The sequence below is a fragment of the Rhinolophus sinicus genome, chromosome 14 (genome assembly GCF_057876585.1).
Source record: "Rhinolophus sinicus isolate RSI-liver-muscle chromosome 14, RSI-T2T, whole genome shotgun sequence".
Taxonomy (NCBI): Eukaryota; Metazoa; Chordata; class Mammalia; order Chiroptera; family Rhinolophidae; genus Rhinolophus; species Rhinolophus sinicus.
The window spans coordinates 182,675,584-182,744,896 of NC_142514.1; the positions used below are offsets into that span (position 1 = coordinate 182,675,584).

General features: G+C 52.0%; 2 protein-coding genes across 7 annotated transcripts; one reads left to right on the plus strand and one right to left on the minus strand.

Annotated features, from left to right (window-relative positions):
• Nucleotides 1-1,360: 1,360 nt before the first annotated feature.
• Nucleotides 1,361-12,515, minus strand: SLC25A45 (solute carrier family 25 member 45). Of its 6 annotated transcripts, XM_074336671.2 has the most exons (8): nt 12,257-12,515; nt 11,074-11,185; nt 7,126-7,187; nt 5,967-6,010; nt 5,700-5,771; nt 5,210-5,395; nt 2,668-2,926; nt 1,361-2,522 (listed from the first exon to the last, which is right to left on the minus strand). In XM_074336671.2, the coding sequence occupies exons 3-8, from the start codon at nt 7,160-7,162 to the stop codon at nt 2,254-2,256; spliced, it is 867 nt and encodes a 288-aa protein (XP_074192772.2). In that variant the 5' UTR covers nt 7,163-7,187; nt 11,074-11,185; nt 12,257-12,515; the 3' UTR covers nt 1,361-2,253. The 6 variants fall into 6 exon arrangements, with proteins under 6 accessions (XP_074192772.2, XP_019593503.2, XP_074192773.2 ...); XM_019737944.3 differs by having other exon boundaries at nt 11,074-12,515; XM_074336672.2 differs by lacking the exons at nt 11,074-11,185; nt 12,257-12,515 and adding an exon at nt 7,313-7,331.
• Nucleotides 12,516-12,633: 118 nt separating this feature from the next.
• Nucleotides 12,634-33,186, plus strand: FRMD8 (FERM domain containing 8). Its single transcript, XM_019737886.3, has 11 exons — nt 12,634-12,794; nt 13,102-13,180; nt 14,579-14,746; nt 18,285-18,386; nt 18,722-18,780; nt 18,903-19,069; nt 20,292-20,516; nt 22,646-22,769; nt 23,513-23,656; nt 29,257-29,461; nt 31,473-33,186. Exons 2-11 carry the CDS (start codon nt 13,102-13,104, stop codon nt 31,589-31,591), a joined length of 1,392 nt encoding a protein of 463 aa, XP_019593445.3. The 5' UTR covers nt 12,634-12,794; the 3' UTR covers nt 31,592-33,186.
• The last annotated feature ends 36,127 nt before the right edge of the window (nt 33,187-69,313 follow it).

Genomic DNA, 69,313 nt, shown 5'->3' on the forward strand with positions numbered 1-69,313 from the left:
CTTCTGTTACAGAACTCAAGGGGTTCGCTGCTTGGGGAGTTCCAGAGCTGTGGTTGTAGTTAGGCAGTTTTTTTATTTACTTGCAGCAAGTAAAGGACAGGATTCAATCCAAAACTCTTGTTTCCCTGTCTGGAGGCTTAGCCATTGCTTATATACACTATTTGGTTAATTATATGTTGATTTCTTCTTTGCAGTTGGCTACACTTATCTGGTTGGGTTCCTCTGGAGCTCATCCTGTTTACAGCTGACTCTGCAAACTACTGTGCTAGGTTGTAACATTCAGCAAAAACAGCAGTTAGTAAGAACTGCCAGACCTACAGGCCCTTGTCCTGGCTAACACTTCCCCTAGATGCATAACTTCCTTACTTAAAAAAACAGCCCATTTATGCTTGTAGGAGCTACCAGAGCACTGTTTTTTAAACTTGAGGGTGTGTAAAAGTCACAGGAGAGCTTTGTACCACATAAATTACTGGGCTCCAGCTTCAGAGTGAGCTCCCAGTCAGTCCTGGGTGGGGCCTGGGATTCTGCATTTCTAAGCAGCTCCGGGAGGTCCTGAGGCCACTGCTCCATGAACCACACTGGGACCACCCCGACCTCAATCAAAACTCAGTCAAAACTCACAGACCCTCACCTACTGAGTTAGGGTGATGGTCACACTTGGAACAGACATCAGAATGCAGCTGCCCAGGGCAGTTAGGTGGGCTGTGCTCCCCAAATCTCCCAGGCTCCCAGCCAGTGGGGTACCTCCTGCATCCTCAGCAGTCTTTCCAAAGTCACCGTTTCAGCCAACACAGTGAGGAATTTCCTTGTAAGCAAACCACGGGCCATTTGCGCACATCACACACTTTGCTTGCAAGAACCCAAGCACAGGGTCCCACAAGCTGCAAGGGAGGTTGGGACACATAGCAGGGCTCAGCGGCCACATGCCCTGTGGCCAAGCTATGACAAAGGAGGAACAATTTGGGGTGCCACCCCCATGAGCCAGTGAAGGACAGCTCTGATGAGCACACGTGGGGGCTGATGCCAGGTCCGTCCCGGTGAATTTGAACTTAGGTGACTCCTGGGAGTCTGTCACAGTCCCCAGGGAGAGCAGGGTAGCAGAGTAACAGGGTTCTGGAGTTGGGGGCTTAGATACATCCAGGCAAGTTGTGTGACATACCAGCCATGTGACATCGGATGAGCTACATACTGTCTGTGGGCCGGGTCCACCTCCTCTGCCAACAGTGATAAGAACGCTGTGATTGACTGTTTTATAGGGAGCGCCCGGTAAATGGCAGGAATTCCGCATAGTCAGGTCACCAGGAGGCGGGCCCAGGTTGATCTCAGACTAGATCAGGACATTAGGGGGTACAAACTCTGCTCAGCTTTATTTCCAGTTTTTAATTTCTACTTTGTATTTGAGACAAGAAAACAAGTGCCATCATCGATGGGAACAGGCCAGGAAGACACCCAAGGGGCAAGGAAGGAAGCAGGTACCCGGGGTGGCTGGAGTCGGGGAGGGAGGCGGGAGTGCATGGGCACCTCCCTCCACAGGCATTGACCCGGCTGCTTCCAGCACCAGGCTCCCAGCTGGGAAGAGATCAGAAGTGCGACCATTGACCTCAAGGAGCCCCCACTCTAATAGGGCCGCTGAGAAGTCAAACCACCACCATGACACAGCACAGGCGAGGGCTATGATCAAGGCAGGTGGGGAATCTGCAGACCCCAAAGTCAGTCAGGGGCAGGGTGGAGGGGAGTAGAGGAAGGAGCCCAGGACACAGTGCTCTGCCAGGGTCTGGGAGTGGGTCCAGTCAGAGGGATGATGGAGTCACTTGTGGTACTGTCTACTGTGGACCAGGAGGGTCTAGGGCCAGAGGTGAAGAGAGGGCACAGCTTTTTCAGGGCTGGGCTGCCCCCAGGTGCCCCACCAGGAGGGGGTGGAGTTTGGCCTTTTTCCTGAAGGTGATGGGAAGGTAGAGGATTCTGGACTGTCCGGAATGTCACCAGTACCACCGGTTAGTTGTTTTACAAAGGAATCAAGGCAAGTGCTGCTGGGAGGCTGAGGCCAGCCTTGGCTTCTGGGCAGAGCCCAGGACCAGTGGCGGTGGGGGCTGCTCCCCAGCCCCATCTGCGTCTGTGAGGCTGGAAGGTGCCTTGACAAGGAAGGGTTGAGCCTCTTGCATTGAATCTCCACCTGGTGCTTTCAGGTTGGCCTCTAATCTGGGCAGGGAGGCGGCCGTCTCACTGGGGAGCTGCAGGCAGTGCCTGGTCACCTCATGCCCATGCGTGGAGGAGGTACTCATAGCTGAGGAAGGTGACAGCGTTCACAGGAAAGGCGCGGGCACTGTTGATGGTCAGCCCCCGGAAGAAGACCCCCAGTCCTTCCTGCCGGGCGCTGCTCACCATGCAGTCCAGCAGCCCCTGGTACGCCCTCTGCTTCAGCCCGGCCATCTGCATTCTGGACTTGATCACATCCAAGGGGGTGGCTGTTACCCAGGAGGTGATGCCTGCAAATCCCCCTGCCACCAGCACTGTGGCTGAGCCTGGGGTAGAGGGTGCCCAGGGGAGGGTCAGATGGAGGAACAAAGTGTCCTTCCCTCATTCCTCTCTTCCCCCATCCTCCATAAGGGACCAGCACCCCCACCCCACTCCTCTCTGTGCCCCATCCTCTCCCACCACTTCACTTACTGGGGTTCTGGCCATCCGGCGTGGATTGGCGACAAAGCCATTCATAGGTGACGAAGTAGATTCCCAATGTGGGGGTGTCCCTCAGCGTCAGAGCCCAGGCTCCCCGGAACAGCCCCCGGGGCCCCTCCTCCTGGAAGATGGAGGCTGCACAGTGCACGGGCCCCCTGTACCGGGGTGGGGGGCTGCCCGGCTGCGCCCGCGGCTCTGTCTGGTTTTGCAACCGAACTTTGATGAGGTCGAAAGGAGCCAAGCAGTAGGCCTGTAGGGAAGGACGTGTGAAGGCCCTGGACGGGGCTTCGGGTGGGAACAGTGGGCTTATCTTATGAGGAAGGCAGTGGGCAGAGAGGGAAGCATCTTCTGTAGGACCCCGCTGCTCCTGCTGCCAGCTCAGCCTCTCATGCTTGAAGCTGGGGATGGGCCAGGGCCACCTCCTTAGCAGCAGGCCCCTGATAGCAAGCGACACAGCCCTCTCCTGGGGCAACAGTGTCCAACTTGACTGGTACGCACATGGAGCTCGGGGACAAGCCTGGGTTGTTTTTCCAGGAGTGGGGGTAGGTTTCTAGCCTCTTCAAATCCAGGAATGAACGCGTGTCTGCAGGGACTGGGTCTGAAGAAATGGTTCTGTCTGTGCCCATGAAACAGCAAAGGACTGACCCCTCACCAGGGTTAAGGATGTCACCTCATTAGTGTTGGGGACTCAGCTTCATAGACTCTCCCTCCTCACCTCCTGTAGGATACCTCTTGGAGACTCCTGAGGGGTGACGAGCACGGGACCAGCCCTTCCTGCCTCTCACAAACCCCCAACTATTAGCTTCCCAACAGAAGGACACAGATTTGGGACAGTATGGGACCCAAGGTTGGGTGCTGGGAGGACATGCGGGGAGGTTGGGGGGAGGAGCTAATATATGGGTCTGAGATCAACTAGGTCAAGATCAGCTGTTCAGGTGAGAATTGCAGTCATAGCTGAGGTTAGCACAGCATTTGGGGGCTTGTGTAATATGTGTGTGTGTGTGTTTTGTGGAAGATTCACTCGCTCAGTCCCTCAGACCTGGGAATGGCTGATGGCAAAAGAGGCTGGTGGTTGGCTCTGGCTGTGATCTTCAGAGGGTGGCAGGCCAAGTGGACTGGGGACCCTCCCTGTGAAATGGGACCTTGATGTCACCCTCTGGAGCCTACTGGCAGTGGCGAGCTGAGGGCTTCTCCAGTGTGTTCCTGAGTCCCAGGAGGGAGCCTGGGAGCTGAAAACATGGCTGGGCCTAAGGTAGGATGGCAGACGGGCTGCTTAGGGCCCCTGCCCTCCCCATCCTGTGCCCACGGGGCAGTGGGAACATCAGGCACGTCCACCTTAACCAGCCAAAAGCGACTTCTGTGCACAGCACACATCAGTCTCTGCCCTGTTCTAACTGGGGTGACTGCCCACCTCTTCCCACCTCTACACTAAAACACATTTTCTGCCCCAAGAACCTGTTAAACTGAAGTCCTGGGCTTGACAGCAAACCAGTCCCATTGGTCCCTGGACCCAGTCGCCACTGTGACCCAACAGGCCCCACTTCTGTTATCTGTTCTCTCCAAAGAGCTGGAGGGGAGGCTGACTTAGGAGCTGGGCCCGGCTGGGCCTAAGCCAGGCCGCTTGGCCTGGGGCCTCAGTTCCCTTCTTTGCTTCTGCCAGTTCTCCGGGCTTCGGAAACAGGGAGGCATGCACCCAGCACAAGAAACAGAAGAAGAAAAGCCAGGGCTTTTGGGGTCCATGAATCATTGATTCACTTGGGTGAGCCCGCTGACTGTCCTTGGTCCTTGCTCTCTGCCCCATGAAGTCTGTCAGGAGCGTCAGGGCAGGCGTGACCTAAGGAGTGTCGCTACGGTGTGGGGTGGAGCTAGGCATACAGTCCTCAGTCTCTATGCTCAGGCCCCCCTGGTGCCTGCAGGCCCCTCTTCCCTCCATCCCACCCCTCAAAAGCCCAGCTACTTAAGTGTTGAGAACAAACACCACAGCAATGATGGAGCTACTTAATGATTAATATCCTGGGGCTCTCCCAGCAAGATCTGTGGACTCAGGCTCTGATGAGGCTCAGACTGCGGCCACCCAGGTGCTGCAGGCAAAGGGCCTGAGCAGGACGTGCTGGGGGCGTGCCAGGGCCATGTCCTTCAGCACTGGGCCCGGAGCTCTGGGGGGGCTGTCAGTTCTCCAGGGTGAAAGGTTACCTTGGAGACAGGTCTTCCCACAGCCCTGAGGCTAGCAGTCTCCTCCTGAGGTGGGCAAGCCGTTAGCCTCAGAGGGGGGCCCTCTCAGCACCATCTCCTGCACCCCACCCTGACCCCAAGCTCTCTCTGCCTTGTGCCCCTCTGATCCCCATGACCCTGCCCTTCAGGCCTGCCGTCTGGAAGGCCACAGGTCAGTGAGAGCAGCAGGAGCTGCCCATTTCCCCACCGTTCCCCCACATTCCCTGGTCTGCAGCTGGGAGTCACCAGACAGGGCTAGGAGGGGAAGGAATGAACTGACGGTCACTGAGTGCGTGTGTGCGCACCCCCATGATGCCCTGACCTGCAGGAACCCCCCGATGCAGCCGGCTATGAAGACGTGCGTGTAGCTGGGTGGCTGCGCCCGCCGCTCCTGGTGGGAGGTGGCCGTGAGCACCAGCAGGGAGTTGCTATAGACCCCGAACAGGACGGAGTTGACCACGGCTATGCTCGCGATGGGGAAGCTCATCCCCTTGAAGAAGCCCAGGATCTGCAGGAAAACAGTGCTAGAGTGGGTGGGGGGGCGTGGGGGCCTCCCCATTACCCTTTCCAGCCCCGGCCAGGCCTCCTCTGGCTGGAAAACCACTCTGAGTCTGGTGCAGGGAGGGGGAGGTGGCCAAGCCTGGGACAGCCTCAGCACCACCCTTGGGCCACTAAGCTACCACCCAGCCCCTAGTGGCCCCCGACTGGGGTCATCTCTCTTCCCAAGACAAAGCCCGGCCTGAAGAGAAGGAAGCTCGTGCTCACTGCCAGATGCTTCCTGCCCCAAAGCTCCAAAGAAGCAGGCCACCCACCGACTCATGGCGGTAAGTCTTGACCATACAATCCACGATGCCCCGGTAGGTGTTTTGGGTCTGTAGCCGCACCTGCATGGGGAGAACAGAGCAGGCAGGCCAGCTGGGCATGGCTCCAGCCCAGCTCATCCCTCTGCCCCTCGAGCAGGACGCCAGCAGGGCGGGAAAGGCAGGAAAAAGCCTGTCAGCCAGGCCCTGCTCTCAGGGCATCCTAATGTTTGGTTCAGGTGACATCTTTCATTCCTTGGGTGCACCCTCTAGACTCACCTTTACAGTGTCAAAGGGGTGTCCCAGGACCAAGCCCAGTGCTCCTATGGTGACAAGAAGATGCTATGAGTGAGGCCCCTCACGCCAGGCTGAGGAAGCAAGTCTGTGCTGAGAGGAAAGAGGGCTTCAGGCAGGAGGAGAGACGGCGGGCCTTCCTGACAGTGTCCAAAGAAACTCCAGCTGGCCCCTGGGAAACCCTCCACACCAGGCACTGGGCTAGGAAGGTATGGGGACAAGGGGACAGCAGCAGGCAGCTCCAGCCTCGCCTGGAGGACACACACGCAGAAGGGAGGAACCAACCACACACATACGGGCCTCTGGAAGCACACACCGCACACCGGAGCATCTTGCTGGCTTATCTAACCCTGGGGCTGGATGGAGTCTCCACGGCTCCCCCTCCTGCCAGCTTCACTCCTTCCTTCCTTCAACTCGCAACCACTGTCCAGTGGTGGAGCGGGGGCTTGATCCAGACCAGGCCCTGCCCTCCCAGCGCTCTGCCGCCTTCAGTGGCAGTGCAGAGCTGCGGGTCCTAGGGGAGTCTTGCTGGCACCAGGGGAGGAGGGTCCATCCCCGGCCATCTCCCCACTTACTGGTCTGACCCTCTGTAGCAAAGGCTGGTCCTGGAGCTTTGGGAGCGGTTGAAGCCCCAGGAAGCAGGTTCAGAACGTCCCTCTCTTTCTCCCTAGAGACATGTAACCCAGAAGCTGGGCTGGGTCCGCAGGCCAGAAGGCCTCATGGCCCTGCGCATGCAGCCCATTGCCAGGTAGAGCAGAGGCCCAAAGGAGAATGCAGGACAGGAGCAGGTGAGTGAGGTTAAAGGGGAACTTCCTTTCTGAGCCCCACAAGACAGGCTTGGAGCGTGGAGTTCGAGGGGTAGGTGCTGCCCGTGTGTCAAGGAGAGCCATCACTTTGACTCCCGCTCTGCACAGGTGTCAGGCAGTGTGGCCTTGGGACACAGCAGCACCACCCCCACCCCCCACCCCCTCTGTGACTTTCTCTCCTCTCCCATAGGCAACTCCCAGGAGGCTCTGGGACAGCTGGCTCTGGGCTCTCCAGGGGAACCAGGACTTTGGCCTCAGATCTTCCCATGTCACCCACCTTCCCCAGGAAGTGATCCACCATTGGGGGTGATGTGACAGAAGGAAGAAAAATGTCTCACCGGAGATCCAGCCGGCCACAAACTCCTCCACGGGCATTGTCCCTCCGGGTGGGAACTGGTGGCTGCAGAGGAGAAGCTGGTGAAAGTGTAATTCTACCCTCTCCCGCCCCGTACCCAGACTGATAACCTCCCACTAATGTTTAACCCTGGGCGTAGGGTGAGCAGTGGCCTGCTGCCCAGACCTCACCAGGAGAGGGGAGCTAGCCAGATTGGGTGGCCCTGACGCACTGGAGGAGGTTGCAGTGTGAAATGTCCTGGGGCAGAGATGATGGCCCAAGGTGGCCTCCCCCTCTGCTGGCCAACAATGGCCTTGCAGCCTGACCAGGCCTGGCAGACAGGCCCAGGCCCCTGGTGGGGCCCCTGCGGGCTGCCTCAGTCAGCATGGGTTTAATGAGCCTGCTGGGGGGCAAGGCCCTGCTTGCCCAGGCTGGCCCACACTCCCATTTGTCTCCGCGGCACCACACACCAGGCTGCCCACCCATCCCCCACAGGCAGCAAAGCTGGTGGGATGGAGCATGGCCACCAGGGGGCAGACCCAGCCTGCCGTGGGTGCCGGGGCATTGGGGAATCAGGGAGGCCCACAAGGTGGGAAGCACCCCCACCCCAGAGGAGTGAGTCAGCAGGGACTGGAGCTGAGCCTTCTCCCAGTTGTTTAGGACTCCCCCATGTGAGACATAAACAGCCTCCCTTGGTCTCTGTGGGGACAGAGCCAGGATGCAGTTTCCAGGCTCTCGGCCTCATGTGGAAAGGTGCTGGCTCAGGTAGTAAATGGCCATCAACTGTGATTGGATGGCCATCAGCTATGGCTAGTTGGCCGTCAGCTGTAACCAGTGAGCCATTGGACACTCATATAACTGCCATGGCTATGCTGGCAGAAAATGGGGGCTAGCAAGAAGATGGTGGCTGAGCTGGCAAGAGTGGATTGCAGTTAGCACGGTAGATTGCAGCTGGCAAGTGAGGTTGGTTGGTTGGTTGGTTGGCAGAAAAGTGGATGGCGGCTTGCAGATTGTGTGGCTCCTGCTTCCTGCGTCTCCAGCCCAGCCACCGGCGAGAATACAATGGTATGACTCCCCTCTCTATGGCTCCGTGGGTGTTCCTGTTTGGCCTCACCATGTCCTGCGTTCTTATGTGGGGAGCGGGACTAGAGACCCCAGAAAAAACCCCACATGCCACCCCACGTGACAGTCTCCTTTTCTCCAAGCCTCTTTCCCAGGGGAAAGATGGGGATTTTGAGTGCATGAAAGATGTGGTACCTCTCTGCTTGGGGGTGACCAGGCTACGGCTGCCCATTTCCCTTTGGATAGAGACAACCCAAGCTGACAAGACAGCGAGCGAACTGACTCTCTCTCCCTGGAGGATGAGAAGGAGGGGGGACAAAAAGGAGTGGGCTCTTCTTCTGAGGGCACAGAGACTTAGTGCTTAGGAGCCACTGCCCACAGAAATCTGTGAAGGCCCCAATCGCGGGTGCCAACCCTTAGTGTGGTCCCGACCCCTCCCTTCCCCTCACACCTCACCACTATTCCATGAGGAAATTGCATTACTATTACCTTCAAAACATCCGAAGCCATCCCCCCTTTACCTCCTCCACTGCTACTGCCCTGGCCCAAAGCCACCACCATCACCTCCACCTGGGTTCCTACCTCTGACCGGCCACCCGGCCTCCACCCGTGCCCCCTTCCCATCTGTCCTCCACACAGCGGCCGGAGGGATGCAGTTAACATCTAAGTCAGACCATTCTCTTCTGCTTCACATCCTGCAAAGGCCTCATCCTGCTCAGAGTCTGAGCGAAAGTCCTTCCAGGCTCAAGGAGCCCTCGCAGCGCTGCCCCATACTCCTCTGACCATCCCCTCGCTCGCTCTGCTCCAGCCACCTCCAGCCACCTGGCCTCTTCTTCAAAGGGGCTCCTGCACCCAGGCCTCGCGCTGGCTGTTCCCTCTTCCTGTTGGCCTCCTCCAGCTTGGGCTCAAAGGTCACCCATGCAGTGAGTCCACCCTGATCGTCTCAATGCATGCTGCCATCTGCCCTACCAGCCCAGCAATCCCGGTGCCCCTACCTGGCTCTCTACCTGTTTTTTCCTCCATCGTACTCATCACCTTCTGACACATAGTAATTAACTTGTCTGTCTGGGCAGGGCTCTCTGGCTGTTCTGTTCACTAATGTTATCTCGAAAGCTTAGAACAGTACATGGCACAGAGTAGACACTCAATAAATATTCATTGAAAGAACGAACAAGTGGACAAGTCGGGGAGCAGCATCAGTGGACAGCCCTGCAGCCAGCCCTGGGTTTCCAGTTCTGTCTCCCATCTCCATAGGGTCCCAAAGAATGTCAAGTCCCAACAATACCCCCCACCTGCCCCTCTAGATCTCATTGGAGCTCTTTCCCATCAGATGCCCAAGGACCAGTCTTGCTCACCCTTCTCCTCCTCCTCTGCCAAAGAGAAACCATTCACCCCACTACTTTCCAGGAAGTAGGGTTTCATCTCTGACCTCCATACCTGGAGCTTCCCGGGGACTCTTTGTCCCCAAAACCTTCCCCACACACTGGCACTGGTCTCTCATGGAGGGTTGGGCTGCAATCCTACTTTTGCTCATTCTCTCCTGAGTGGGGTTTCCAGGCAGGAATTCCCATCCGTTCTCAGGAATTTTTTTCGCTTTCCCGTTCCCAAATCCTGAGAAAAGTTGGTCGGAAAATCGGGAAAATCGGTTCCTTGAACCTAGTAATACTCACAATGGGAAACAAACGTACTACTCACAATGTATCTCTTAGACATTTTTCCTATTTATTGCTAGGGTTTCCAGCCAGGAATTCCTGCCTGTTCTCGGGAATTTTTTTCGCTTTTCCATTCCTGAATCCCAAGAAAAGTTGGTCGGAAATCGGGAAAATTGGCTCCTTGAACCCAGGTGGTTGGTAGTATCAGTTGTCACTTTGTGGAAACGATTCATCATGGAGAATAGAAAACAGTTTATATCTCAGGATTCGGGAACAGGAAAGCGAAAAAAATTCCTGAAAACAGGTGGGACTTCCCACCCGTTAACCCTATTCCTGAGTGAGGATTGGCAGTCCCTCCTGTGGGCCTCAACGTCCTTTACTGCTTGCAAAAGTATGGCCCAGCCCAGCTGATCACTGAGCCTAAGGCCTCTTGGTTCTGTGGGCTGCCCCGCCCCCTGCCCTTCCGATGGGCCCCACTCTTCTCTAATCCGACCTCACTACCCCAAGTCCAGGGGAGACCCAGTATCACTCCCCAGAGCCTTGTAGAAGGACAGCTCCACCCCTGGAGAGCTCTTCTCCAGCCCTACAGATTCCACCAGGTTAACCCTCTGCCTGCCAGAGCAGGGCTCTGAGCTGTCACTCCCTAGCTCACAACCTCCAAAACACACATCCTCCGGCAGCCCGGTGGCTCAGGCGGTTGGAGCTCCGTGCTCCTAACGCCAAAGGCTGCCGGTTCAGTGCCCACATGGGCCAGTGCCAGATGGCTCGGTTGGAGCGCGGGCTCTCAACAACAAGGTTGCCAGTTCAACTCCTCCACTCCCGCAAGGGATGGGGGGCTGCGCCCCCTGCAACTAAGATTGAAAAGACAACAACTTGACTTGGAAACAAGTTCTGGAAGTACACACTGTTCCTCCAATAAAGTCCAATAAAATCTTGAAAGGAAAAAAAACGGTCCTCACTGCCTGCCAAACCCACCACACAGTCCTCACCCTGGATCCCGTGGGGTGTCACCCCACCTTCCCAACTTCACTTGCTGTGCTCTGATTGCCCAGGGCTTCTTCCCTGATGTTCTAAATGCTCCGCTACCTGGAATGCCTTCAGGAATCTCTTCCAGTGCCTCCTCCTGGATCTGGGTTTCAGCCTCCATATCATCACCACACATACTGCCAGACGTCAGCTTTGTTATTGAACTTTTCTGATCCTGTTTTCTTGTCATGAAATGGAGATAGGATACTCACCTTAGAGTGTTATAAGGATTAAAGCTCTTAGAAAAGGGTCTGGCATGTTGCGCATGCTCCACAAATGGCAGCTATTATTCTTATTTCCACTCCCAGGGTCCATGAGGATGACCTGAGGGAAGACGGAAAGGGCCTAGCACACAGTAGGTGCTCAGGAATTGAGGACCCTTCTTTTCTTGCCTGTGGCATTTTATAGCTCTTAAGGCAATTCTGTCATTTTACGTAGTTTTAAACATGCATTACTCTTGGGCTTCTCTCTCCTCTCTCTCTCCATTCCCCAATTAAACTGTCTCACCCAGGTCTCCATTTCCCACCCTAGCCCAGGCCACCCATCCGGTAAGCACTCAACAACACTGAACTTTGTTCCCACTGTGCTCCAGTGGGATTAGGGAGGCCACTGAGCCATTGTGTCCTGGTCTGAGGGTCCCAGAGCTGAGAACCAGGAGGGAGATGCCTGTTCCCATTGCACACTTCTCTCTCGCTCACATCTGAGCTTCCTTGAGTTCTCAGGCCATGCTGGTAAGAAGACATGTTGTAATGGGCTCAATGGGGGCCGGGGGGGGCAGTATGGGTCCTGGAGGGCAGGCTAAGCTGTTTCAAATACTGAGGACACTTGGACTGGATCAGGAGCTGGAGCGGCCTTCCGACATTGGGGGTCAGGGCAGGGTGAGCCCACATCCCTGTTCCTGCTGCTCTCCAAGTTCACTGTTGTCACTTGGAGCAAACTCTGGTTCCTCTAGTTCAGGAAGGCATCCCACGGACCTGTTTTTCTCCGAGATTCACACCTCAGGCAAACACATGCTGTTGGTGCCAGAATATGTTGGTGAGGTGACCCTGGGGATAGGTGGTTTCACACCTGCCTCTTCTCTGCCCCACCCAATGCCTCTTCCCAGCCTGGGAATGACTCAAGGTCTCTAAGGCTGTGTGTCTAAGATACAAGGGCTCATGTGACTGCTCCCTGGAAAAACAAGTGTGTCCAGCCTGGATTTCTGGCATACAATGACGGTCCTTGGATGTCATGGAGTCCAACCTCCTAATTTTACAGATAAGGAAACAGGACGGGAGGGAAAGGGGCTTGTCCAGGATGAGTCAAGACAGGGTACCCAGTGTCCTGACCACAAAGAATGGCCCATCACCCCTCATGGCCCCGGGGCGCTGCAGTACAGGCAGGTGACTGCGGCACCTTTATCCAACGCCCCGAGCAGCGAGCAGCGTAGATCCCAGGAAGCGGCTCCATTTTACAGGTGAGGGGACCGGCCCAAAGTCTCATGTGAGTGCCAGAGCTGGCGCCCGGATGCCTGATTGCCTTGAATCTTCCACAAATTGTTACAGGCCATCGGTGTGGGGGCCCCTCGCCCTTGGTCACTCGGGTTGGTGGCGAGTCTGGTTCATAGTGCGGCCATCCTAAAATGTGACCAGACAAGAGAGGAATGCGGCCTCAGTGTCCCGGGCATGCGCGGGTCCCTGGAGGGGGGCGTGAGCCCACGGACTCAGCAGGGCGCGTGCGCGGCGGCCCCGGGCTCGGATTGGCTCCCGCGGGTCGGGAGGCGGGGCCCTTCGCGCCGCGCTTCCTCCCCCCCTTGCTTCCGCGTCGCAGCTTCGGGAGCTAGAGCCGGAGCGGGACCTGGAGTCCCGACCCGCTGCAGAACCCCTGCCGTAACTGGGGGTCGGAATCAGGGCAGCAGCCTGGGCTGAGGCGGTGGCAGCTGCCTCCCTGCCAGGTGAGAGCGCGGCGACTCCGTGCGCGGGCCCCCGCCCCGACGGCGTTGTGCGGTGCCCTGCCTGGGCATCCCGGCGAGCTGAGCTTCAAACCCCTCCTGACCCCTCCCACCCGCCCTGACCTCTAGTCGGCTGAGGACGCCCCCCCCCCCCATCACCCCGTTGGTCTAAACACCAGTGCCTCCAGCCACCGTTGTTCACTTTCACAGATCAGCCCGGAACCCCTCCCTTCCTCAGTGAGCTCGAGGGGCTCTCCAGCCCACCATCCCTGTACTCCCCATTAACTGCACTTTCTCTTTCCCTCTGCAGATGGACGGGACGGAAGGTAATGCCGAGCAGCCCGCTGAGCGATCCCATCGAAGCAGCGTGTCCTCCGTGGGTGCCCGAGGTGGGTCCCTTCCCTCATCTCCTCCCCACCATGCCCTCCTGGGGCCCCAGCCTCGGGGAAGTGGCCCTGGCTTGTCATCTCTTTTATTAAAGAAAATCTTCCGTGTTAATTAACAAATAAGGTGTGGAAAAGTAATGGAAGTTGGAGGACCAGTTCTCTCACTATGCTACTGGCCAAGTTGAATAGTCTGCTTACGTCTCCTTTTCCTCATGTGTAAAATGAACATATTACAAGGAGCTGTGAAATTCAAAAGAAATCTCATGAATGAAAAGTGACATATTAACTTTCTTTGTTGTTTTTTTCCCCCTCACAAACAGCCTTTTGAAAACAGGGATCATTATCTTCATTTTATGGGGAGAAAATTAGGCGCTGAAGGGGTTAAGTCACAGGATGCTGTAGCCTTCAGTGCCTCGATTTTTCCTGCCTGAAAAGGGGGTCTGAATCTCAGTCTCCTTTTGATTATTTTATGATCTCTTAAGAAAGTAGCTGTTGGGCAACAGACTGGGGGATCCAAAAAGCATCTTCCCTTGTATTCATGATAAACTGCCTTTGCCTTTCACAGGCTTCACCTCATTTAACTTGCAGCCACTCTTTGAGGAAGGGGTATTAGCCCTGTTTTATAGGAGAGGCAGCTGACCCTCACACTAACTTGCTGAAGTCAGCCAGCTAGCTGGGGTCCAGGCGAGGACTGGAACCCGAGTATATTGGCCTCCAAGCTCAGTGCTCCTTCACGGTACCTGCAGTTCCAGGGATGGACATTTGAATCTGGTTGCTCTTCCAAGGGTGTCCCTTTGGTTCTGGCCTTCAAATAGGAATCCCATAGGCTGTCACAAGGGAACATTCAACTTGTACTTTTCTTGGCATATTTGAGACTATCCTGAAAGACCATGGTATTGAGTCCTCAGGAAGTGGAGCCCTGGAACTTGATTTACCCTGGGGTGGTTGTGAACCCTCAGTTCCCATCTTAGCCAGGGCCAGAGAGAGACAGCAACTTGCCTAAAGATAACAGTGGCTTACAACCTCTCCTAACCTGATACACTGATCGCTATAACCTTACGATGGATTCAGTCTCTGCTTCAGTCCCCATGTGGAGTGTTCGTCAGGAAGGAAGCACAGCAGAGCCCTTGGGGCTGCCAGGAGAGTGTGTGCAGTGGCTATCCCTAATTTGAACCTTTGGGGGTTTGGGTGGGGCTAGATTGTTCCCTGGGGCAGAGTTGCTGGGTTATAGGGTCTCAAGTCCTAACTGATGGCACTCTTCCCAGTGTCCTTTGGGGATGCTAGGGCTGTGCCTCTGGAATATAGCCTTGGTCATCTCAAGGGGTGTAGTGGGGGGGCTCCAGCCCCAGTAGGGGTGCCTGAGCAGTGGGCCCAGCTGACCCTGCCTGGCTTTCATTACAGGAGCTGATGTACTGGTATATCTAGCGGATGACTCAGTGGTGCCCCTGGCTGTGGAGAACCTGCCATCCCTGAGTGCCCACGAGCTGCACCGTGCCATCCGGGAGGTCCTGCAGCTCCCAGATAGCGCCTTGGAGGCCTTCGCGCTCTGGCTTGTCTCCCCTCTGCTGGGTAAGGCTTGGTCACAAGAAACCCAAGTGGGAGGGCTGTGACCAGTGGGGAGGGAGGGGCAGTTCTAGCGCCTGTGGCCACTGTACATCGGGTGGGTGGGACTTGTGTGTGTGTGTCCTGGAACTGAGGACCCAGAGCCCTAAGAGGACTCCTTTCTTTCTGCTGGTGGCAGAGGAGAGGCTGAGCCTGCCCATCAACCTTAGCAGTAAGGATCCTGGGGCATCAGGAGGAGCAGGACTGGGACAGAGAGGGAAGGCATCTGCATGCAACGAGCCCATGGTCTGTGCCACAACCTGGGCTGGCATTTTGTGACTAGAATTTCTCCTTATGTTCATGGCCCAGCCTTGTCTTGCAAATGAGGAAGTTGAGGTTTGGAGTGGTGGGACCAGTGAATCGTAGGACTGAGATCAAAATGGAAGCCAGCGTGGCCCCCAGCTGGCCTCTGAAATGCATTCTGCTCCTTGAGGGCAGAGAGGAAGATGGCACCCAGCAGCCACTCCTGAAGATGAGGCTTTCCCTGAGGTTGGGGGCCGGGGGGGCAGGACGAGTGGGAACACAGCTTCTCTGCAAGGGGCCTGCAGCCCTGCCTGGTTTCTGGCCTGTGACCACCCAGGTTCTGTCCTTTCCAGCTGAGATCCCAAGGCAGGGATGGAGCAGGAGTGGGGCTGGTGGCTCCCCAGCCCCTCAGGCCTGGGGCGGGGAGGGCTGGGAGACTCCTGGGGCCTCTGCGTAAGGCCTCCAGCCTGCTGGCTTGGACAGGAAAAGGGTCAGGGGGAGGATGCCCCAACCAGTGCCAGAGCCAGGCATGTTTTATGAACTTGAACTTTCTCCTTCCGTGTAGAGAAGCAGGGGTAAGAGGAGACGGCTGGTCCCTGGGGCCCCTAGTGGTTGGGGTTTGTGCCTCTGTCGTGGAGGGGGAGGATACCAGCTGGCTTGGTGGGAGAGGGCGTGCCTGTCCCCCCCAAACCCCGCCCGCCCGTTGGAGCTTCCTGCCCAGCTGCTGCTCTCGCCCACCCTCTTCCTGCTGACCAGTCTCCTCTGGCTGCTCCCCACCCAGCTCACTGGCCCCTCCTTCACCCTCCAGGCTGCTGGTCAGGACTGTGGGCCCCTTAGCTTGTGTCTGAAAAACTGGGGGTGGCAGTTCCATGTGGCCGACCCCTGCCAGGCTCGCTGTCCCTGCAGCTGGACAGCTTGTTTCCTCCCACTTTCTCCGCCCCCACTTTCTCCATCCCCACTCCCTCCTCATCACATGCCTACTCTCCCCTCCAGAACATGAATGGGCTGCCTGTGTGGCCCTGCTGGCCTGGTTAGCCGGGTGCCCTGCCCCATTCAGGAGGAGGGTGGCCTGAGGCCCCGGCACAAAGTCAGTGCCCACTTTATTCCCGGGCTGGGCTCAGGAAGGCCGAAAGGCCACTTGACCTTTGACTCGGGCCCCTCAGAGCTTTTGTCCCCCCCAAATGCCCTGAATGGGTGAAGTACTGACCAGATGCCCCAGGGCTGTGAGGCAGAGGGGGTGCCGTCTGCTGGTCCACGCTTCGGGCTGGATGTTGGAAGGGTTTGAGCTTCTCAATGCCGTTGTCAGTCTGCATGCAGCAGGGCTCCAGGGACTGTCAGTCACGTGTGGTGCCTCGGCGGGAAGGCCCCATCTGGAATGTGTGGGACCACGGGGTCAGCGTTGTCTATTCTGTTAACGGGAGTCCTCTGAGCTGCTGGGGCTTGAGGCTTAAGGCTGGTTGGGTTGGGCGGAAGGAAAGGCACCCTTGCCCCAGGTCCACCCTTTCCCAGTGTGTCCAGGGGTCCCATCCGTCATCAGCTACCTCATTCATGTCACAAAAAAATATGCGTGGAGCCCCTGCTCGTGTGGGCAGCGATCTAGTTGCTGGGGGTACAGTAGGGAGCAGAATCGAAGGTGTCCTGCCTCAGGGAACTCGCAATCTAAAGTGTGGGGCAGGACGCTTGTAGGCGGAGCTCTTCTGGTTTAGCCACTAACTCTGGTGGCCTCGGGCAGGCACTGTCTCTTCGGGCTTCAGTGAATGTCCAGATTGAGAGTGTGCTCGGGGTTGAGCCACCGAGGGGGAGGGGGTGATGAGGGAGCCATTCGTGGAGGGGAGAGGATGCTGCTGCACATGGCACGTTCCCGTCCTGGGGCGTGGTAGGGCCGCTGTGGTTGCAGACAGGTGTGGCCAAGGATCTAGGTTGGAAATGAGGGCCGTGGAGCCACCAGGAAATCGGGATCAGAGAAGTGATGGGAGAAGAAGGGGGTGTGAAGAAGCCGAGTGCAGGGGTTGGGTGGAAAAGGCTGTAGGCAGGGAAGGAGGCCAGTTTGGAGGCTGTGGCTGCTGTTCTGGGTGAAGGTCAGGGTCGACGAGGACCGTTGGCATCAGGCTGGCGGGACAAGGCACCTGGCCCTCTGGTGGCAGCAGTGAAGTGGGGGATAAGGGTCAGCAGGGCATTCAGAAGGCAGGGGTGACATGTTGTAGCGTGTATATTGCCCTCCTGCACCCCGGCAGCCATCTTTGTTCATCACCAGATGGTCTTGGAAATGGCCTCAGAGTTCTCAGAAGCCATGGGGCTCTGGTGCACGAGGGGAAACTGATTTGTCATTCCTGGCCCGGGATGTTGAGTCTGGAGTGGAGAGGTTGACCCATGGTGAGGGCACCTGGCGGGTCCGGTACAGCAGTGAACTGGGCAGAGGCGCTCCTGCCCACGTGGCACTCACCAGTTAGGGGGGGCACAGTGAGGTCATGTCAGATAGCGGTAACCACTGTTACCGGCAACCGAATGGGCTTCAGTTGGGTGATACATGGCAAGGAGGGGCAGCCTTAATTAAGGGTCTAGGGAAGGTGACACTTGAACTGCACCCCGAGCCAACCTGCCGTGTGAAGATCTGGGGGAAGGGTGTCTGAGGCAGGAGGAACAGCAAGTGCAAAGGCCTCAAAGCACCAACAATCTGGGAATGTTCAAATGACTGAAGAAGGGTAGAGCGGCAGGAGCGGAGTGGGAGAGGGAGTGAGAGACGGAAGTGAGGTGGGGGAGCTGGAAGGCATGGTGCATGGTGCCTGTGGGCCGTGGACGCCAGAAGCTTGCAGGATGGAAGGTCAGGTGGAGCTCCCAGGGGAGAGGCTGGAGTTGGGGGCTGGCCAGGGGAAGGCCCAGGCTTTGCCAGGGGTGGTGAGGTCAGCCCCTCTGCTTCCTGATGACGTGCTGGCTCCATCTATACTGTCCCTCCCCCGCCCGCACCCTCCCCCCCCCAACTTCTCTCTGCCACAGCCTCTCGGCTCCAGCCCACCCTGGGCTCTGTAGGGAACAGTCGGAGGCTGGCTCTGCCTGAGCCTGACCCCCCTCGCTTGCTATGTGAGTTTGGACAAGCAACTTCTCTGAGCCCCGTTTTCTCTGGCGGAAATGAGGATGGGGTATTGCAGGGCACATGCGTACCCATCAGTTGGTGTTGGCCATGACTGCCGCATGTTGCTGTTGGTGGCAGGTGGCAGTTGTGCTGGTACAGGCCTCATGTGCCGCTTCCCCTCTTGTCCTGCAGAGGTGCAGCTGAAGCCCAAGCACCAGCCCTACAAGCTGGGCCGCCAGTGGCCGGATCTGCTGCTGCGCTTCACCGATGCCCCAGACGATGATGTGGCCACAGGTCAGTGTGCGGCTGTGCGGCTGCATCTCGGCCCCCCTGGGTCTGCAGCACTGACTCCCAGCCCAGCCAGGCCTCCTCCGGTGGCAGCTGGAGCTGTCCTGGCTGAGTGGCAGGACCACTCAGGAGAGGTTGGCGTCCCTGGAGGAGGCCAGGAGATAGTGCACTGGGGGGCGGGGGTAGTGAGCATGTCGAGATAAGCCACCCACCCCACTCGCTGGACAGCCCTTGGGTTTTCTCATCAGGCTTGCTGAGCCTGAGGATTGGGGACTGGGCCAGTCGGGAGAGCTGGGCAGGGCTGAGCGGGGTGGCCAAGCTGTGAACTCCTCTCCCCCCAGATGAGCCTTCCCTGCAGTTCCGAAGGAACGTGTTTTTCCCAAAGCGACGGGAGCTCCAGGTAAGGCAGCAAGCCCCAAGCAGTAGCACCCAGGGCTGGCGCCCTGTGTCCAGCCTCCCTGTCCCTAGACCTCTGAACGCTGGCGCCCTGAGCCAGCTGAGCAGCCCCTCCCTGCCACCCAGATCCACGACGAGGACGTCCTGCGGCTGCTCTACGAAGAGGCCAAAGGCAACGTGCTGGCCGCACGGTACCCGTGTGACCTGGAGGATTGCGAGGCGCTGGGCGCCCTGGTGTGCCGCGTGCAGCTCGGGCCCTACCAACCGGGCCAGCTCACTGCCTGTACCCTGAGGTGACAGCCAGCATGACCTGAGGCAGGGGCGGGGGGTGGCGGCTTGCCCCAGGGTCCTCCTTACAAGTGCTCTTAGGTCTCGCGAGGTCCTGGAGTCAGGTGGGCTCAGCCCAGGGCTGGCCCTGACACTGGTGACCTTGGGGGAGTCACCCCACTCCTCTAAGCTACCTTTTCCTCGTCCTCCCTGGGAAGTGGGAGACTTGGGTGAAGTGACATCCCCTTGGGTGGGACCCCAGCCCAAGGAGCCCCCCATGTGCGCGAGGACAGAATCCAGCCTCCATCTGAGGTCAGGAGGGCGCTGGGCTTGTTTAAGTGCAGTCATAGTCAGGGATTCTGTGGGGGGACAAATGATGAAAATGCACGCGGCAGCCCTGAGAAGGGTGGGCAGCCCCCTGGAGACCTTCTCCGCATGCCGCCCTGCAGTTGGGCCTCTCCGGGCCAGCACATGCTCCTTCCTCGCCTCAGCCCTCCTGCTGGACTGGCTGCCCTTCCCCGTGGCCTGGGGTGTTTGGTCCTTCAGAGAGAAGCCCCAGCAGGGACAGCTGCAGTGACATGCGTTCTGTGCTAGTTGCAGGCCAGGCACATGCTAGCGCCTTTCCGTATAACTAGGCATCAGCGTCCCTTCCGCGCGGGGAAGCCGAGGCTTGGCGCGGGCGCGCATGCTCAAAGACTGAGGCTCCCGCTGTGGCTTATCTGGGACGGCCAGGGCCTACGTAACCCCTGGGCTGCCTAGGATGAGAAGGACAGAGCAGTCACACCAGGTTCTTGCCTGCTCTGCTGTGTGTGATTGAAAATGCCCTTCCTTTCACGAACCTGTGCCGGTGCATTGGAGGTTGGTGCTTTTTTACACCCCCGTTTGGCAGAACAAAACATTGATAGCTCTGGGGCACTACACCATTTTTTGATGTAAAAGTTCCACTAGTTCAGGAATCCAAACCTCCCTAGCTTGGTGACAACAGCGGATCTCTGAAACCCTCCAGCCACAGCCTGGTTCTGGGTGGACCTGGTTTTGGCTCTTCTCTCCATCTCCCAACCTTCCTTCAGGCCTCTCGCCTGAAGGCATGCTGCTGGGATGGCTGCAATGGGATCTGTGGCGGGCTGTGTTCAGGGGTCCCCTGCGCTCCCCCATGAGCGTGCCTGGACCCTGAGGACCTCGGCACCTCTGGCCAGCCCCCAGCCACAGAGCCCCTCATGCCAGGCATCCGTCTTTCTTCCTCCACAGGGAGAAGCTGGACTCCTTCCTCCCTGCCCACCTGTGTAAGCGGGGCCACCGGCTCTTTGCTGCCCTTCGGGGCCGGGCGGCCAAGGCTGGGACAGATGAGCAGGGCCTGCTCAACGCCTACCGCAAGGTGAAGGAAGTGGTCAGCAGTGACAGTGAGCAGGAGGCCTCCCTGAGGACCCACTACCGCGCCTACCTGCTCAAGTGCCACGAGCTGCCCTTTTACGGGTGAGCAGCTCCCTGGCTGCCATCGTCATGGGCGGCCACAGCCCTGGGGTCTCCTCTGTCCCCTTGCCTGACAGCCCAGCCACTTGTCTTGGCCTTTCCTAGTGCGGCCTGCCAGGGAGCCCATCTCTGCTCCAGCTGAGCTGCATCTTCACATGAGATGTGCCTTGATGCCAGCGCGTCAGGCCCCACGGGTCCCCAGCTGGACACCTGTCCTTCCCTTCTTCCTGTCACAGCCAGGGTACCCTGGACAGGGCCTCTCCTTCACCTGCTATAGGCACTTGATCCGTGGACCTGCTGACCTCCCCTCAGCCAGTGCTCTCGTTCACACAGTCAACATCTGGCCAGTAGCTCTGTGTACCTGCCATGTGTCGGCAGTAGGTGCTGGCGACACCTCGGTCAGTAAAGAGACTGAGCCCTGCCTGGTGAAGCTGCCTCCTAGTGGAGAGAGACACTGAGGAGTAGAAGTAACGAACAGACTGCAGGTGGCGGGGGCGCGGCCAGGCGACCATTGAAGACTGTGTGACAATACTCTGAAGGGGTGACGTGGGTCGGGCCAGATGGTGGTCATGCAGGAGGTGAGACATGCTCCAATTCCAGAATTGGGGAAGGTGGAGTCGACAGAATCTGCTGGATAGATGAGCGGGAGAGGAGGCAGAGAAGATGCCAGGTTTGTGGCCCAAGCAACTGGAGGATGGCATTGTTGTCGGCTGAGATGGGAGCCTGTAGTGGAGTGGGTTGGGAAGGTTAGGGGCTTGGCTTCAGACATGTTGGTTTTGAGATGCTCTGTAGATACCCAGGTGGCAGTTCCTAGTGGGCATTTGGGTTTCTGGGTCTACAGCTGGGTAGTAACTGGTGAGTCATCGTTGAGGAGATGGTGTTTGAAATCGTGGATCCCGAGACGGCCAAGGGGGTGAGTGGTCTCGGCGGGAGGAGGACCCCGGCCAGCACAGCGAGGGAGCTCTGCAAGGCCAGCAGAGGGGGGGTGTCGAGGAGGGAGTGACCAAGCATCCATGCTGCTGCTTCAAGGTCAAGTTCCACGTGTCCTGAGTGGCTGACAGTTGACCTTGGCTCCAGCCTTGTGGAGGAAGCAGTAGGTAGAGGAGAGTGAAGCTTGGATTGGAGACAGTGAGTGACACCTTCCAGGAGCCATGCTGTGGAGGGGAGTCGAGGTGGAGCAGGAGCTGTGGGTGCGGTGTGGCCAGGTTTTTCATTTTGATGATGGGCAAAGTGTGTGCTAATAGGGATGGTCCAGTAGCGAGTGAAAACAGATCAGGATGGGCGAGTGGCCCCTCTTTTGGTTGCTTCCGTTTTCTCAGTAAAGTAGGAGTCCCAGCCATCAGCTGACCCTGCAGAAGTCTCCCAGGAGTGGGGACAGGCATGGGCCTGCTGGGCAGCGACCCAAGCTGCTCACAGGAATGGAAGGTGCTGTGTCCGGTCCTGTGGTGCGGGGTGCAGGCAGTCAGAAAGCAGGATTAACTAGGACTCTGGCTCAGCCAAGGGCAGGGGACGAGAGTCTGGGGCAGCCATAGGAGGGGGAGAGGAGCTGGCTGGGCAGGAGGGAGGAGGTGGTAGCTCAGTGGGTTGATGTCGCAAGGCCACTGCACCCTGTCCCCTTCTCAGTGCCAAACCCTGGAGCCGCTTCCTTGGGCAGCTCCTGCACCCTCGCGGGCCCCAAGCAGGTGCAGCCTTTACCCCCCGCTCTGTTGTTGAAGGGTCTTGGCCTGGCGGGCAGTAGGCAGCGGGGCTGACCCAGCCTCAGCTCTTGGGTCCTTGGGCTCCTGGCGGTTCCCTGAATATCACTTGCTGTGTCCACATCTGGGTTCGCGCTCTTCCCTCTGTGGTGCCCCCCTTCTCTGTGCTGCCCAGTTCCTCCTCCTGTCTTGTCAAAGCTTCCTGTTCTACACGACCAGCTCAGATGCCACCACCTCCAAGAAGCCTCCCTCTCGTCCCCCTCGGTTTCTCCCTGCCCTGGGGCAGGTTTTCATTTAACCTTCAGTCACCCAAACAGCTAAGCTTCTCAGGTACCCGGGCAGGGCCTGGCGAGAGCATTGGTTGGTGCGTGAATTGAGACCCAGAGCCGTCATTCTTGGCACTGGAGGGGACAGGCTAACACCAGCTCCTCTCCACAGGTGTGCCTTCTTCCACGGTGAGGTTGATAAACCGACCCAGGGCTTTTTGCACCGGGGTGGTCGAAAGCCAGTGACTGTGGCCATCAATCTGGAGGGCGTGCATGTCATCGACCACAGGGAGAAGGTACGTCTAGCTCCCGAGTGGGACCTGTGGGCAGTCGGAGATGGGGACAGTGGGGTCCTGACCTAGGCCTTCCTGGTTCCCCTGGGACTGGGGGGACTGGGGTCCCCTCCCTCCCTCGGATGTTCCTGGGGCTCTCACTGTCATCTGGGGCTTTTCTGCCCAGTGTGCTAGGCAGGGGGCTGGCCAGGGCAGGGGGCTGCGGCTGGGATGAGCACCTCTGGCTGGAGGGACTGGCAGGGCCTGGCTCTTCTGCCTGCCCAGCGGCTAGAGACCCGCTGCTGGCTTTCCTGGAGCCCTCCTGGCTGAGTCCCGCTTCTCCCTGCGTTTCGCACTGGATGTCTGCTGGCTGCCTGTGTTGAAGGTGGTGTCAGCAGCCCCTTAGCGCAGGAGTCCCTCCCAACCAGCAGAACAGTTTTGAGTGACTTCTGATTGTACCCAGAGAGGGATGCCAGGGCATCAGTGTCCCCACATGCCTGGGCCCAGCTGGGCCTGGGAAAGGTCTCCCCTCCCCACCTGACTGCCCCAGATCTCAGGGCCCTGACCTGCTCGTGACAAGTGCTGTGGGTTGGGGCTCCTTAGCCCCCCTGAACCCCAGCCCTCTTCGAGGGTCTGATGAGAGCAGGGACTCCTCTCCTTAGAGAAGCTCACACACTCAGTCCCCTCCTGGTGGCCCCGAGCAGGGTGCGGTGCGGGGGTCGGTCTCTGTGCAGGGGAGTCCTAGCTCTGTGTCTGCCGCGGGCCAGCACGTCCTGCTGGGCCTGCGCTTCCAGGAGCTGTCGTGGGACCACACCTCCCCCGAGGAGGAGGAGTCTGTCCTGTGGCTGGAGTTCGATGGTCACAATGAGGGCACACCGGTCAACAGGCTTCTCAAGGTCTACTCCAAGCAGGTAGTAGGGTGCCGCCTTCACCGGAGGTGGGGGGTGAGATTAGGGGAGGCTGGGCTCTGGGGTCCCAGATGATTGGAGGCTCCAGGCTTGCTGGCTGAGGGCGTGGGGACCTGGGTAGCTGACTTCTGCTGACCTGGAGCCGCCCTGGTAAGTTCTTTGGGCCTGGTCTGGAGAGTCCACATTGGCCTGCCTGCAGTGGGCGTGGCTTAGTTGAGGGCTCCCTGTCCTCCAGGCCCCCCTGCGAGTTGAATGCTATCAGATGAGGAGCAGACGTGGAAGGGTTAAGGCCCCTCTGTGCTTTTGCAGCCTGTCTCACTCTCCTGTGGGTGGTGGGTTCAGTCAGCACTGGGTCTGCCTTCCTGCCCTGTCCCCCCCCACCTCATCATGGCAGAGGCTGCCCTCCCCCCACAGGGCCCATTCAGGACTGTGTTCTTCGCTTCTCTCCTCTGCACGTGGATATGCTGCAGGGACTCCCATCTCTGAAAGCACACATGTCCTCCTGCCACCCCCTTGGGTCTCTAGACCTTCCATTGCCACACTGCTCTCTGCTCTCTCTGTGCCGCACCCCTTCAGAGCCAGCCTGCACTCCCCCTGCTCCCTGTTCAGCAGCCTCTGCTTTGCCACCCCCGATGCACAGATGTGTGTCCTCCGTCTGTCTCAGCCTGACCAGGCGCTCCTGGAAATACCTTTCTTGTCCCCTGCAGTGGCTTCCCTGACCTCTGGCCTCTCTCCTGTCTTCCTTGCTGGCCCTCCTTTCCCCGGCCTCTGGAGGGACTTCTCTCTCTGCCCCAGTGTCCACAAGCTCTTCCCTCTCCCGGCTCCGAATACTCGGCTGTCCCATCTTGATGCGATGACTTCGTAATTTTTACATCACTAGTGTAGATCTCTTTTTAAAGTAAATGTTTTATTGAATTATAATACACATACAGAACAGTGCCCAAATCTTGTGTGTACCCACCCGCCCCTCCCACCGACTTGTGTCCGCCCAGAGTCCTGCCGGTTTCGAACCTTCTGGCAGTGGGATCCCACAGTGTGTTCTTTGCTGTCTGGTTTCTTGCGCTCAGCGCTGCGTCCATGAGCTCCATTCTTGCTGCACGGAGCAGTGGTTTGATCTTCCACGTTGCGCTCTGCTATTCCAATGTCTAAATTTGCCAGCCTTGACTCTTCCATGCTTTCTGTTGCTGAAGGACACTCGAGTTTCCAGTTTGCAACTGTTGCAAACGGTGTTGCTGTCATCACTTGTGCGTGGCCTTTGTGCAAATATTGGGGTTCATGCCGGGAGGGCAGTGGCTGGCTCACAGGTGGCCACGTCCTCCGCTTAGTGGACACTGCCACTTTCCAAAGCAGCTGTCCCAGTTTGCACTCCGCGGCGGGAGACGAGTGCTTGTCACCAGCTCCTCCCAACACCTAGACTGTCAGGCTTTTCCGTTTTAGCCACTCTGGTGGATGAGTCGTGGTGTCTCCCTATGATTTTGTCTCCTTTGTTTTGTAGTCAATTTCGTTGAGGTATAATTTACAATAAAGTGTACCCATTTTATGAATGAGTTTTGACAGATTTCCACACCCTTGTAACCACCGCCACCACAGTCAAGCTGTGGAGCAGCTGATTTGCTTTTTATCTACCTTCCTAGAGGTGAAATGTCGGTTCTCATCGTTTGCCCCTTTTTTTTTATCCATTAGGGAGGGGGAACAGGACTTTATTGGGGAACAGTTTATACTTCTAGGACTTTTTCCAAGTCAAGTTGTTGTTCTTTCAGTCTTAGTTGTGGAGGGCGCAGCTCAGCTCCAGGTCCAGTTGCGTTGCTAGTTGCAGGGGGCACAGCCCACCATCCCTTGCGGGAGTCGGTTTGAACCGGCAACCTTGTGGTTGAGAGGACGCGCTCCAACCAACTGAGCCATCTGGGAGCTCAGTGGCAGCTCAGCTCAAGGTTCCGTGTTCAATCTTAGTTGCAGGGGGCGCTGCCCACCATCCCTTGCAGGACTCCAGGAGTTGAACTGGCAACCTTGTGGTTGGGAGCCCACTGGCCCATGTGGGAATTGAACTGGCAGCCTTCGGCGTTAGGAGCACAGAGCTCCAACTACCTGAGCCACCGGGCCAACCCCGTTTGCCCATTTTTTTATTGGCATTTATTTCCATCACCCCCAAATCTCCTTATGGTTTTACTCGGCATCCCACCCCCACACTGCTGAGATTGAGCACCTTTTATGTCTTATTCACCATCTGCATAGCCTTTGTTGAAGTCTTTTGCCAACTTTTCTTTGGAGTTGCCATTTAAAAATTGTTTTGTATATTCTACTTCTTTTAGACTCATCTTTTCTTCTGCTATTTCACACCTCTCCTTACCTCTCCCTAGAGTTTTGCTTTCTCCAGAATGTCACATAAATACATTTATCATATAATACGGACACATTTACCCAAGAGAAAAGAAGACAGGTCCCCACAAAGTCCTGTACTAAAATGTTCATAGCAGTTCATAACCAAAGAAATGGGAACAAGACAAATGTCCATCAACTGGTGAATTGATTTAAAAATTGTGGTACAACCCTCCAGGATATACGCTGTCTGCAGCCTTTTGAGACTGGTTTCTTTAAGCTTCATGCTTTTGAGATTTCATCCATATTGTGTGGTGTATTGGTTCATTCTTTTTACTGTTGACTAGTATTCTGTGGCTGTACTATTGTGTGGGTACCTCGTCACCCATCAAAGGATGTTTGGGTTGTTTCTAGTTTGGGGCTTTTGTGAATAAAGCTGCTGTAACATTTGTGCACAGGCTTTCGTGGGGGCCTATACCTTCATTTCTCTTGTATAAACACCTAGGAGTGGATTGCTGGATTGTATGATAAGCATGGTTTACTTTCCTGGACACCATCACACTGTCTTGCAAAGTGACTGGACTATTTTGCGTTCCCACCAGCAGTGTCTGTGAGTTCCAGTTGCTTTGCATCCTTGCTCAGCACTTGTTACTGTCAGTTTTTGTTTGTTTGTCATCCTAATAACTGTATAATAGTGATACGTCATTATGGTTTTAATTTGCATTTTCCTAATGACATTGATCATCTTTTAATGTATTTATTTGCTATCCATATATCTCTTTTGATGGATTGTCTGTTCAAATTATTTGTCCTTTTTTAAATTGAGTTATTTATTTGTTTTCTTAATTGAGTTGTGAGAGTTCATTATACATTCTGCATACCAATCCCTTATCAGGCATATGTTTTGTAAATGCGTTCTTTCTGTGACTTGACTTTTCATTTTATTAATATTGTCTTTGGGAGAGATTTCTTTAAGTCATCCAGTCCATTTATTTGTTTATCTCCATTAATTGCTCTTTGATTTCTTTCACTAACATTTCATAGTTTTCAGTATACGTGTCTTATACATCTTTTATCCCTAAGTCAATCTGTCTTCCTCCCTCCCTCCCTCCCTTCCCCTCCCTCCCTCTTTTCTTTTCTTTTCTTTTCTTTTCTTTTCTTTTCTTTTCTTTTCTTTTCTTTTCTTTTCTTTCTTGGTATCATAGGTGGTATGGTTTTTAACTTCAATTTCCAGTTGTTCACTGTGGCATATAGAAATACAGTTTAGTTTGTTATCCACATGTTCTTACATCCTGCAACCTTGTGAAACTCACTCACTAGTTATAGCAGCTTTTTTGCATATTCTCTGGGATTGTTCTCTGTTGACAATCCTGTTGTGTGTGACTAAGGACAGGTGTGTCTGACTCTCCAGTCTGCGTGACTCTCATCTTGCCTGCTAGCAGTCACCTGGGCCTCCAGTGCCGCGCTGCGTTGGTGGAGGCAGCCATCCTTGACTTGCTCGTGATCTTAGGAGAAAGCGTTCAGTCTTGCTCTCAATACGTGTGATGTTAGCTGTGGGTTTTTTATAGATGCCCTTCAGCACGTTGAGGAAATGCCCTTCTGTATTCCTAGTTTGCTGAGTTTTATCTGGAATGGATGTTAAATTGCATTGAATGAGGCTCAGAAGCATCACACTGTGTTAGAGGAATTTAGAGGGCGTCCCTGTTGTTCTTACAGCTCAGGGCTCTCTGTCCCCACCAGCTGCCCACCTACTCGCCAGCCCACTGCCCACTCTCCCTTGGTGGAGAAAAAGCAGCAGGTGTGGAGAATGGCACACTGGCTCGTGCTTCTGGGTCCACGCAGGGTTTGGGCCTAGGGTGGGTTGTGTGGCGTCAGAGAGGACTTGGGCTGCACTGTGGGTGGGCGGGGACCCAACCACATCTCTGTCACCTTGGGGCCACCCCGGTGGCCTCTGACAATGCTCCCCCAGTGGGTTCTATCCTTGGGAACACAAGGTAGGCACTCTGTCTGCCTGTTCCCTGCTGTGTTCCCCAGCCTACAGCAGCGCCTGGTGGGCACCCAGTAAGAATTTGTTGCCTAAGGGGCACCATGTGCCAACAGCTTCCTGTCTGTGGATCTGTCAGCCCCCTGACGTCCCCTTCCAGTGGTGTTCAGGGTGTGTCCACTGACATCTGGTCACTTCACCTTTTATATCGTGTTGTATTTCAAATTTGTTGAAAAGGCAGCACTTTAAAAAAAGAAAGATTTTATTGGGGTAGGGGAACAGGACTTTATTGGGGAACAGTGTGTACTTCTGGGACTTTTCCAAGTCAAGTTGTTATCCTTCCAATCTTAGTTGTGGAGGGCACAGCTCAGCTCCAGGTCCAGTTGCTGTTGTTAGTTGCAGGGGGCACAGCCCACCATCCCATGTGGGAATTGAACTGGCAACTTTGTGGTTGAGAGGATGTGCTCCAACCAACTGAGCCATCCGGGAGCTCAGCAGCAGCTCAGCTCAAGGTGCTGTGTTCAATCTTAGTTGCCGGGGGCACTGCCCACCATCCCTTGCGGGAGTCGAGGAGTCGAACCAGCAACCTTGTGGCTGAGAGCCTGCGCTCCAACCAACTGAGCCATCTGACCACCTGGGAGCTGAGCGGCAGCTCATTGACTTCATTCTAGTTGCGGAGGGTGCAGCTCGCTGGCCCATGTAGGAATCGAACCGGCAGCCCTGTTGCCCAGAGCTCGCGCTCTAACCAACTGAGCCACCCGTCTGCCCCTGAAAAGGCAGCACTTTTGAAGAACGTGTTCAAGCAGCCACCCCCACCCCGTGACCTCACTACCACCTTCCTGTCCTCTGGCCCTGCAGGTTTTTCTCTCAGCCAACATTCATACAATTCCTTCAGCCCAGAAAGCCCTGCCTGGGCCCTGGTTCCCCCTTCCTCATCCTCTCCATAGCATCTGAGCTGCTTTCCCCATCTGGCTCCAGCCCACTGCCTTCCCAGCCTGGGCCTTCTAACTGAAATGCTCTTTCTTTCCCACCCTACCTCCCAGACCCAGCACCCCTGCTCATCTACCAGGACTGACCTCTAAAGTCACCCCAGATGGGAGGCCTCCACTGCCCCCTGGCCCACAGAGCACCTGCCTCCCACCTCCTTTCTTGTGTAAATGCTGTTTGTTTCCTCATCTGCCTCCTCTACCAGAGAGAGGGCAGGGCATCTGCCCCTCTGCAGGGGGCTCTGCGGAGGGCATGGAGAGGTGGGCCCACGCTGAGGCTCGGCCTCCAGGCCTCACGCTGGCCCCGCTCCTCCCAGGCTGAATTGATGAGCAGCCTCATCGAGTACTGCATCGAGCTGAACCAGGCGGCGGAGCCCGCCGCCCCCCAGGAGAGCCTGACCAGCCCCGCCGGGGGCCCTGGCTCCTCACCGCCACCCACTCAGCGTCCCCAGCTGCGGAGGCAGAGCAGCGTGGTGAGCAGCCGCATCCAGCACCTGTCCACCATTGACTACGTGGAGGAGGGTGAGCGACCCCTTTGTGGTACACACACACGTGTGTACACGTGCACACACACACACGTACACGTTCGCATGCCACGGGAGGGCTGAGGTAGCCTGCAGCCGACAGCTGGCTGAAAGACAGGAGGGCTGGGTGTGAGTGTCACGTCATCTGAGCACTGTGATCAGGAACTGGGGGCCGCTGGGGCCCTGGCGTAAGAGTCCTGTCCCTTTTCACTGCTGCGTCCTCAGCTGTGTTCCGGCAGCACTGTCCAGATGTGAAAGACTAGAAACTCCCATTGTCTGTGGGTACAGAGCGATGGAACCACATCCTGTGGGATCAGTGCAGCTGATAAAAATGCGATGCCCTGAATGAGTTCGTATGGTGGATGGTGTCCTGGAGCAGACAGAAGACATTTGTGGAAGACCTGGTGAAATCCACACGTCTGTGGTTTACTCAGTGCTACTGTACGAATGTTCATTTCTTAGCTTTGACAAACGCACTACAGCAGTGGGAGATGCTAGCATCGGGAGAAGCTGGACGAGGGTAGTATCATCTTTGTAACTTCTCTATAAACCTAGAATTGTTTCGAACTAAAAAGGATTTTTTTTGTCATGAAATAACCAAGACCGACATTAAATGGCAAGGTTCACAAAATACTGGGTAGAAAAAATCAGATAACGGGGCAGCGACACGCAAAACGTCCTCCGTGTGTGAGGAGAGAAGACCCCACTGCGGTGATCAGTTGCTGTCATTACTTTTCCCTTTGTGCTTCTTCGTAGTATTTAAATTTTTTACAAGCATGTCATTTTTATATTCAAGAAAAGGCAAAGTAAGTTTTCTGTAACACAGTTGTCAGCACTTGGGGACTCAGTGTGGTTGGCACAGGCATTTTCAACCGGTCCCCTGCTGGGGGCCACTAGTTCATTTCCACTTTCAGCTACAACAAACAACATACCTAGAGCCGAATCCTCACTTGGAATCTGAACTGTTCCCTCAGGATAAGTTCCTAGACATGGGGTTGCTGGGTCTAAGGGTGTGCCCGCTGTACCCCTCCCAGAAGGCAGAGCGGCACCTGCCTTCCACACCCTCACCCACACGTGTGTGTCATTGCCAGAGAGAACTTGTGTGGGTTGGTGTTTGGCCACTAGTGAAGTTAGACCATTTTTATGTGCCTGATCATTTATATTTTCTTCACAAGTTACTTGTTCATTTTGTGTTGCCTATTTCTTTCTTTGATTGATTTTTTAAAATTAATATCTTATGTTAATATGGTGTATTTATTATAATGAATGAACCAATGTTGATACAGTATTAACTAAAGTCCTTAGTTTTAACCTAATGTCCTTTTTCAGTTAGTTCCAGGATCCCATCCAGGACACCACACAACACTTAGTAGTTGTCATGTCCGCTTAGGCTCCTCTTGGTCGTGATAGTTTCTCAGACTTGCCTTGTTTTTGATGACCTTGACAGTTGTGAGGAGATATTGTAGGACGCCCCTTTATTGGAATTTGTCTGATGTTTTTCTCAAGGTTAGACTGGGCTTATGGGTTTGGGGGGGGAAGACCACAGAGGTAGAGTGCCATTTTTATCACATTTCAAAGATGCATTATCAACATGATTTATGACTGTTGATGTTGACCTTGATCACCTGGCTTGAAATTTTTAACTTACAAGAATTCTTTTTATCTTGTTGAGGCTCACCTTCAACCAGTCATATGGGTTGTAGGTGTTTTGTTTCTTTGGTCTGTTATTGAACAGGTTTTAGCAAAAGCTCAGACACCACACGTGGCCCAGCATCAAATGCAAACCCTGATTTGTCTCTGATTTGGGAGGCTGGTGACAGGCCCCACCCACCCATCCTGTCGCTGGTGGAACAGTTGGAGTTGGGAGACTGAAGCCAGAAAGTTGGCGGATGTGAAGAGGAGAGCAGCCGGCACCCAGGCTTCCGGGGCCTGGGCCCTGCTGCCGGAAGCCCTCTCCTCAGTGCGCTCCTCTGATTCCTCCTCTGATTCCTCCTCTTGTTCCTCAACAGGCGAGCAGATCAAGCGAGTGAAACCCAAGCGCACCACGTCCTTCTTTGGCCGGCAGCTCTCCATGGGCCAAGGCAGCTACACCGTGGTGCAGCCCAGCGAAAGCCTGGAGCAGAGCTGAGGGTGGTGGTGCCAGGCAGGAGGAGGGCACAGGGAGGCCCCTGACCTGGCCCAGACTGCCCTCCCCAAGGGGCAGGGCCAAGCTGTGGTCCTGCAGTGGGGAGGAGGGCTGCCTTGGAGCGTGAAGTGACTGCTGTGCCTGGGCTGTGCAGAGCTCGCTGGGGGCTCCCAGGGGTCCCTCTCGTGGCTGGCCTGCCCTTCCTCTGAGCCCTGCTGCCATCTCAGGACCATCTGCTCAGGCCCCGTCTGCCCCCTCCCACCAGGGACTCGCCATGGTGTCCCTCTCAAGATGGACAGTGTCCCCTGCTCTGAAGCCCCCAGTGGTGGCTCCCTTGGCACGTGGCCAAGGAACAGGGCTCGAGACCTGAGGGTCAAGTGCACATCTTTGGTCTTTTCCCTGGAGTTTGGTGACCAGATGCCCGCATTCCTTCTGCCCGCATGCTAGCCACCCTGCCAGGCTGGGCCATCACTCTAGGCGCTGGAGGGGGCCTCTCTGGGTTGAACCATGGCAAGAACAGAGAAGGCCAGACCCTCGTCCATACCCTCCCTGGCTGCAGCTGGAGGGAGCCAGGCAGGGCCCAGCTCACTCAGGCTTGTCTTGCCGGCAGGAGACACTGACCAGAAGGAAAGTACCTTTTTGCTATCACTGTGCTGGGAGGTGGCTGTCCTAGGGACCAACAAGCCCAGCAGACACACACACCACACTTGGAGAAGCTCCCGAACCCCCGTGGGCTTCAGGTTTTAGTTTTGGTCTTTTCTCATCTGCTTTGCTTCCATGAAGCCTGTGAACTCTGGGACAACTCGAGAGAAGCCCACAACCTCGGAGCTGCTGGCTTTTCCTCAGCGGTAGAGCTGTATTTTGCATCTGGCCTGACCCTGGGGGCAGCCCTACGTGCAGGAGGTCCCACAACGCCTCTGTCTGGCTCCTCTTTCTCCAGGACAAATTACAGAGGGTGGGTATGGTGCTGGGCATGGCTGGCCCAGGGGGAGACCCTGCCCAACCCTTGGTCTCCTCCTTGCGGGGAGAGGGGGCTCTCACTGAGCTTCCAGGGACTTTCCACAGGAAAGAGGCTGGCCCAGCTCAGCACAGGGCTGGCTTTGTCTCCCCTTCCTGGTGGGGAACTTGTCTCCAGATACCAGAGCCCACACACCTCCTCCCTTTGGTGACGTTTGAACACTCCAGATGTTTTGAGGTGGGCTTGCCTTCTGGCTGCAGGGACTTTGTTATTCGTCATAATAAACAGGTGTCCTCAGCCTTTTGGAATGTCCCAGCCAGAGGACATCTTATCTCCTCTCCTGGAGTCGCCCTCACCGGCTGCCCAGCCCGTCTGGCTCCCAGTCCTCTGGTTCTCTCATCCCACTCAGTGTTTTGGTGTCAAGTGAATTTTTATCTGATGGGTTTATGGGGTGTGGTGGGTGGGTGTGTGTGTACACAAATGAGTTGGTTTTACTCATTTTTCTCCTGTTTTCTAAGTATCCATTGTGCCTTAACCTTTTCTGCCTGCCCTTTAGGACAAAGGGCATTTTATTAAATGCCCTTTGACTATTCTCATTCTTTTGTGCTATGTGACTTAATAATAAAACCCGTTTCCGGCAGACTTTGGGGTGGTTTATGATAACGAACTGAGCAGAGTATTAACTACGGCCTGGGAGTTGGTTACAGGCTGCATGTTGGCTTTTTATTACCTATGCCTCAAAGAATGCAGCCCTCTGGGCTCTCAAGCTCAACACGGAGAACGCAGGGTGACGTTTTCCAATCTTGGTGGTTGGTCAGGGTTAAGAAAGTCCAGGAGAGGTTTGGGGATTCACGATGAAAACCAAGGTGAGAACTCTGCAGAGGCAGGGGAACCAGGCGCAGCCAGGTTCCTCCCCACACCTGGGGGATGGGGCTCAGGGCACAGTGCCTTGGGGAGAGGCCAGAGAACTCGGGAGGTTTGGGTGATTCTCATGCCTCCTCTGAGGGCTCCCCATGCCCTAGGCCGGGGGGGGGGGCAGTTTGTTTCCCACAGATCCTGTTGGGAGAGAGGAACAGCATCAGGCCGCCCTCCTAAGAGCTGTGGGCCCGCAGGAAGCTGCATAGCGATGACAACTGCTGGCTTTGGCCCTGTGGAGTGAGCCGCATTTGGGGGCGGGGGTTCACACTGAACATTTCAGGAGCTGGAAGGAGCAAGTCACGTGTCCCCACAGCAGCCAGGTCCTGGGACTAGGGCCTCCCCTTGGGCATCTGTGACAGTAAGTGGTGCCGTGTCTTCTGTGGGGTCCTCTACCAGGCAAGGACAACACGATGCTGGAATCGTGGGCACTTACTGAGGTGCTGACCTTGAGCCTCCACTTCTTGACCTTTAAGATGGGAATAATAGTATCTACCTCATAGGGATGTGAGGTGCTTCAGGGTCTGGAGTTGACCAGGCATTTGATAGGTATTAGCTAGTTTCATCATCTTTAAAAGTCCTGTCAGAAAGCTGGGAGGGAGGACGGGATCTAGGTGAGAGGCCAGGGCCTGCCGATGGCACAGACACCCCCACTCTGGAAGGAAAGGCAGGGCCTGCAGCCCTTTCTCTATCCAGGCCCCATCTGCCCTCGCTACCTGTGTTCGTTTTCTGTGGCCCCTGTAACAAATGACCACACTCTTAGTGGCTTAAAGCAGCAACACTGTCTCACGGTTCTGGGAGTCAGAAGCCTGAAACAGCCCCCCTGGGCTAAGACCTAGGTGTCCGTGCTCTAGGGGAGAATCGGTTTCTGTTTCCAGCTCTGGACGCCTCCTGCCACCTGCATTCCTTGGCTCGTGGCCCCTTCCTCCATCTTCAAAGGCAGTGCAGGAAAGTGGGGTCCTCACAGCAACCCCTCTGACATTCCTCCTCACATGTCTTTCTCGGACTCTCCCTTGCCTTCCACTTCCATTTTTAAGGCCCCTTGTGATGACACTGGGCCAAGGTGGATAATCCATCTCACCATCTCATCTCCCTATAAAGTCAGCTGATGAACTGCTTTAATTCCCCTTTGTCACTCAGTGCTCTGGAATTAGGATGCAGGCATCTTGTGGGGTTTGTCCTGCCCACCACACCACCCCTTTCACCCTGGCTCTCCCCTCCTTTGTGCTCCAGGCCAGTGACGTTTGCCTCCTGTCTGCTTGTCAGGAGAGCAGAACTGGTTGCCCAGTCGAGTGAAGCTCAGGCTGACTGGGGCCCCCCTCCCCGCACTCTGGAGGAGCTTCTCTCCAGGAGGGTCCTTTCTGTGGCTCACTCTGCCCCGGCCTCCTCCCCCGGCCATGGCCCAGTCCGCACTGCTACCCAGTTGTTTCATGTGCATAAATTCAGAGTGTTTCCCCAGCCACACATACGCATGCCGTTTCAGTCTTCAACAGACTCTCCCCTCTGTGCACAACCTCCGCCAGCCAGCACCGCAGGAGGAGAGGACACTGCCCACCCGGAACACACACACACACTGTGTTGTCCTCCCCGCCGCCCCCATTCTAGGCTCAGTTCAGGCTTCACTGCTCATCCTGCATGTTGGCAGTGGCCGCGTGCTCCAGGCACAGCTGGGGAGAGGAGACCAGGTTACCCCTAGAGAAAAAACCCTTGTGGCCTGTAGAGGGACCTGGCAGATGGAGGGGGGAAGAGGCTGGGTGCTGGGGGAGGCCTAACTTCTCTGCAGGCCTGAAGCCCATCATCCCAATTCCAGGCACCTTGAGATGGCCAAGGGGGTGGGGGCAGCAGGAAGGGAGCCTAATTGGGAACCAGATCCCTGTGGGGAGCCCAGCCGGCTCTTCATGTCAGCTTGCTGCTGAAAGGTGCCCTTGAAGCCAGCTTCCTGGTCTGTGAAGCACTCTGCTCTCCTTTCTTCCACATGGGCATGATGCCCACACTGGGGGGGGCTGTCCCTCCCCCATGAGCACCCTAAGGTCAGAGTCTGTTTTACACATCCCCATGAGACAGCACCGGCCCAAATCCAGGCTCCATGCAGGTGGTCAGCAACGCGAACTCCAGGACCACCTCCTCGTGTTTCCCCCACTCTCCTGTCCCCAACCCTCTGTACACAGATTTGGGCCTGCCCAGAGGCTGAGTCACCTGGAATGAATGCAGGGCAAACTTCAGGGCCCTCCACTTTGCAAGAGCCCCTTCCAAGGCCCTGGAAGGGCCTAACTGTGTGTTCAACGGTTTTATAGAATTTACAAAAGTAGGATTTAAAAACTATTTTTCTTAAAGAGGGCCCCTAAAATTCTTTGTCCTGGATTGGTCCCTGCCCACCGGACTTACTGGCTCCACTGGCTTCTAGAACACACCCTGCAGTCTCCTGCCTCAGGGCCTTTGCTCAGTACTCTTTAATCTCCCTCCCCACCTTGGCTTCCCAACACAGCCCCAGCCTACCTTCCCTTCCCCTGTCAGACAAGATGGCTGTCCTCCTCTGGGAACAGAACAGTCTCCAGGAGGACCCAGATCCTATTAACTCTCCTCCTCCCTGCGGTGCAGCCTCAGGCAAGTTATATCACCTGTCTGGGCCTCCATTTCCTCATCTCTAAAATGGGGATGTTAATGCGACACATGATTGGATCTACAGGGTATAGTGCTAAGTGAAATAACTCAGACTGAGAAAGACAAATACCATGTGATCTCCCTTACGTGATGTGGAATCTAAAGAACAAAATAAATGAAACAAAACAAGCAGAATCATAGGTATACAAAACAAACTGATGGTTGCCAGAGGGGAGGGGGGTTGGAGAGTTGGGTGAAAAAGGTGAAGGGATTAAGAAATACAAATAGTTACAAAATAGTCACAGGGATGTAAAGTACAGCACAGGGAAGATAGTCAATAATATTGTAATAACTACGGTTTCCCTGAAAATAAGACCTAGCTGGACAATCAGCTCTACTGCGTCTTTTGGAGCAAAAATTAATATGACCCGGTATTATATTATTATATTGTATTATATTGTATTAATTATATTGTATTGCATTACATTTGTTAGATTAGATTAGATTAGATTAGATTAGAGACCCGGTCTTATAGTAAAATAAGACCAGGTCTTAATTTTTGCTCCAAAAAACACATTAGAGCTGATTGTCTGGCTAGGTCTTATTTTCAGGGAAACGGTTTGTATATAGTGCCAGGTGGGTACTAGACTAATGCATAAATTATGTAAATGTCTAACCACTATGCTATACACTTGAAACTAATATAAAATAATACTGAATGTCAACTGTAACTGAAAAAAATAGTTTTGAAAAATAAAATGGAGCTGGTAATGAAGCAGGAGAAGCAGGGGCCCAGCTGGGACCCCTGTAATAGGAGCCCTGCGGCTTGAACTCAGAATGCCTCTGGGATGCCCTGCCCTCCCCGTGCCCTCTTGGCTCTTTATCTTAGAGGATTACCCTGTAGCTCATAATTAATGTCCATATGCTTGCTAATTACAAACTATCGCTCAGCATTCTTCCCAGGTTACTCCCCTCACCACTGATGCCACCAAGGAGTTACAATGACAGGGGACATCATGAAGAACAGACCTCCGGCACCATCATGCAGTCTCTGGAGGAACGCCCAGATTTTCCCTTAAATCCCCTAAGCTGGTCTGATAATGTAAAGGCAGTTTTTGGAGGTGTTAACCCGCTGCCTTGTCAGACCACCTGTGTCCTGATAATAAACGTTCATTCTGTATAGCCCAATTCCTGTGTCAGAATATTAATTGAGCAGTTCAAACTCCAGACTCAGTTGCTGTGGGGACAGAGCCAGGAGTGTAGTTTCCAGGCTCTCGGCCTCACGTAGAAAGGTGCTGGCTCAGGTAGTAAATGACCATCAACTGTGATTGGATGGCCATCAGCTGTGGCTAGTTGGCTGTCAGCTGTAACCAGTGAGCCACTGGCCACTAATATAACTGCTGCGGCTATGCTAGCAAAAAAAAAATGGGGGCTAGCAAGAAGATGGTGGCTGGCAAGCATGGATTGCAGTTAGGACGGCAGGTTGCGGACGGTGTGGCTCCTGCTTCCTGTGTCTCCAACCCAGCCGCCAGCGAGAATATAGTGGTATGACTCCCCTACCTATGGCTCTGTGGGTGTTCCTTTTTGGCCTCACCATGTTCGGTGTCCTTACGTGGGGAGCGGGAGCTGAGACCCCACGTGACACCCCGCATGACACACCTCCTCCCCAAGATTCACAGCGCTGTGCTCCCTCTGAAAGCTGTAGGGGAATCCTTCCCTGCCTCTTCCCAGCTTCTGGTGTTTTGGCGGCAGTCTGTGGCATTCCTTGGCTTGCAGCGGTATAAACCCAGTCTCTACCTTCATCATCACACGGCTTCTCCCTGTGTGTGAGTGTCCCCACATGCGCATCTTCTCGTAAGGACCCCAGTCATACTGGGTTAGGGGCCCACTCTACTCCATTTCATCCTAAATAATTACACCTGCAGTGACCTATTTCCAGCTAAGGTCACATTCGGAGGCACTGAGGGTTAGGGCTTCACCATATCTTTATTGGGGGGGGGACACACAATTCAACCCATAATACCCTAATGCTGTTGGTTGTCTTTGAGGCTTTTTTAATGCATCAAAGGTTGTTTTAAAATATCAACTGCCCTTGGGTTGCCTGGAGAAGTATGAGTGCTTGCCCCCACCAGCCTGGTAGGCACGGCCTGGCTCAGACAACACCTGGCTCCAGAGGCCCCCAGACCAGGGGAGGCCCTGCCGAGACTGCCCATGGGGGTCAGGGCAGTGGGAGAGGCTCTTCATGGCCCCAAGACACCTCCTAACTCTTCAGGTAGTCGAGGTCACTGAATAATCAAAACAGGCGTTCCCATTATGCTGAGTCTTTCTCCACCACTTAAGCATCTGGGAGCCCCCTGGCACTTTCTCCCTGTCTAAATCAGCGCCACATTTTAGAGAAGGCAGGCAGATTACCCAACGTCACTCAGAACAGATGGTGGGCCTGGGCCTGGGTGAAGACTTCAGTTTTAAGCAGCAAGTTTGGTGCCCCTTGGTTGGCTGCTTTTCCTGCCCCACCCGTCTGATAATTGGGGGTGGGGGAGGAGTCGGCCACGGTCAGTGCCCTCAGGTTGCTGTTCCGGCTGCGGCCGAGAGGGGGCAGCCGAGCCCACTCTTTTCTCCTCCAGTCCAGCAGCAGAAGCCGCGAGCTGGTACCGCCCACCCGGACTACGCAGCCGGAAACCTGAGCAGAATGGGGGGCGGGGGGGGGTTAGGGACTGGGGCTACATGCCCACTCCCTTCCAGAACGGGCACCCGGGCTCCTGACGCCACCACCATCCTTCCGTCCATGATGGGGCGGGGGAGGGGGGTTGTCCCGGACCTCCAAGAGTACTTAGATAAAGGGTCCCCCTCGGTTCTCCATTTGGTGATGGGACTCACATTTTCCAAAGATCAGGATCCATGTCCTGAAAACATTCTGCTTTGGAAATTTTTTGTGATATGACAACGGAGTCAAAATATTTAAAACTAGGGTTATTTGGGGAAACCCAGGAGGTGGGTGGGCACACCGGGCACAGTTGGGACTAGTCACCTTCCTCTCCGTTCACCCTGTGCCCACAGTTGCTGATTGTCCCAGGTCCCTGCCCCTTCCCAGCTGTCCTGGCTCCTCTGGCAGCACCTCCCTCCCACACGCATGCTGAGCCCTCTGGCTATTTTAAACTACTTGTCATAACTTGCAAGAGAGAGAATAATAATAGTTGCAGCTCTTCCCTAGGATTGAGTCCCTACCCATTTGACCTTGGCATTTGGTGGAGGGGTTGGTAGTGACCCCTGACACTCTGGGCCAGTGAGAGCACAGGCCTCCCTCATAGCCTCAAGGTCAGGAGCCTCCAGGGGCGGATGGAACCACACAGGATTTTTGCTTTGCCTGCAGGAGCCTTTGCACCGCACACGCCTCACTCGCGGATGCCACTCAAGTGGGCCAAGCGGTATCAGAGTAGAAAAGTCTCCAGAGGTTCAAGGACAGTCTGAGCCACCAGTGCTCCAGCACTCAGGCTCAGGCCTGAGGACTGACCATGGGCAGGGACCCAGCAGAAATCTGGTATGAGCTGTCTATAAGAAAGAACTTTCTAGAAATGTGTATGCATTGTACTCTTTTGACAGTCACAGCTGAATCCATATACATCTCACTTGTAGGGAGCCTCATGTCACCTTGCTGCCCAGTTATTCTCTCTGGGACGGTGACTCTCTCATGTTGTCATGGGAGGACGCAGTAGTGGGGGCTGCAGGCAGGCCCTAGAGAAGGCAGATAATTTCTTGGGGGCTGTGCAAACCCAGGGGTAGGAGATGCTGGGGTGTCAGCACTGGCCCAGCTCCCTGCCCAAAGGGGCTGTTGCCAAGATTCCTGGTTGGTGGGGCCTGAGGAGAGGCTGACAAGGTGGGCACAGGCCAAAGGGTGGGGTCTGTGAAAGCTGGGACTTGCTTAGTTGACAACAAGGGTGCCAAGGAGATCTGAGGGCCCCTGGAGGAGCACAGCAGTGGTCGAGGGAGGCAAGGCTTGGGGGACCAGGTCCCTTGTCCCATAGGCCTTCCTTCTGCTGGGGGCTGGGGAGCAAGGACACAGGTGCGCAGCATGGGGAGGGGACAGGTGGGTGTGGTGAGCTCTTAGGAGTAGAAGCTTCAGGACACAGGGAGGTGACCATGAGTCAGTGAAGGAGTTGGCAGAAGAAGGACAGGGCAGGCTCCAGGCAGGCCAGCTTGGGCAGGGCTGAGGGAATTTGGAGGAGGGTGTTCGGTTGCCCAGGAGTTGGGATGTATGTATATGGCAGGGAGTCCCGGAGAGCTGGATGCAGGAGACTGACACCATCAGTTATTTATTTCCTGGAGGCCTGGCTCTAGGAGGGGCGAGGGCCCCAATTGGATCTGCCCTGACAGTGACCAGGAAAGGGCATCAGGGACCCAGAGCCCACAGGCCCTGCGACCCCCAAGGGAGACATGGGTCAAGTGTGTGAGAAGTCTTCTTCTCATTCAGGATAGATCCCCTCCTAGCCCCTTTTGGCCCATGTGGGCCAAGAAAATGGGAGCATGAAATACAGGTGGGTTGGCCCACCTCCTCCACTGCTAATAAGCCAGGGTCTGGGGACTGTCTACCCTGGTGCCCTCTCCTTCAATACCTTCTGCCAGCTTTGGTACCCTTCCCCTCCCCAGGCTTTCCATTGCTGGGTCATGTCCACAGGGAAGGAGCCCTACCCCTTTCTCCTCATCTCTTGACCTGGGAGCCCAGGCTGGACAGGCCTCTAGGTCTGGGCCCATCATGGAGTTTGTGGGGCTGCTGCTGACCTGAGAACTCATTTCCTTTCTTCAGTCAGCCCATGAATATCAAATAGTTACTGAGAGCCTCACAGTGGATAGACTGACCTTTACAGACTGGTTAACACGTTTACCAAGGTCCACTTTGTGCCAGGAATGTACCAGGGACTGCTGGGTGCAGAGATTCAGTGGAGGACAAAACAGACGGCAACCCCGCCCTGCAGGAGCCCAAGGCCCAGTGGGGTGGAGGGTTCACTGAGAAGGTGGCCTCTGGCCAGAAGCCTGAAGGAGCTAAGGGAGGGTTGGGCCAGGGGCCACTGGGTGAAGAGACTTCCAGGCAAAACAATACTTGTCTGAATTGTGAAGTTGGAACAAGGAAGGAAAGCAGGGCTGGGAGAGGTTAAGGGGGTGCCCAGGGTCACGCTGTTGCGAGGTGGAGGCTGACTGGCTGGAGCCCAGGCTGAGGCTCAGCTTCCTGTCAGGGCAGGAGAGGCCAGTAGGGGCTGAGGGTGGGTCCAGGTTGTGGTTTTTTCAGGGCTGCTATGAGACAAGCAGGCAGGAAGGGCTCCTGGCCAGCACACAGTGACTGTGCAGTTTCCTCCCCCAGGCCCTCAGACCAGGGGCCTCACACCTCAGAGGAGATAGCCCCAGCCGAGGGTCTCTCATATGAGAGCCCAAAGTGACCTAGGCCACAGCTCGGGACCTGGACCCAGAAGGGACAGAGGTGGAGTTCTGGCATGTTCCAACTGGAGGCAGCAATATTATCCTTCTCCTGCCCTTGGTGTACCTTAAGTACCACCCCTTTCCCACCCCGCTTCTGAAGGAGGAATGTCTCTGTGAGTCCCCAAATGATGTAGGGGACTTTGGAGTGAGTGAGTCCTGGGATCGTGTCTCGTAGACCAAAGAATGGAAACACAGACCCAGGAGAGGCAAAGAGTTTTAAAAAGAGGATAGTTTATTGAAAGCAAAGGGTCAGAGCTCCCGAGTGTGAGGGGGTCCCGAATGGGGGTGACCAGTGACTGAGGCAAAAGCTCTTACTTTTATACCTTCCCTTGCCTGTTTGGGGAGGGGTTGCTGTTTGAAGACGGGAACTGGCACCTTCTAAAGAAATTTGTTAGGCCAAGAGAAATTTTATGATTAACCTCAAGGCCTTGTTACATTATGTCCTAGAACGAAGGAGTGATTTCAAAATCTGGAGTTTCAAGATATGGCTGTCTTTGTTTATTCCCCACGGACCTCCCTGTCTACCCAGCCACAGGCTAGCTAACCTGTCTCACTTCTCTCCCTTTTCCAGGGGCTCCTGTAGGAAATTGTCTAGGGTCTTTCCTGGGCTGGTGTGTGTTTGGAAACAGAGCTGAGCTGACTTCAGAACAAGATGGGGAGGTAGCCATGGCCTTGAGAAAGGCCTTGGAGCCTGAGTCCTGATCCTGAAATCGGATGTTGCCCAATGGGCTCTTTCCTGTCCTCCTTTCCCCTCCATCCGTGAGCCCCTAAGTGGGCCGCCCAGAAAGGAGCAGGTTTCTGCCCCCAACAGGGGTAGGGCGAGCCCATCTCCACCCAGCCCCACCCAGGGTTCCAAGTCTTCTGTTTACTGCTCTTTCCTGGAACAGCTTGTTTTGATCTAGAGAAATCTGCTGACACACTGACAGCTGTGTTCTACTCGCCCTGTTTTCCTCCTCCCATCCTCCACAGTTAGGGAGGAGGGATGTTTAGCTTTATTTGTAGAGAAACAGGCAGAACCCAAGCCCACCCCGCTATACTGTGAGCACTGCCTTGCCCCCTCTCCCTTCCCCCCCCCCCCCCCCCCCCCCCGCCCATTCTCCTTCCCCCACGCCCAGGCAGGACTGAGCCTTGTGTGGTTTTCTATCCTCATCTCTCCTCAAATACATTCCTTTCCCAAAGAAAACTAGCTGTGTGGAATTGGGAAGCCAGGAGAGCTTCTAAACAAGGACCCTCTGAAACAGCCATTTTGTCCTTGAAAATGGAGTAGGTGGCAGGGCAGTTCTAGACACTGGGCATAAAAGAAGACCTTTGTTTCTTTTGAGATGGAGAATCCTAAACTTTGTAGAATCCTGATGCTTTTTGTGTGTTGCTAATTCCACCTACTCCTGCTCTTTTGAAAAAATCTGTTTCTGGGACTTGGGAATGATATATATGAATGAAGGAAGATTTTCAGACCAGAGGTGGGGAAAAGCAACCTGAGACATCAAGTTGGGCCCAGAAAGGAGCCAGAGCAGTGACTTACCACCTCAGTGACCTTGTAGACAAACAAAGGACTGAGCCCACAGCCTTTGCCGTGACACAGCAGGAATGTACTTGCTTAGTATTATAGATAGCGCTCAGCTTTCCAGAACATTTCTGACAGGCAATTCCCTCCATCCGCACTGTTCTTGTGGGCCAAGTCTCCCCAACCCACCCACAGAAATATTGCCAGGACAAGACCTTGGAGCAGGGTGAGCTGTCGGAATCTTTCCCTGGCAGAAAAGCTCAGCTAAGCACTTAGCTGCAGAGAACAAGCCTGGGCTTGTGGCATACTCGACCTTCTGTGCTGAGGGTCACATGAGAGTCACCAGTTTTCTGAGAACCGGGTGCAGCAGCTGGGCCAGCCCCTGCCTACAGATGCCATCTTGCAGAGGCAGAGGGAAGAAATCTGCCCCCGTTTTTTCCTGGTTGCTAAGGGGCCTGTAGTCACAGGCAGTTTTGTTTGGGGTGTGGGTGGTTACCCTGGGAGGGGATTTCCTGGCAGGGACTTGACCCAGGAAGCCATTCTCATTTCTGGTGACTGACCACTTTCCTTCTTCTATACTTCAGGGGGCCAGGGCTGAACCAAGGCCACGTGGAGGTCCCTGGCTGTGGTTCATCCTCATTCTGGCCCCAAACTAGCACAGGAGATGCCAACACTTTTCAAAATCCTCACCAAGAGCTCAGGCCCTGCCTGGCCTCAGGGGAGGGGACAAGGGTTCACCCCCTTTGCTTGTGCCTCTGCTTTAGAAGACGCAGGTTGGGAGCTGCATCCATGCGGCCAGCCAGCAGGCAGTGTCCCCAGCATTCATCAAACAGGCCAGAGGCCCATCACAGGCTGCAAATTCCGTTGGACAAATTGGTTTTTCAAAAACAATGTCCTTTTCTCCACCACGCAATGCAGAAGTAAAACGGATTGAACATCTACGTCCTTGTGGTCTTGCTGCCACACTATTAGTGTTTTCTGCCCAAACAAGATGTTGTTTTTCATTACTTTCCAACTGCCTGTTTCCACTTAATACATAAAGCTCAATCACTATTCCATCCCAAAAGGGTATCTTTCCTTATGAAATACTTCAAACCTCCATGCCTCTGGTAACAGTAACAAAAGCATGACGCATGCCCTTTAAGTTACCCTGGGCAATTCGGGGCTGAACTTTTTAATCAATTTGCTCCCAACCATTTTAAGTAACAAAATCACAGCAGGATATCTTAACCAGAGACACCCGTAAGCACAAACTAAGGGCTACGTGGCAGCCAACGTGCAGCCCTTCCCCACTTCCCTCGGGAGGATCCCCGCCTCCACCCCTGCCCCGGCCACGCTTGGCTTCGGGCCACCCAACCCCACCCTGCGCGCCTGGGCGCTGACGTCACCCGCGATCACGCGGTCGAGCCGCCGCCCGAGGAGTCACGCGCCCCCGCCCGGGGAGTGATGCGCCCTCTGCAGAGATCCCTCCGCCGCCGCCTGGAATTTTCCAGACGCTCTGCCGGCCCTTCTTTCTGAGTTCTCCAGGGCGGGGTGACCTGAGGCGACCCGGTAGTCCCCTTCACCCCCTCGGGAGAGCGGCCCCAGCCCACCTCCCCCCCCACCCCCTCTCTCAGGGAACGGTTTCCCCCTCGCCACCACCACCATCAGAAGAAAAGGGGACTCATGGAATCCGCCTCCCAAGGGTGACCTTGAGATCCGTCGTAATCTTGAAGCACTGCTGACGGGGGTGGGGGTGGGGGGGTGGGGGGGGTGGACGCCCCGGGACACCGAGCCCCGCCCTAGTTCCTTCCTTGGGCAGGGTCGGGGACGGACTTCTTTTCTCCGGTGGCAGTGGAGGAATCGTCCCGCTGAGTAATGCCCTGGGTGATGCGGCAGGGGCTATAAAAGCAAAAGTTCTTGCCTGTCCCGCAGGAGTTAGCGACAAGGAGGGCTACGCGCCTGGGCCTAGTGGTGGGGAGGAAGCGGCCAGTTTAGGGCCTCAGGGGACAGATGAGGGCGATGGCCAAGCTAAAGGGAGTTGGGTATACAAGGAGAGGGAAGGTTAAAGGGGAGACGAAGTCTTGGGGAAACTATCCTGGGGAAAGCTGCGCTGAGAAGGCCAGCAGTCACCGCGGGGGAAGGACAGCGACCCTCCAGGCCAGGCTGTTAGCGCTGCCTGTTGGAGAAGGGGCCCTTGGCCTCTGCGAGTGTGCCGCGCCTGCGTGGGCTGCGGGAGCCCCTGGTTTGCGTGGAAGGAGGAAGGCAGTGACAGGAGAAGGTAGCGGGGACCGACGGTCTCGCCACCCTGCTGGAGACCAGGTGGCAGTGGGCAGTTGATGCCCTGAAAATGATCAGGAAGGAAGGCTTTGGGACGCAGGTGGGCAGGGAGTGCAGTCCTTGAACTTGTCAATACCAGCAGCCCCCTTTTTTTCCAGACAAAGGGTTGTGAACCCGCCTGGCGATGAGGCCTGGTCTTGTGGAAACAACTTAGCCTCGCGGGGCTGACAGCTCTGGCCCAGGGTGGTATGTAATTTTGAGTCGGCCTGGGACAGGGTCCAGGCCAGACCCCTGGTCGGTGGTGAGGGTGGCCTGAGGAGTGAAGTAGGGTGCCATCCCAAGCGGTTACTGTTGCGCCTGATGTGTCAGGCGGGGGCTGCTGAGGCAGGATGTTTGTGGACCAAATTGACCCACGGTTTATTTTCCAGGTGGCAGTGCTCCCCTTTGGACTTTTCCTCTAGGTTCGGTGCTAAGCTCTCCTGTGAACTCACTCTGCCCCTCCTCCTCCTCCTCCCTTTAACTTTCTCGAGATTATCCATTCACTTAAAACCTTGCTTCTGGTAATCTGGTAAGCCTGGGGAAGTGGCCGAAGTTGCTGTTGGAGTCGGTATTGTTGGTAATCGTGGAGGAAAGGCTCTCCCTGCTGAGACTCTGGGTGGGCTGGGTTGGTGTTGCTGGCTGGTGGAGAGGGTGGGGACTGAATGCACCCTTGGGTGGGCCCGCAGCGATGGTACCAGCTGAAAGTTACAAAAGTGCTTCATGGACCGTGGTTTATTGCTGTAGTGCTCATCATGGCGATCAGATGGCACCAGGAGAAATGGAGCCCCTGGCCAGTGTGAGTCGTAGCTGTGCAGGAGGGGAGACCCTGAAGGACAGAGCCCGCCTAAATTGATGCCTGCAGATTTAATTTCCAGAGTCTTAGGAGGAGGACGTTCTCCAGTGTCATGGTTCCAGGCCATGTGCAGGAAGCCCTGTACTCAGGAGGCCATCGTTTAAGGTTTTCAGACTGTCCCCTTTGAGGGGACAGTCTTAAAACGTCCAAAGCAGATGCATCCGGGGCCACCAAGCAGATGTGTTTATTTGAATGTTGATCCGGGAGCTCCAACCTCCAGGCACATGAATGGCCGCAGGCAACCCTCCTTTTCTGGGTGGCGGTTTTCAGATGCTGCATCTTCTTAATTGAGCCTCCTGTCATACTAGTTCTGTGCTACGAACGTTGCTTCCAGAAGATTCTTAAGCTGTAGAACATTTTATCGTTGATACCACAACGCAAAGTGATGCCTTGTAGATGGAACTGGCAGATGGAGCCCCGTGACCCTCTCACCTACCCACCCACCTACCTGCCTGCCTGCCTACCTGTGCTTTGGTCGGAGGAATTCTTAGTGTGATAAAAACGGGGGAAATGTTTGTTTGAAATGCCTTAGGCAAATGCTTGGATGAAGCACATGGTGGGGAGGGTCATTGTGTTGTGCTGCAGTAAGGAGGGTACAAGTTGGTCATGCCCAAATTCTGTTACAAATGTCAGGTCTCGTTTGGGCATTTTGACTGCATTGCAGATTACTAAAAGAGGAAAATAGTGTGGGTACTGATAGTGATCGTGGATTCAGCTTGCTCTGTAGGGTTTTTTTAACTTGAATTTTAGTTGATTTGATTTTAGGGTAATCTGGGCATTGGAGTGGGAGGGGGGGCAGGAGGGTTGTGGGGGGGTGGGAGTGAAGAAAAGGAGGGGATGGTTAGATATATTGCAGAGGGTGGGGGGTAGGGAATGTGGGTTGAAGGGAATTCTCTGGAGAAAGATGAGTGGATGAGTGGGTAGGAGGGTGAGGGAACAGCTTGGTACTGGAAGGGGTGGAGGTGAAGAAAGGGCGAGGGTGCGGGGTTAGGTATATTGCAGAGGGTGGGGGTGGCAGGGAATGTGGTTGAAGGGGGAATTCTCTGGAGAAAAGATCTGTGGGCAGAGCTCTGGGGAATTCAGTAGAGCTCATGGGCAACGAAAATACTACTTAATAGTGAATTGTTCATATTAGTTTAATTGTTGCTTGGAAATTTTCTAAAGCACTTGGAAGTCAAAGTGCAGAAAGAAAAGCAGAATTGTTTTGCTTTGCTGCAACTTGCAGGTGGGGATTGCGAGAGTGAATACCTACCTGGTCACTTGAAAAATTGTGTCAAAAACTTGAATCAGCAGAGGATTAACATCTTTCACTGCTTTGCAAGCCTGAGTGGTTTACCTGAAGGTGTGCAGTGTTCAGGCAGGGGTCTTAGAGAAGGTTTTAAATGCTAACTTTTTTTTTAAGTAAGGAGATTTTGGTGTGCACTTAAAATGAGAGTACATGTACTCTTCTGAGTTTAACTCATTTTTGCTCCTTGAGATAGCTTGTGATTGAAAATTCTGAGCAAAGTGAAAAAGCAATGATTTCTAAAGGAATTTTGTATGTCATATTGTGCATTATGTAAACACATCACTTGTCTTTTCTTTGTGGTCGGTATTAATAACAAGTTTTTGCTTACTGTTACCTTCATAGTCATTGTAACATGAAGAACCTAATAACCTTTGTGGTCACTGTAAAATTGTTGTAATATTTGGTAGGAAGCAATCTATGTGCCCTTGCTAAGATTAGTTAATAATAATTCATCTGTCTTTACTTTGAACGTGCTTTTTGAATGATCCAGTACGAGAGGGCAAACTCAGCCAAAATTACTTTGGGGAATAAACAAAATGGGTGGGGGGATGTTTACTAGCTGTGGTTTGATTGTAAAAATTCAGGGAAGTATCTGAAAACCCTTGGTATCACTTGTTTCTGAGATGCAGCGATTGAATTGGTAAATTAATACCAGTGGCTTTTTGTTACTATGTTCCTTTATCCCTTAAATTTCACTTTAAAAAATGTAAATCCCAAATACTCCTTTTGCCCTTGGGATTTTTCTGACTTCTGAGGGTTTTTTCGTTTGTTTTTGTTTAGAAATATGTTGACCTGATAGTTTGGTTCTTAACCAGTGACTTGGGCAAGGCAGCTGCTGTCACTGGAATTTAGCCTTAGTCACTCATGTACCAGGAAATATGTGGGGTATGTTGGGAAATTGAAACTGTAAAAAAGTGGTTAAAAGTACTTGTATGTTGCTGTGTTTGGTAAGAACTAGTACTGTTGCCTCATGTACATGATTACTAATCGTTTTTCTTCCCCATTACAGCACAAATAAAGGTTTGAGTTCTGAACTCATTAGAATTGTTGTATTACTATATTTTTCAACCGTTTTTCTAAATCAACTTGCGGTCATAATTAAGTTGAATGTATCTTCATATTGTAGATTTAGGCCTAAATTCACTTGAAAAGCTGCAAATAATTGAGTCATTTTTCAGTGTGATGTCCTGATGGGTCTGCAGCCTGGTGGGCAGGAAGGGGGGCTCTGCTCACGTGGGAGTGTGAATGGAATGGTTTGTAAAAACGTGATGCTGAACCACTCAGCTAATGAAGGTCAGTGTTAAGGTCTGGTGGGGGAGTGGGGTACTTTGTAATATCCAGGAGCTTTATATGGTTCGGTTTCCAGGTGGTATTGACAAAAATGGGACCTCCTTATCTTTACATTTTCTTAGGGGAAACAGCCTAAGAATAGAATGGACATGTAATGTGTTTTCTTCCATATTTGGGTCTTTGGGAGACTGGAATGTATCTGGGACTTGGGTCTATGCACACTTCTTATCTTGCGACCTTGGCTGTGGCTTAAATTTTTTTTCTTTTGGTGAGTGGCAAATTTGGGCTCAGTTGTGTAAGTGTACTAAGCAGGCCAAGACTATGCAAAGGGCATGAGTAGAAGCGCCTGGAATCCAAAGTAAGCGTCATGACTGAGTTGTTTCTGTGTCCTGAGTGGGGAGATGGCGGCAGCATTTTATTCTGAGAGCTAGTCCCTTGTACTGCTGTTCTGGGTTTACTCTTGGAGCTGTAAGGCTTCACCTCACAGGAGACAAACTTTAGAAACCAGTGCCAGCTTCTATTATGAAGACTTGTTTCCAAGGGAGTGGAAAGGGGAGCTTGCTTTGGAAGGGGAGATGAGACCCAAAATGGGACAGGTCCCACAGCTGTGACCAAAACAAGGGGTGGGGGAGTTCCTTTCCGGATTCAGAACTTGTTTTGCCTCTTGTTTTTTTATACAATGATTTCGAAATGCTTGCTTCCAACCTTCAAGGGTAACTGCTATAAACACCTCTGTAAATGGTACTGTTTCCTAGCATCTGGCGGGCTGACAGTTTCTCCGCAGGGGTATAAATGGCATCAGAAGTGAGGAAGTGGGGCTTGTTGGTATAGATAGCCGCAGAGAACAGGCAGCTGAAGGCTATGCCTCATGCCCTCCCATCTGCCACCAGTCCAGGTGGTCTTGGACTCTGGAGCCTTCCTTCTACCTGTTTCTACCCTCCGTTCACCTCAGGTCCGGTGGGATGGGTGGCAGGTGATGACAGTGTTGGTGGTTATTGCATCCTGGTGCATAGATCTGATTTCAGCCTTGCCTCAACTCCCAGAGACAGTGGATGAGGCAGTGAAATTCAGTTGAGTGGGCTTGTGGCGGCTAAGTAGAAATGGTGATCAGGTACAAATTAAAGGTAATGGGGCATAAGCATAGCAAAACTTAAAATTGGAAGTTCTTTTAAAAAGGAAAATAGCCTGAGAGTGTTGGTTGAGGTTCCTCTGTGTACCTAGGCGGGACACTAAAAACTGCAGGAATGACGTGTTACAGAAAGCGTGGGCCATACCTGCTGCCACTCCCCCGGGGGGTCGTCGCCTTGCGTTTGTCTGACTGACTAGGGGCTTTAAGGGACTCCGGAGACTGTTTATGCAGAGGCTAACCTCTCTGTACTTAAGTCTCTGGAGGAAATCACCTGACCTTGAGCAGTGCTTGTTATTATGTGGTGTTGACATAAATGAAATGCCCAAACGGGCTTAAACCGGTATTTGTGGTATGTTTTAAGTGTTCATATTTAACACACAAAAAAATATACTGATGCAGCTGGAAATGGCAAGAGGCAGATAGGAAAATAATCGGAAAATAAGAAAGATGCGAAGATGTGTGGCCCTTGACTTCCTCTGGGTGATGGCGCCCCCTCCATCATCCTGCCTGCCGTCAGCTGGAGGCCCCACCCGGCAGGCCCCTCAGCTCTGCACCACCTTCCTCTCAAATAACTTTTAATTGGCTTTCATGTGTACAAAGGGTTTATTGTAAGGTTTACAAATAAGAAAATTGAAAAAATCCTCAGTAATCTTCCATTAACAATTGTTACCGGCATATTTGCTTCTAGAATTTTCCTGTGCATGGGATATATTCATTTTTTATACAAAAATGAAATTATACTGTAAATTCTGTTTTTCAACTCTTTCACTTAATATATAGTGGACATCTTTTCCTGTCATTTGAAGCGCCCCTTGTAGTAGTGACAATGTTCCAATGCGTGGCTGTATCAACTTAATCTTGTCTAAGTGTGCATTTCAGCATTAACCATTTTAAATGTGCATTTTCAATATCATTAAGTAATTCTTAAATATATATAGAACTATAACCAAGGTCCAGAACTTTTTCATCTTGTAAAACTGAAACTCTGTATCCATTAAACTCCCCATTCCCGTTGCACCCCCCACCCCACCCCTGGCACCCGCCGTTCTACTTTTCTGTTTCTGAGCTTGATGACTCCAGGTACCTCGTATTAAGTGGAATCATACAGTATTTGTCCTCTGGCTTATTTTACTTAGCATAATGTCCTCCTACGCTCATCTGTGTTGTAGCATGTGTCAAAAATTCCTTCCTTTATAAGAGCTGAATCTTATTCTGTTGTGTGTATAAACCATTTTGTTCATCCATTCGTCATTGAACACTTGGGTTGTTTTGGGTATTGTGAATCATGTTGCTATGAACATGGGTGTACAAATACCTTTTTGAGACTGCTTTCAATTCTTTTAGATGTGTACCCAGAAGTGGAGTTGCGAATCATATGGTATTTTTATTTTTTAGTTTTTGAAGAACTATCATTCTGTTTGCCATAGCAGCTGCGCCATTTTATACTCCTAACAGTTTGTAAAGTTTCCAGTTCTCCACATCCTCACCAATATTAGTTGTTTTCTGTTATTTTTTAAAATAGCAACTGTCCTAATGGGTGTGAGGTGCAATTTCATTGTGGTTTTGATTTGCATTTCCCTAATGGTTAGTGATGTTGAGCATCTTGTCATATGCTTGTTGGCCTTGTATACCCTTTTTGGAGAAATGTCTTTTCAAGTCATTTGACCATTTTTAAACTGGGTTATTTGTGTTTTTTGTTGATTTGTAGTGCTTTATGTATTCTAGATATTAACCCCTTATCAAATATGATTTACAAATGTCTCCCATTCTGCAGATTTCCTTCTTACTCTGTTGATTGTATCCTTTAACACCCAGAAATTTTTAATTTTCGTGTGGTCCAATTTGTTTTTACTTTTGTTACCTGTGCTTTTGGTGTCATAGCCAAAGAATCATTGCCAAATCAAATGTTATAAGTATTTGTTGCTACTTTTGAAAGTACTTTAGTAATTATAACTTGTATTTCTGTTATTACTGGCTAGTCTGTTTTACTATTTGATTTACAGTCTGCATTTTTCCCCTTTGGCCACTTACCATGTGAAATTTCCATATTGATTTTTATAATCACAAATTATTTGTATAGTTGGGAAGGTAAGCATTTGCCAGTGTGATTGTCAAACTTACTCTCATTTTTTCCTTTTGTTGAAGCAAAAAGTATTTATTATACAAGGACTTTAAAAATATTAGTCTAATAAGTCTAATAATGACAATAACTAATAAGTCTGTTGGGTTTTCTCTGATTGCTTTTTCTTTAATAGCTAAACATGTATGTACTCTGAGTTATAATAAATACTCTTCTCCGTTTAAGGAGTTAGGAATCCAATCTAGACATAGACCTAAATTAATTATGTACAATGATCAAGTTGAAATACCAAAGTTTTATTGAGTAAATACTGTCTTTGCTCTTTTGCTCCATGTCTGTCAATATTAGCTTCTTATAATTATCTGCCTGAATCTATTTCTGGAATTTTCAGTTTCTAGTTTTTGTTGTTTCTAATTAAATACAATGAATTTTAATGCCTCTCACTGTTCATTATGTTTTAAAATCTAATAAGTCGAAGCTATGATACTCCTCTCAAGGCAGGAATAGTCTCTCCTTGTTGAAACTTGAGTACACAGAACTGAGTTGATCTTTGGTTTGTGACATAACATGGCTCTCTTATTTGTTTCCTTGATGTTTGTAATAATGTGGTAAACATTTTTGAATCATCTATTCAATATAAAAACTAGGACTTTAGGCAGAATTCCTCTACCTATGGGGTCCTCTTCCTTCATTTCCCTAATTCCCTCTAGGCCAAGGTAATAATCATCCTGAATACTGGATTTATCTTTTACTTGCTTTTCATTTACCTTAAAAAAAAAAAAATTTCTCTCCTAAATGTGTTTTGTAAGGTATGTATTTTCATTTTAGTTGGTTTTAACTTTATAGAAAAGGTATTGTATTGTACATACTCTTCTGTACTTTTTCTCATTTAATATAAGATTCACCTTGCCTGGTGTGTAGTTCATTTGGTTTGCTTGCTGGATGGAGTCCATCATGTGACTGTACCACAGTTGATGCATTGATTTTTTTTCCCCCATTGCTTCTCTTATTCTGTTGAGTTCAATTATACAAGTGATAGGTAGATACTCTTTTGTTATGCAGAATTACGACTTGTTTGCTGTGTTTCCTGTGTTTTTATTCATTTATATCCACATCTAAAAGAGATATTGTGTTGTTTTTCTTTTCTATATAAGTGGGGGAAATACTGTATTGTATACTGTATACCATTATTGACTTGCTTTTTTATTTAACAATAAGGGAGCTCATGATCTGCCCAGTATTTCTTAATATGAATGTACTATGAATTATTTAGCTGTTCTGATGTGGGACATTTTACCCTGTTTTCAATCTTTTTGATGTTTCAAACAATACTGTGTGGCCATCATCATCCATACCCCCTGTGCACATGCAGGAGTGTTTCTCACGTACCAAGAAGTGGACTTGCTGGGTCATTGGATGTGGGTCAGACATTTTACTATGTTCTGCCCTGTTGTCCTCCAGAGCGGGTGTACAAATTTGCATACGTGAGTAAGAGAGTATCTGTCCGTATCCTCTTGACATTCTGTATAGCAGACTTTTCAACTTTCTGCCATCTGCCTTCAATCTGTCATGTATTCACACTGACCCACTGAGACTTAATAGGTACGATGGACGTGTGGCGTCTGTGGGTTTCACATCTGTGGGCTTAATGCAGATAGGAGTCAGCGGGTCCATGTTGTAATTTTCTTGAAGTGTAATGTTTTAAATTACTCATGTCATGAGGCTGCTGAGGATACCCATCTGAAACTACGCATCCCTGTCACACTGTGTATAGCTTTGTCACACTGCTTACCTCGGCATTGCAGTGGCTCTTCTGAGGGGATCAACATTTTGCAGATTTAGGTAAGGCCATGGCTAATGTTACTATATTATGTACTGTTGTATGGATGGGGCTGTGGACAGTATGTGGCAGAATTTATTTTAATCCCTTTACAAAGTACTGGACTTGTATTTAAAATTCAAACACTACAGAGAGACACAATATAGAAGATGAAAGTCCCTGTATAATTCCTCTCCCAAGAAAACTAATGACAATTTCTTTCCCTTCGGTCATTTTTCCTCCATGGACATAACTAATATTTATCCTGTTACTACCTGCTTTAAAATGGAATCACATACTGTGTACTGTTCTGCAACTACTTCATTATTTTCCTGGCTCCGTACTATTTAATCTTGCACATGTAGGTATACAGTACTTCTATTATTATTTTAGAGTGGACTCTTCCTACTTATAAAAAAAGAAGTTTGCTGTAAAGCAGCATGCTGCGTTATACCAGCAGCAGCGTTACCTGGTGTTTACTGTCTCTTGATTGCGTCATTTTCTATTGTGTTTGATTCGATCTTCTGTTTTATATATTTAGTCTAAGTGTACCGTGTTGACAAAGTCTCCAGCAGTTTACAGTAAGGTCCTGGGCCTTCACATCCACTGCAGCACCCAGAGCAACCGCCAGTCCTGCAAGCTCCATTCATAGTAAGTGCCCTATACAGATGGTACCGCTTTTCATCTTTTATACCGTGTACTGCTGTTAGCGTTTTCTATGTTTAGATACACAAATACTTACCAGTGTGTTACAACTGCCTACAGTACTTAGTACAAGAACGTGCCGTACAGGTTAGTAGCCCGGGAGCAGTAGGCTGTCCCATAAGCCCAGGTGTGTAGCAGGCGGTACCGCCTAGGTCTGTGTAAGTGTGCTCGCTCTGTGATGTTCGCAGGACGACGAGATCACCTAACAGTGAATTTCTTAGAACGTACCCCGTCGTTAGGCCATGTGTGGCTGTCATGCCTAGACAGTCACCCCTGCAGCACATCAGCTCTCCCTCCCTCGTGCTGTGGGGTCTGGGGTGCTGGGTCTTGTGAGGTGGGCCGCCTCCTAATGTGCCGTGGCGTTCAGTTAAGACCTCGGCTGTCCGTACCAGAGTTGGGCAGCAGACGGTATCTGACTTCCATAGTTCAGAACAAGGGGGGACCTAACAAGCCTCAGAGTCTACTTCCTGGTGTTCTTCCCCGAAGCAGGTTCACAAACAAACTGTTCTAGGAAAGCAGTTGTGACATTTACAAAACAGTAGTATTTCATGATGTCTTGTGTTTGGTCTGTTGAAATCTCGCGTGGCATCTGTCTAGGCATTTCTAGTCCTGAGGGGAAGGGAGTGCATTCGGGTGGGGGCACAGCCTGCTCCCTCTCCTGCCCTAATGCTCAGCACAACGTTGGCTGCTTTCTGGTTCAAGTACATGTGTCCCCCACCCCGTCTCTTACTCATAGGGTCACAGGGAGATTAGTGTCGGGGACTGTGGGCCCAGGATCTCCCCCAGAAGTCTTCTCTCCCCTCTCGGCCTCTGGGTGGCCAGTGCACTGTCCTCCTCACTCTTCTGTCGATGTGATGACTGTATGACCCACCGTCTGTGTGTCCAAACAAGGCCGTCTCTGCCCCATGTTGACCCCAAGGGCAAAGGCTCTGCTGATTTTCTTCCAATTTATTTAACTTAAAGGTGTGGGAAACGTTCAAAGAAATACCTGCACATGTTACATTCAAACCCTGTGGGGGACAGTGACATGTTTCTCTAACCCCGGCCTGACTTCCCACAGAGGCAACTGTTGTAGCCAGTTGTTGGGGTTTCTTTCTAGAGATTTCTGTGCGCATATTTAGCTATAGTGCTGGTACATCACATATGCCATCTTGCACTTGGTATTGTTCAGTTAACAGCGCATCTAGGCGCTCACTGTGTATCTGTATTTATGGTCGACCTTAGTCGTCCATATTTGAATTACCCATTTCCTCTTCTGGGGAACAATTAGGTTGTTTCCAGCAAATTTTACTGTATATAAGCCTCTGCTGAGTGTCTGCATGTGTTTTTATGTATACGGGCAACTATGTCTACGAGGGGAAGTTTCAGGGGAATTCACAGTCCACGTGCCTTTCTGAATATGCTGGGCGTCTCCTGCTTACACGCACTTTAGGGAAGTTGTTCCAATTGATGTTTCCCTACACTTTCATCTGATCCGATACTGTGTTCTTGAACTTGGTGATTTGTCAATGTGAGAAGTGAAAATACTATTGCATTATAGTTTTGCTTTGTATTTCTATTGGGTGGTGTACTTACTGATTTTTAAGAGCCCTTTATATATTAAATAAATTAACTCTGTCATTTGTGCCACAAATACTTTCCTGTTTGTCCTTGGTCTTTAAATTTTATGCTAAAACTTTGCTGTTCAGAGTTTTAAATATATAAATACTCACTTATCAATGTTTTATTTTGTGGCTTCTGGATTTTATGAGTAGTTCACAAAGGCGAATCCAAGTCAAGATTACTTTTTGTTAAACCCCATGTTTCGTCCTCGTTCTTTGAAGGTTTTATTTTTATTTGAATGTTGGATCTTAATTTTGATGTAGTGACGTAGGGAGTTAGCCTGTCGCCCCTGCACCATTTACTGGTTAATACTTTTCTTACAGGAATAGATCGTGCTGGTTCCAATTTTTAAATATTGTTGTTCTGTGTGTCACTATATGGTACAGATAGTCCGACCTCATTGTTTTGCTTTCCCAGAATTATCGTGACTCTTCCTGAATGTTTGCATTGCCTGCCTTATGTTTCCATACTGTTCCCTTCCTGTGCAAGCGTAAGGTATGTCTTTGCATTTACTCATGTATGTTTGATTTGGTTTTGTATTTTTATGGAAAGCTGTGGTCAGCGATCTGGTCTTGGCCTGTCTGGGCATCCTAACTCGCCTCCCGGCACCCCCTGCACCCGCCCTAATGACCGCCCCGGTCACAGAGCACTTTCAGTTTTTTTTGGTGTGCCTAACAGTTACATGTTGCTATTGAGCTGGTAATGTCCAGTTCAGTGGGCTTTGCAGGTGAAATGCTCCTAAACACACTGTCGTGGTAAAAATGCTGATCCGTTCATGCAAACCCAGCTTGGGGAATGAATTGGGCCTATTCTAGGAGGTCACATTCCAGGAGGCGAGTTCGGCTGGGAGGGTTTGCATTCTTTTCCCCCCCATTTTATTGAGATGTAATTGATGTACAGTGGGATTTGCGCTCCGAACCTCCTGCCCCTGTGCGGCTGACTCCTGTCACTGGGAAGTTTTGTGGACCCAGATCTCTAAACAGAATCCTGTTCTGGTGCCAGCACATCACCCCATGCTCACCCCGCGAACCGCCTTTTTCTCCTGTCGCAACCTGCCTGGAACTGTTTACAAAATGTATTGCGTGCTTTCCTGCTTTATCAAAGAAATTATGCACACCAGAATTTGCTGTTTCTCCAGTGTCTCAAGGGCACCATCATGAACATGTGCTTTCTAGAACACAGTGGTTTCTTCAGGGGTTGTAGAGGTGGGTCCGTTTGTCCCCCTACTGACTGCCCTTCTGGTTAGGGGGCTACGTCGCTTCCTCAGGGTCAGCGTACCCCTCCTTTACTGGACTCATTGTGTGAGCTCATTCAGTATAGAGGCCGAACTGAAAGGGCCTGGAAGCAAGACCACCAAGGCTTCAGTTACCTCGGTGTCCCTTCCACACAGAAGGCAGAGGTGGCCTGTCTGCTTCGAAGTGATGTCTGTGGGCCTGATTTTCAGTCAAACACTGTTCTGTTTTCTGATTATGATTTTTGTCTGACTTCCTGTTGAAATAGGATAGGATGCTTTTCCCTGTTTTCTAAGACATTATTGTGCACAAACCTGATTATTTCCTTAAGGGAATTTCTTAGCAGTGACATTACTGGCTTAGAGGGTGTGACCAGTATAAAAAAGGCTTTGGACGCAGGTCGCCAAGCACCCTGCTTACGGCCGCACAGCTGAGCTTTCCCAGCTGACCAACAGTAGCAGTTCCCAGTCTTGCTCTCGCCAGCTTTTGTTTTTATCCTCACAGATCAGACGGCAAAAACTGTGTCCGTGTTTTAATTTGTACTTTTTGATTCTGTGAAGCTGAATGTGTACTTTCTGTGTTAGCTTTTGTGCTTCACTTAAATTCACTTCCTGGGAACTCTTTATGTTGAGGATCTTTACCCTCATAACAAAAAGTTTTTCAAGTTTGTAGTTTGCCGTTTTAGATTGACATGTTGGATCTTGCAAATGGTTTTAAGTTTCGTAATCAAATCTATTTTCTTCTTATGGTTTCATACTTTGGTGTTATGCTATATTTTCTTGTTCCCTTGTGGTTTTGTTTTTGATGCTTAACTCTTTAATCCATCTAGAAGTTATTTTGGGGTACAGTATGAGGTAAAATTCTAATTTTGTTCTTTCAAAATGGCTAACCAGTTTCCCCAGCACCATTTACTGAATAATTCTTTCTTTATTGATTCGAAATGCCACTGCTTAATTATGGACTAAATACTTTAATATCATTATGAAGTCTGGTTTTGAACTTTGTGTCTGTTCCACTGATCTATCTTCCCTTGTGCCAACCCAATGTTTAATTATTTTAGCTTTATAATAAAAGTATTTGGATTTTTATTGGAATTGCATTACATTTATAAATATGTTATGATACTGAAACTTCCCACTTAGGAATGGGCCTCCCTGTTCATTCAGGACAGGATGATTTTCATCAGGAAATTTACTCAGGAATTTTAGACCTCTTCTTGTACAAGTTACGCACATTTGATGTTTATTCCTAGAACTGTTACTCTGTTTTGTGGTTGGGTATGTTTTTCTATTAAAGTTTTAGATGATGGTAGCATATGGTAAAACTTGTTTTATATATATGTGTATATATACTTGATTTTGTAAATAAATATGCTGAACTTCATTATTAGGGCCAATTGGGAGGCAATACAGCATCTTGGCTAAAAGTGCAGGCGTTCAAGTCAGATCACCCTGCTCTTGTGCTGGACCCGTCTCTTATTTACTATGTGACCAGCTTTTTGCCTGGATTTCCCCCCGTCTGTAAGAAAGGATAATCATATGTACTAAGAAGTCGGCTGAGGGGTCATGTAAGCGTTGTGCTTCGTGCCCTGACATCGAGTGAGCACTGTTCTCTTGGAGTTTCCAAGTAGGTAACAGACATCTTTCGTGAGTATATTATTCATGTGATTTGTTCCCGTTTTCATGCTTCTCTCATCCTGTCTTCATGATCTTGTTTCCACCTGACCCTCTAGTACAATCTGTCAGCAAATGGAGGAAGAGAGTCAGGCTGGGTGCTGGGAGGTGCACGTAAGCCTCCAGCAGCCTGTATCACGTCGCTGAAGGGGGTGATTGTTCTGCTGGTAGTCTGGGCTGATCTGATAGACATTTTAAATAGTGATATTTATGTACTTAACATGTATTTGAAAAATGACTGGTTTTCCATTTATGGTAGTAATACAAAGTTTTCTTTTAAAAGTATTTTTCCTTTTTAAATTGAAATATTCACATACCAAAAAGTCATGCTTTTGAAATTTGCGATTCAGTGGTTTCTAGCATGTTCACTACGTTGTGCATCCACTGTCAATATTCATTTCCAGAACATTTTCGTCATCCCAAGCAGAAGCTCTGTACCCATAAAACAATAACTCCCATCCCTCCCTCCCGCAGTCCCTGACAACCTTTATTATATTTTCTGTCTCTGTGCATTTGCCTATTCTAGGGACCTTAGATAAGAGGAATCACATATTTGTCCTTTCGTGTCTGCCTTATTTCACTTAGCATAATGTTTCAAGATTTATCCATAATATGGCATTTAGCAATACTTCATTTCTTTTTATGACTGAATTATGTGCCGTTGCCTGGATGTACCCTTTTGTTTAGCCGTTCATCAGCTGGACATTTGGGTTCTCACGTCTTTGGCTGTGATGAATAATGCTTCTATGAACATTTGTGTGCAAGTGTTTGTGGGAACATCAGTTTAAAAATCTCTGGTATATACCTAGGAGAGGAATCACTGGGTCATATAATAACTCTATGTTTGACTTTTTGCAGACCTGCCAAACTGTTTTCCAGTGTAGCTGCACCATTTTACATTCCCACCTGTAATTTATGAGTGTTCCAATTTTTCCACGTTCTCTCCAACACTTGTTCTTACCTGGCGTGTTTTTTTTTATGGCCACCATAATGGGCGTGAAGTGGTAGCTCATGTAATTTTGATTTGCATTTCTCTGATGACTGATAATGTCACCCATCTTTTCATGTGTTTGTTAGCCGTGTGTGTCTTTGGAGAAGTGCCTACACTGATCCTTTGCCCACTTTTTAATTGGGTGTTTGTCTTTTCATTATTGAGTTGTAAGAGTTCTTCATATGTTCTGGATACTAGACCTTCGTCAGATACATGATTTGCAGATATTTTCTCCTGTGGTTTGTGATTCTGCTTTCTTGATAGGGTCCTTGGACATAAAATTTATATTTTAAAAGTGAATTGATTTGAGAGGGGGGAATGGGGCTGCTGTACTCAGGTGTGGCAAAAGAATCTCAAGGTGTTGTGTAAATGGTTAAGGTTTGGGAGGGTGTCCCCTCTGAGACCACAAGTGTTTGGAAGCAGAAGAAAGGGGGATGCTTAACCGTGAAATGTACGAGACGCACGCTCTGGTGGGTCCCTTCGTGTGTGGTATCAGCTGGCTCAGAAGCGCTTTTGTAATCAGTAGTAGATGTTGGATTTATTTAAATGTCTTTCCTGCATCTTTTGAGATGAACCTCAGGTTTGTCTCTTTTCATCTTCTAATGATTAATTATATTAATGGAATATTATTTTTTCCATTAATATTAATGGAATAGTACACCCTTCTATGATTTATGGGACAAACCATTCCCAGGCCTGGAGCTTGATTTTGTTGATGCAGAAATGAATTGGAAGGTTCACACTGGCTTCAGGGTGTCGACAGGCAGGTTTTCGTATCAGGAACGATGCAGTCAAGGGTGGTGGTAAGAGCACAGCTTTGACAACTCCGTCTCTATTCCCTGCATTCCATTTTTAAAGTCAGTTTCCTCAGTGATAAAATGGGGATGGAAATAGCGTTAGAACCTATCTCGCCGTCTGTGCAGCTAAAATGAGGTCACACAGTGCTGGCGCTGAGGGGATAAACGCCGGAGACAAGTCCCTAGCCTGGCACGAAATGTCCCATAATTACTCCTAGGGCTGCTGCTGCTTCTCTTTGGAGGGTCAGTGTTTCTTTGAAAAAATTTTGAATTTCTTCCTGAATTACTGGGCTAGTCAATATTTTTATTTCTACATAAGTTAATTTTTAAAAGTTTGTTTTCTAAGAAAATTACCTTTTTTGTATGTATTAGCATTAAATATTCTTCTACATTTTAATATTCTCTTTATGAGTAGCATTCTCACTGTTCTTATTCCTAGTTTATCTTGAATAGACTTTCTCAAGAAATCTATTTTATTGGCATTTTCAAAGAAGCTGCTTTAGTCATTTTGTAATTTATTAATTTCTACTTTTATTTCATTAATCCTGTCCTTCTGCTTTCCTTGGATTTTGTTCTGTTACTTTTTCTAGAGTCTTCATTTATGTTCAAATTCGCATGCTTGTAACAGTGGGAAGGGAGGTACAAGGCCGCGTTGTGATGGGGGCCCATGGTGAGGCAGCCCTGCTGCAGCCCCACCATGGTGTCACCCCTGTGACCTGGGACAAGGCCCTCAACTGCTGAGGGGTGGAGTCCATCTAAGGGAGGCTGCTGATGCCACCCAGGAAGATGGACGGGTTCCTGTTGGTGGCCAGGGCCTAGCAAGGCGCGGGAGGGCGTTCGGTGAAAGGAAACAGTCAACTGCTGTGGCCTCCTTCCACAGTTTAATTTCTAACTGTCCCTCCAACAACATCCTCCATGGCCAGACAGGCAAACAAGGCGACTGGCCCTGCCTTCTTGGTGCCCCATTCTCACGGGGGACAGGCCTCGGATGGTGACAACACAAATCATGAGTTCGCACAGTCGTGGTAACAGCCACAAAGGAGAGCTGTGCAGCCCGACCGAGAGTGAAGGCAGAAAGCTCTCACTCGGGAGGGGACCTTTGAGCTCTCACTGGAAGGGCAGGAGAATCTGTAAGGAAGAGCGTTTTCATGAGAGAAGGACATGGACAAAACCTCTGAGCTGTGAAGGGGACTGGCTGGAGCCAGAACGAGTGCAAGGTGGGACTGGTGGGGGTCCCCATGAGGATTCATTCAGGCTGTGACCCCAGGGCACCTGAAGGCTTTTCATCTGTATGTGGAGAGTTTGTTGTCTTTATTTCCTATATGCTTTGTGGTTTCACTTCGAGGTATAATTTGACTAGTTACTTAAGAGTATGCTTTAAAATTTCTAAGTGTTTGCAAATTTTTATTCTTTTAACTATTGTAATCAATTTCTGGTTTAACGAATGGTTGGAAGCCACTTGTACATTATATACTTTTTTCTAATGTATGGTTCCCTATCTTCATTGCTCCGGGTATGACATTTTTATCAATGTCCATGGCACTTGAGGGAGGTATTCTGTCATGTTCCATACTCTGGGTCAGTCCCTCCCTCCGGGTGTTTTTGGTCCAATCCAAATGCACTGTATCCTGTGTAATAAGAAGTGGGATTACATTCTCACCACCTCTTCAGGTCCTCTCCACTCCCCCCAAGACGGCTTACCAGTTTTGTCCCGTGTGTTTTACTGCAGTGTTATTGGAACCTCGAGATTCCCGACAGCACAAACCGTCCTCCCCTGTGGAGTGCTTTCTGCTTGGAGTTCACTTTGTCTGATGTCGCCAGGCCAGACCTGCGCCCCACCCCACCCCCAGTCTGGGCAGTGTCCTGTTTGCATTTGATGGAAGTACTTGTTGGGGTTATTTTCAACTGTTGATTTTGAAACAATTTTTACATCCCTTTTCTGCTTTCTGCTCACGTACGTGTTTATTTTACAAGGTTGTGATTGGTAGTTATTTTGCCTTTTCCACATCAAGTTACACTGTGGGCACAGTTCCCCAAGAGAAATAACCCTCCCTTTGGTTGAAGCCCTCTGGGGCCTTCCCAGGTGTGAGCCTGTCTGTACCACCTATGAGCCACCTGGGGGCTGGTTCCAGCATTTTGTGATTATAAGTCAAGCTGCCACAAACGTCTTTGGGTAAAACCCCATTTCTACCTCAAGGCTGCTTTTGGTTTGCGTTCCTCACCGACCAAAGGAAAGGGGCAGTTGCTTGGTTCTCCCTGCTCACTGCCCTGTGACCTCCAGATGGTTCTAAGAGGCCAGTAACATACACTGTTGTTTTCCCCATCACCCTACAAAAACAATTGGTTTTTATGTTTTGCTCATTGACTGTGAGTGTGGACTGGTTCTTTGAAGCCATTTTAACTTGCACCCTTTTAGCCAGTGGCATGTTGCCCTGTGCAGATCACTCTCTGGGGTTCCCACAGTACAAACCTTTAGGGTCTGGTCACTAACATGTTACATTAATTCTTTGCTCATCTTACAGAGTATTGTTTGACTACCCCCATTTCTGAGGCCTTTTAAGGCCAGAGCTTTGTTGCTTCATCGTCAGGTTGGGACTTAGATGGCCGTTCATGGTTCCACTCTCCTGCTGCAATCAGTAAGTGCCTGCTCTTTGTGGTGTGTTTGGGGGTGAAGCTGAAGGGAGGCTGTGAGGGGAGATGGGCCAGCAGGAGGGACAGAGGCGTGAGGGAAGTGGAGGCTGGGCCCGCAGGCCTGGCTCTGGGCCCACCTGCTGATCACAAACCTTGGGTTTTGTGTGGGTGTGTGACAGTGTCTGTGTGTGTGACAGTGTGTGTGTGGGTGAGGTGGGACTGGTTCTGCTCACATTCATTCCTCAGAATGAGTAGAAAGGACCCAGTTCTCAGCTCTGTGTGACCCTGAGCAGGATTCAGCCCTCTCTGAGCTGAGCCTCAGCTTCTGCCCTGGACCTTGCTGGGAAGGGACTTCTGAGCTCCTCAGGGCTGACGCGAGGGGTCCGGAGGCCCTCCCCCATGAGAGGCCAGTCCGAGACTCCTGGACAAGGACTGCAGAACGGGGGGAGGGTGCTCCCACCGGACCCGCCGTGGGCCCAGGGGAGGCGGAGCCTGGGCTGGGAGCAGGGGGTGCTGTGGGCAGTGGGCTGGGAGGTAGCCTGGAGCAGGTACTGGCTGAGGGTCTGGGGGGCTTCATTTCGTGTACCTGGAGCCCTGGTGACTTGGACCCGTCCTCCCTGGAACTCAGACTCCAGGTGAGAGTCTGCTGAGAGGAGAGAAGCCGGTGGGTGCGCTGTGCTCCGACTTCATGGCCAAGGAATGGCAATTCCCAGGAAGGATTCCACAGCTGACGATGGCCGAGGGCTCGAAGGACCACAGACGAGGCAGGTGGGCGTGTCTGTGTGACCCCCTGTGGCCGGGACACAGCAGACCTGGAGGACCATTGGCGTAGGAGCTAGGCCAGAGGGCTCAAACTTTCCCCTAGTTCTTAGATTTCCCGTTCTGATGAAAAATTTAAGGTTTTGCCTTTAATCATAAAAGTAGTCTGCATAGAATTGAAAATTCAAGCCATGGAAAAGGCAGGAAATGGAAGTAAAATCCCTCTCCCCTCACCTATTCCAGCCTTACCACACACAGGTAGCCTCTCAAGTTTCTTAGAATCTTCTGGAAATTTCTATACACATACACACTTGTCATGGCTGACACTGTCCTAGGACAGCAGGACCATAATTTGTGATTCAGTTTGCCCGTCTGACCTCGTGGGCTCCTGCAGTTGGGGTATGCATTCAGCCCAACAGGAAATACGTGGCCATGAAGCCAAGGGGACATGTGTCCCCCTGGCTGCGCCTTTGAAAGGGGTGTCAGGGTAGGGAGGAATGAGCCTGGGAGGGAGGGAGGCGCGGAGCCGCCGCAGGTGTTTCTTTTACTGGATGCGGCTCATGGCCGCGTTCAGGTTTTGCTTTTCACCTTTGAGTCTGTGAAAAAAAGAGCAGGAAAAAGCAAAAGGCGCTGGTGGTGGCACACCCAGCACTGCTGGGCCAGGGTTCGAGTCCCTGTGGCGTCCCTGCTTCCTTCCAGCTCCACACTCCAGGCCTTCCTCCCCACCTCATCAGGGACATTATGGTCCCTGAGGAGAGAGGTCCTGGGGTAGGGTGCCCAGGGCCTCTCTCCCAGGAGCCCTCCTGCTCCACTCTCTCCTCCCTCATCCCCTTCGGGGACCTGGTGAGTATGGAAGGGACCGGGGGCTGGGCTTTGAAGGCTCTAGCAGCTGCAGCTGATGAAGTAGCCCCATCCTCTCAATCCTGTGGGAAGGGGAGGGGGACAGCTGGGGGGCTCTGAACACCAAGACTTAAGGGCCCACCGGGAGTGGCCACACTCCTCAGGGTGTGCTCCCTACCTGCCTCTTCCATCCAGGGCTCCCAGGATCAACTCTCAACCACTGAGGACCAAGATGGCTCTTCCAGGGAGGGCTGGGTGGGTCGGGGCAAAGGGGAGGAGGCGGGCTGGAGGCTGGCAGGGCAGGAGGAGAGGGGCCAACCACAGGCCCTGCTGCAGGAAGAGCAAATGACTGAGGGCAAGTGGGGCCAGGGTGGGCACTGAGGGGTCTCAGGCTACACTCCAGGCGCCTGGGACCTGGAAGGGGGACTCCAGGGGATCCCCTAGTTCAGGACTGGCAGAGGTGGCATGCTGTGATCTTGAACGAGCTCCCACACAGGCCCGCAGCAGTTTCCTCCCTGTCTTCCTTTAACAACCCACGTCCCATAAGGCACAGCTGGAAGCAGAAGGGAGGTGTGCAAAGTTGGCCTGGGAGGCCGGACCTTCTAGATGGGCTGAAGGCTCCCCCACCTCTCAAACCCCAGTTACAACACCACGTCTTGGTAGGTCTTCTCAGCCCAAACTCAAGTCACACGGTGGTACAGGTCCTCTAGGGAGAGCTGGGCTCCCAAGAGGTGGAGGGGACACCAAACCTGGAGAAGCCTGAGGGGTAGAGGGAGGGAAACCAGGAGACAGAAGGATGGGAAGCCTGTCAGCCTTGGTTGAGAGAACCCCTTGATAAGAAACCTGGCTTGGGCCTCCTGAATGACACTGGTGGCCCCCTCACCATCATCTACAGTCCCTGAGCCCCTTTGCAAGTTTTGGTGACAGAAAGTTGCCCGCTGGAGCTGGTGTTTCTGGTTGAGGGTGGTGGAAGGAGGCAGCAAGGGGCTGTGCTCTTGGCGAGTGAACTATCCCCAGCCTCAGCAGCCAGGCCTGAGTGGTGAGGTCACAACGTCCACAAACGTGCCCATCTGTCCGAATCGTGGCAGCCACATGGGCAAGGAGAAGCTGTGGGACCTGCTGTCCTCAAACAGGGTCAGCCTACTGCTGGGGTCTGACAGGATTATGCTCAGGCATAAGTAAAGGCACAGAGCCCAGGAACAAGTGACAGAGAAGCCAACACTGGCAAAACGAGCACAGACCTCTGAGTCTGACCTAGCCTGTGTGAGACTCAGTTTCCCCATCTCTAAAATGGAGTCAATGATACCCACCTAGAAGGGTTGTTAAGAAAACTAGGCTGGGGCCAGCCCGGTGGCTCAGGTGGTTAGAGCTCCGTGCTCCTAACTCCGAAGGCTGCCGGTTCGATTCCCACATGGGCCAGTGGGCTCTCAACCACAAGGTTGCCAGTTCAATTCCTCGAGTCCCGCAAGGGATGGTGGGCTCTGCCCCCTGCAACTAAGATTGAACACGGCACCTTGAGCTGAGCTGCCTCCCGGATGGCTCAGTTGTTGGTTGGAGCACGGGCTCTCAACCACAGGGTTGCCAGTTCAATTCCTCGAGTCCCGCAAGGGAGGGTGGGCAGCGCCCCCTGCAACTAAAATTGAACATGGCACCTTGAACTGAGCTACCGCTGAGCTCCGGGATGGCTCAGTTGGTTGGAGCGTGTCCTCTGAACCACAAGGTTGCCGGTTCGACTCCCGCAAGGGATGGTGGGCTGTGCCCCCTGCAACTAGCAACGGCAACTGGACCTGGAGCTGAGCTGCGCCCTCCACAACTAAGACTGAAAGTTCAACAACTTGAAGCTGAACAGCACCCTCCACAACTAAGATTGAAAGGACAACAACTTGACTTAAATAAATAAATTAATTTAAAAAAGAAAAAGAAAATGCCTCATAGATTAAAAAAAAAAAAAAAAAGAAAACTAGGGATGACATTTATAAATTGCCACATGGAATGTATTCAACAACGGTTATGGTGTGTGACGTAAAGGAACGGGGGCTCAGGAAAGGCAGGACTGGGAAGCTGAAAAAGCAGGCTGCAGTCAGAACAGGGTGCTTGTTGGCTGCAGCTGGGCAATGGGAACTGCTGAAGGATTTTAAGCTGGAGACACGTGGTCAGATCCAGGTTTTAGAAGGGTCGCAACAGAGGCCAAGTGGAAGATGGACCAGAGATCAAAGAGGAGGAAGCCCTTGCAGGATGAGGAGGACCGGACCAGATGGGGACACTGGGGACAGAGAGAAGGGGAAAGCGTAAGGTGGGGCTTGGTGCTGGCCTCAGTGGTCCCCTTTCATTCTCAGTTGGTTCTTTTCCATCCTTTTGACCCTCTGAGTCCCAGACCCCACCTCACCCCCAACCTTTCTTGCCTCCGGGTAGAAATTTCATACTAGAGGCAGAGGCAGAATTAGACCAGGATACATTTTGCTGGGCCACGCAATTGTTTTTTTTCAATTAAAAAAAAATTATTGTGGAGATCTGTATCTATACAGAGACATATATAAAACTTGCCATTTTAACCGTCTTTAGTGTAAATTTCAATGCCATTCATTGAATACAATGTTGTGCAAACATCACCACTACCTACCTATTTCCCAAACCCTCCCACCACCCTAGAAACTAACCGTTAAGCAGTGATTCCCATACTCCCTTCCCTCCTGCCTCTGGTAACCTCTAATCTACTTTGTATGAATTTGCCAGTTCTAGGGATTTCAGATATCTGGAGATTTCAGATAGAGTAGCATCTACAATAATTGTCCTTTTGTGTCTGACTTCTTTCACTTTGCATCGTGTTTTCAAGGTTCATCCATGGTGTAGCAGGTGTCAGTGCTTCATGCATTTTTATGGCTGAATAATATTCCATTATATGGACAGACCACCTTTTCTTTATCCATTCATCATTTGATGGACATTTGGATTGTTTCTACCTTTTGAGTATTGTCAAGAATGCTGCTATGAACATCATGGATGAGATTTTGTGTAAACATGTTTTCAATTCTCTTGGGTATATACCTAGGAGTGGAATTGCTGGGTCATTTAATAATTGTGTTTTAACTTTTTGAGGAACCACCAAACTATTTTCCACAATGGCTGCACCATTTATATTCTCACCAACACTGTATGAGGGTTCTAATTTTTCCACATCCTGACCCACACTTATTTGTATTATAGCCATCTCAGTAGGTGTGAAGTGGTATGTCAGCTTTTTGTTTTGTTTTTTAACTTTTATTTTAAGTGTGTTTTTCCAGGACCCATCAGCCCCAAGTCAAGCAGTTGCTTCAATCTAGTTGTGGAGGGCGCAGCTCACACTGGCCCATGCGGGGATCGAACCAGCAACCTTGGTGCTAAGAGCATCGCGCTCTAACCAAATGAGTCAACCAGCTGCCCCAGCTTTTTGTTTTTAATCTGAAAATGTTGCCATCATTTACAGATCAGGGGCTTCACGATCTGTAGTGGGGTTTAAACCCAGGTCTGTGAGACCCCAAAGCCCATATGTGACTCCAACAGGGGTTCAGCTTCAAACCCCCACAGGAGTTCAGCTTCAGACCCTGGTCAAGTTTGAAGGCAAAGGATAGGGAGCTGAAGGGCCAGTCCATTCTTGCCTGCAGGCTCCCCCTCAGCATTTGGGTGGCTTGTCCCCCGCATGCCTGGGAGGGGCAAAAAGAGATGCTTTCCTTAGCGCTTCACCCAGCTGGAAGGCAGCATGTCATCCTGGACATCAGCTGAGGGGAGAGTAGCCATGGAACACAGACACGCTTGTCCTTGGTCCCAGGGAACTGCTTTCTCACCCACCCTGCATCAGGCACCAGCACAGGGTCCTCAGGGCTGTCATGTCAGGGTAGGGAAAGGGGCTCTGAAATGGAAGAGACTGGGGGTGGGGGTGGGAGGCATGCCATGGCTGGTCTCCTGCCCTGGGGCCTTTCCATCAAGGGGGACTGTTCTCCAAGCCCATGTCTGGGATAGTTCTTGCACAGGGCAGGGGCTCAGCCATACTTAGAGGAATGAGATCACAGGGACAACGTGGTCCAGGAGGAAGAGGTATGAGGCCCACCTCCTCCAGAGCCTAAATTTGCCTCCTGCTGGAGTTGGGTTACAATATATGCTCCCACCACGCAGGGCCCATGAGGCAGGAAGGAGCAGGACACCGGCACCATCAGCCAGCCATCCCACCCCTTGCTTGGCTATTCCTGCCGGGTCTCCATAGCCTTTCCTTGAGTTAATTAGCTGTTGAGCCTGTTGACTTGGGCCCATCTTCCCT

Bases quoted from the DNA above. Each gene is read 5' to 3' on its own strand.
- SLC25A45 (XM_074336671.2), bottom strand. From the start codon at position 7,162: ATGCCCGTGGAGGAGTTTGTGGCCGGCTGGATCTCCG. The intron at 6,011-7,125 runs GTGAGACATTTT...TTGTCACCATAG, and splicing joins TGTGGCCGGCTGGATCTCCG to GAGCACTGGGCTTGGTCCTG. The intron at 2,927-5,209 runs GTCAGGGCATCA...CCTTCCCTACAG, and splicing joins GCATCGGGGGGTTCCTGCAG to GCCTACTGCTTGGCTCCTTT.
- FRMD8 (XM_019737886.3), top strand. From the start codon at position 13,102: ATGGACGGGACGGAAGGTAATGCCGAGCAGCCCGCTGAGCGATCCCAT. The intron at 18,387-18,721 runs GTCAGTGTGCGG...CTCTCCCCCCAG, and splicing joins AGACGATGATGTGGCCACAG to ATGAGCCTTCCCTGCAGTTC. The intron at 29,462-31,472 runs GTGAGCGACCCC...GTTCCTCAACAG, and splicing joins CATTGACTACGTGGAGGAGG to GCGAGCAGATCAAGCGAGTG.